Source organism: Protomyctophum bolini (genome assembly GCF_963924005.1).
Source record: "Protomyctophum bolini genome assembly, chromosome: 9".
Classification (NCBI taxonomy): Eukaryota; Metazoa; Chordata; class Actinopteri; order Myctophiformes; family Myctophidae; genus Protomyctophum; species Protomyctophum bolini.
This window is the reverse complement of record NC_137870.1, coordinates 28,898,466-28,970,554: the sequence shown is the minus strand read 5'-3', so window position 1 is coordinate 28,970,554 and position 72,089 is coordinate 28,898,466. Positions and strand designations below refer to the sequence as shown.

Here is a 72,089-nt window from a genome sequence, read left to right as displayed (position 1 = left end):
AGGATAATATTTTTTTCAAAAATTCAAAAAACGATGGGCTATAACCCATGTTTTTTGAAATTTTGAATTTTCTTCAAATCCTCAAAAATGATGAAAAACGGCGTGCTATAGTATGCCGTACGGTAGGGGCTATAGCCCATGTTCAAAAATGATGAAAAATGAGGATAACATTTTTTTCAAAAATTCAAAAACAATGGGCTATAACCCATGTTTTTGAAATTTTGAATTTTCTTCTAATCCTCAAAAATGATGAAAAACGGCGTGCTATAGTATGCCGTACGGTAGGGGCTATAGCCCATGTTCAAAAATGATGAAAAATGAGGATAACATTTTTTTCAAAAATTCAAAAAACGATGGGCTATAACCCATGTTTTTTGAAATTTTGAATTTTCTTCAAATCCTCAAAAATTATGAAAAACGGCGTGCTATAGTATGCCGTACGGTAGGGGCTATAGCCCATGTTCAAAAATGATGAAAAATGAGGATAACATTTTTTTCAAAAATTCAAAAAACGATGGGCTATAACCCATGTTTTTTGAAATTTTGAATTTTCTTCAAATCCTCAAAAATGATGAAAAACGGCGTGCTATAGTATGCCGTACGGTAGGGGCTATAGCCCATGTTCAAAAATGATGAAAAATGAGGATAACATTTTTTTCAAAAATTCAAAAAACGATGGGCTATAACCCATGTTTTTTGAAATTTTGAATTTTCTTCAAATCCTCAAAAATGATGAAAAACGGCGTGCTATAGTATGCCGTACGGTAGGAGCTATAGCCCATGTTCAAAAATGATGAAAAATGAGGATAACATTTTTTTCAAAAATTCAAAAAACGATGGGCTATAACCCATGTTTTTTGAAATTTTGAATTTTCTTCAAATCCTCAAAAATGATGAAAAACGGCGTGCTATAGTATGCCGTACGGTAGGGGCTATAGCCCATGTTCAAAAATGATGAAAAATGAGGATAACATTTTTTTCAAAAATTCAAAAACAATGGGCTATAACCCATGTTTTTTGAAATTTTGAATTTTCTTCAAATCCTCAAAAATTATGAAAAACGGCGTGCTATAGTATGCCGTACGGTAGGGGCTATAGCCCATGTTCAAAAATGATGAAAAATGAGGATAACATTTTTTTCAAAAATTCAAAAAACGATGGGCTATAACCCATGTTTTTTGAAATTTTGAATTTTCTTCAAATCCTCAAAAATGATGAAAAACGGCGTGCTATAGTATGCCGTATGGTAGGAGCTATAGCCCATGTTAAAAAATGATGAAAAATGAGGATAACATTTTTTTCAAAAATTCAAAAAACGATGGGCTATAACCCATGTTTTTTGAAATTTAGAATTTTCTTCAAATCCTCAAAAATGATGAAAAACGGCGTGCTATAGTATGCCGTACGGTAGGGGCTATAGCCCATGTTCAAAAATGATGAAAAATGAGGATAACATTTTTTTCAAAAATTCAAAAAACGATGGGCTATAACCCATGTTTTTTGAAATTTTGAATTTTCTTCAAATCCTCAAAAATGATGAAAAACGGCGTGCTATAGTATGCCGTACGGTAGGGGCTATAGCCCATGTTCAAAAATGATGAAAAATGAGGATAATTTTTTTTTCAAAAATTCAAAAAACGATGGGCTATAACCCATGTTTTTTTTAATTTTTAATTTTCTTCAAATCCTCAAAAATGATGAAAAACGGCGTGCTATAGTATGCCGTACGGTAGGGGCTATAGCCCATGTTCAAAAATGATGAAAAATGAGGATAACATTTTTTTCAAAAATTCAAAAAACAATGGGCTATAACCCATGTTTTTTGAAATTTTGAATTTTCTTCAAATCCTCAAAAATGATGAAAAACGGCGTGCTATAGTATGCCGTACGGTAGGGGCTATAGCCCATGTTCAAAAATGATGAAAAATGAGGATAATATTTTTTTCAAAAATTCAAAAAACGATGGGCTATAACCCATGTTTTTTGAAATTTTGAATTTTCTTCAAATCCTCAAAAATGATGAAAAACGGCGTGCTATAGTATGCCGTACGGTAGGGGCTATAGCCCATGTTCAAAAATGATGAAAAATGAGGATAACATTTTTTTCAAAAATTCAAAAACAATGGGCTATAACCCATGTTTTTGAAATTTTGAATTTTCTTCAAATCCTCAAAAATGATGAAAAACGGCGTGCTATAGTATGCCGTACGGTAGGGGCTATAGCCCATGTTCAAAAATGATGAAAAATGAGGATAACATTTTTTTCAAAAATTCAAAAAACGATGGGCTATAACCCATGTTTTTTGAAATTTTGAATTTTCTTCAAATCCTCAAAAATTATGAAAAACGGCGTGCTATAGTATGCCGTACGGTAGGGGCTATAGCCCATGTTCAAAAATGATGAAAAATGAGGATAACATTTTTTTCAAAAATTCAAAAAACGATGGGCTATAACCCATGTTTTTTGAAATTTTGAATTTTCTTCAAATCCTCAAAAATGATGAAAAACGGCGTGCTATAGTATGCCGTACGGTAGGGGCTATAGCCCATGTTCAAAAATGATGAAAAATGAGGATAACATTTTTTTCAAAAATTCAAAAAACGATGGGCTATAACCCATGTTTTTTGAAATTTTGAATTTTCTTCAAATCCTCAAAAATGATGAAAAACGGCGTGCTATAGTATGCCGTACGGTAGGGGCTATAGCCCATGTTCAAAAATGATGAAAAATGAGGATAACATTTTTTTCAAAAATTCAAAAACAATGGGCTATAACCCATGTTTTTTGAAATTTTGAATTTTCTTCAAATCCTCAAAAATGATGAAAAACGGCGTGCTATAGTATGCCGTACGGTAGGGGCTATAGCCCATGTTCAAAAATGATGAAAAATGAGGATAACATTTTTTTCAAAAATTCAAAAAACGATGGGCTATAACCCATGTTTTTTGAAATTTTGAATTTTCTTCAAATCCTCAAAAATGATGAAAAACGGCGTGCTATAGTATGCCGTACGGTAGGAGCTATAGCCCATGTTCAAAAATGATGAAAAATGAGGATAACATTTTTTTCAAAAATTCAAAAAACGATGGGCTATAACCCATGTTTTTTGAAATTTTGAATTTTCTTCAAATCCTCAAAAATGATGAAAAACGGCGTGCTATAGTATGCCGTACGGTATGGGCTATAGCCCATGTTAAAAAATGATGAAAAATGAGGATAACATTTTTTTCAAAAATTCAAAAACAATGGGCTATAACCCATGTTTTTTGAAATTTTGAATTTTCTTCAAATCCTCAAAAATGATGAAAAACGGCGTGCTATAGTATGCCGTACGGTAGGGGCTATAGCCCATGTTCAAAAATGATGAAAAATGAGGATAACATTTTTTTCAAAAATTCAAAAAACGATGGGCTATAACCCATGTTTTTTGAAATTTTGAATTTTCTTCAAATCCTCAAAAATGATGAAAAACGGCGTGCTATAGTATGCCGTACGGTAGGGGCTATAGCCCATGTTCAAAAATGATGAAAAATGAGGATAACATTTTTTTCAAAAATTCAAAAAACGATGGGCTATAACCCATGTTTTTTGAAATTTTGAATTTTCTTCAAATCCTCAAAAATGATGAAAAACGGCGTGCTATAGTATGCCGTACGGTAGGGGCTATAGCCCATGTTCAAAAATGATGAAAAATGAGGATAACATTTTTTTCAAAAATTCAAAAACAATGGGCTATAACCCATGTTTTTGAAATTTTGAATTTTCTTCAAATCCTCAAAAATGATGAAAAACGGCGTGCTATAGTATGCCGTACGGTAGGGGCTATAGCCCATGTTCAAAAATGATGAAAAATGAGGATAACATTTTTTTCAAAAATTCAAAAAACGATGGGCTATAACCCATGTTTTTTGAAATTTTGAATTTTCTTCAAATCCTCAAAAATGATGAAAAACGGCGTGCTATAGTATGCCGTACGGTAGGGGCTATAGCCCATGTTCAAAAATGATGAAAAATGAGGATAACATTTTTTTCAAAAATTCAAAAAACAATGGGCTATAACCCATGTTTTTTGAAATTTTGAATTTTCTTCAAATCCTCAAAAATGATGAAAAACGGCGTGCTATAGTATGCCGTACGGTAGGGGCTATAGCCCATGTTCAAAAATGATGAAAAATGAGGATAACAATTTTTTTCAAAAATTCAAAAAACAATGGGCTATAACCCATGTTTTTTGAAATTTTGAATTTTCTTCAAATCCTCAAAAATGATGAAAAACGGCGTGCTATAGTATGCCGTACGGTAGGGGCTATAGCCCATGTTCAAAAATGATGAAAAATGAGGATAACATTTTTTTCAAAAATGCAAAAAACGATGGGCTATAACCCATGTTTTTTGAAATTTTGAATTTTCTTCAAATCCTCAAAAATGATGAAAAACGGCGTGCTATAGTATGCCGTACGGTAGGGGCTATAGCCCATGTTCAAAAATGATGAAAAATGAGGATAACATTTTTTTCAAAAATTCAAAAAACGATGGGCTATAACCCATGTTTTTTGAAATTTTGAATTTTCTTCAAATCCTCAAAAATTATGAAAAACGGCGTGCTATAGTATGCCGTACGGTAGGGGCTATAGCCCATGTTCAAAAATGATGAAAAATGAGGATAACATTTTTTTCAAAAATTCAAAAAACAATGGGCTATAACCCATGTTTTTTGAAATTTTGAATTTTCTTCAAATCCTCAAAAATGATGAAAAACGGCGTGCTATAGTATGCCGTACGGTAGGGGCTATAGCCCATGTTCAAAAATGATGAAAAATGAGGATAACATTTTTTTCAAAAATTCAAAAAACGATGGGCTATAACCCATGTTTTTTGAAATTTTGAATTTTCTTCAAATCCTCAAAAATGATGAAAAACGGCGTGCTATAGTATGCCGTACGGTAGGGGCTATAGCCCATGTTCAAAAATGATGAAAAATGAGGATAACATTTTTTTCAAAAATTCAAAAAACGATGGGCTATAACCCATGTTTTTTGAAATTTTGAATTTTCTTCAAATCCTCAAAAATGATGAAAAACGGCGTGCTATAGTATGCCGTACGGTAGGGGCTATAGCCCATGTTCAAAAATGATGAAAAATGAGGATAACATTTTTTTCAAAAATTCAAAAAACGATGGGCTATAACCCATGTTTTTTGAAATTTTGAATTTTCTTCAAATCCTCAAAAATGATGAAAAACGGCGTGCTATAGTATGCCGTACGGTAGGGGCTATAGCCCATGTTCAAAAATGATGAAAAATGAGGATAACATTTTTTTCAAAAATTCAAAAAACAATGGGCTATAACCCATGTTTTTTGAAATTTTGAATTTTCTTCAAATCCTCAAAAATGATGAAAAACGGCGTGCTATAGTATGCCGTACGGTAGGGGCTATAGCCCATGTTCAAAAATGATGAATAATGAGGATAACATTTTTTTCAAAAATTCAAAAAACGATGGGCTATAACCCATGTTTTTTGAAATTTTGAATTTTCTTCAAATCCTCAAAAATGATGAAAAACGGAGTGCTATAGTATGCCGTACGGTAGGGGCTATAGCCCATGTTCAAAAATGATGAAAAATGAGGATAACATTTTTTTCAAAAATTCAAAAAACAATGGGCTATAACCCATGTTTTTTGAAATTTTGAATTTTCTTCAAATCCTCAAAAATGATGAAAAACGGCGTGCTATAGTATGCCGTACGGTAGGGGCTATAGCCCATGTTCAAAAATGATGAAAAATGAGGATAACATTTTTTTCAAAAATTCAAAAAACGATGGGCTATAACCCATGTTTTTTGAAATTTTGAATTTTCTTCAAATCCTCAAAAATGATGAATAACGGCGTGCTATAGTATGCCGTACGGTAGGGGCTATAGCCCATGTTCAAAAATGATGAAAAATGAGGATAACATTTTTTTCAAAAATTCAAAAAACAATGGGCTATAACCCATGTTTTTTGAAATTTTGAATTTTCTTCAAATCCTCAAAAATGATGAAAAACGGCGTGCTATAGTATGCCGTACGGTAGGGGCTATAGCCCATGTTCAAAAATGATGAAAAATGAGGATAACATTTTTTTCAAAAATTCAAAAAACGATGGGCTATAACCCATGTTTTTTGAAATTTTGAATTTTCTTCAAATCCTCAAAAATGATGAAAAACGGCGTGCTATAGTATGCCGTACGGTAGGGGCTATAGCCCATGTTCAAAAATGATGAAAAATGAGGATAACATTTTTTTCAAAAATTCAAAAAACGATGGGCTATAACCCATGTTTTTTGACATTTTGAATTTTCTTCAAATCCTCAAAAATGATGAAAAACGGCGTGCTATAGTATGCCGTACGGTAGGGGCTATAGCCCATGTTCAAAAATGATGAAAAATGAGGATAACATTTTTTTCAAAAATTCAAAAAACAATGGGCTATAACCCATGTTTTTTGAAATTTTGAATTTTCTTCAAATCCTCAAAAATGATGAAAAACGGCGTGCTATAGTATGCCGTACGGTAGGGGCTATAGCCCATGTTCAAAAATGATGAAAAATGAGGATAACATTTTTTTCAAAAATTCAAAAAACAATGGGCTATAACCCATGTTTTTTGAAATTTTGAATTTTCTTCAAATCCTCAAAAATGATGAAAAACGGCGTGCTATAGTATGCCGTACGGTAGGGGCTATAGCCCATGTTCAAAAATGATGAAAAATGAGGATAACATTTTTTTCAAAAATTCAAAAAACGATGGGCTATAACCCATGTTTTTTGAAATTTTGAATTTTCTTCAAATCCTCAAAAATGATGAAAAACGGCGTGCTATAGTATGCCGTACGGTAGGGGCTATAGCCCATGTTCAAAAATGATGAAAAATGAGGATAACATTTTTTTCAAAAATTCAAAAAACGATGGGCTATAACCCATGTTTTTTGAAATTTTGAATTTTCTTCAAATCCTCAAAAATGATGAAAAACGGCGTGCTATAGTATGCCGTACGGTAGGGGCTATAGCCCATGTTCAAAAATGATGAAAAATGAGGATAACATTTTTTTAAAAAATTCAAAAAACAATGGGCTATAACCCATGTTTTTTGAAATTTTGAATTTTCTTCAAATCCTCAAAAATGATGAAAAACGGCGTGCTATAGTATGCCGTACGGTAGGGGATATAGCCCATGTTCAAAAATGATGAAAAATGAGGATAACATTTTTTTCAAAAATTCAAAAAACGATGGGCTATAACCCATGTTTTTTGAAATTTTGAATTTTCTTCAAATCCTCAAAAATGATGAAAAACTGCGTGCTATAGTATGCCGTACGGTAGGGGCTATAGCCCATGTTCAAAAATGATGAAAAATGAGGATAACATTTTTTTTCAAAAATTCAAAAAACAATGGGCTATAACCCATGTTTTTTGAAATTTTGAATTTTCTTCAAATCCTCAAAAATGATGAAAAACGGCGTGCTATAGTATGCCGTACGGTAGGGGCTATAGCCCATGTTCAAAAATGATGAAAAATGAGGATAACATTTTTTTCAAAAATTCAAAAAACGATGGGCTATAACCCATGTTTTTTGAAATTTTGAATTTTCTTCAAATCCTCAAAAATGATGAAAAACGGCGTGCTATAGTATGCCGTACGGTAGGGGCTATAGCCCATGTTCAAAAATGATGAAAAATGAGGATAACATTTTTTTCAAAAATTCAAAAAACGATGGGCTATAACCCATGTTTTTTGAAATTTTGAATTTTCTTCAAATCCTCAAAAATGATGAAAAACGGCGTGCTATAGTATGCCGTACGGTAGGGGCTATAGCCCATGTTCAAAAATGATGAAAAATGAGGATAACATTTTTTTCAAAAATTCAAAAAACGATGGGCTATAACCCATGTTTTTTGAAATTTTGAATTTTCTTCAAATCCTCAAAAATGATGAAAAACGGCGTGCTATAGTATGCCGTACGGTAGGGGCTATAGCCCATGTTCAAAAATGATGAAAAATGAGGATAACATTTTTTTCAAAAATTCAAAAAACAATGGGCTATAACCCATGTTTTTTGAAATTTTGAATTTTCTTCAAATCCTCAAAAATGATGAAAAACGGCGTGCTATAGTATGCCGTACGGTAGGGGCTATAGCCCATGTTCAAAAATGATGAATAATGAGGATAACATTTTTTTCAAAAATTCAAAAAACGATGGGCTATAACCCATGTTTTTTGAAATTTTGAATTTTCTTCAAATCCTCAAAAATGATGAAAAACGGAGTGCTATAGTATGCCGTACGGTAGGGGCTATAGCCCATGTTCAAAAATGATGAAAAATGAGGATAACATTTTTTTCAAAAATTCAAAAAACAATGGGCTATAACCCATGTTTTTTGAAATTTTGAATTTTCTTCAAATCCTCAAAAATGATGAAAAACGGCGTGCTATAGTATGCCGTACGGTAGGGGCTATAGCCCATGTTCAAAAATGATGAAAAATGAGGATAACATTTTTTTCAAAAATTCAAAAAACGATGGGCTATAACCCATGTTTTTTGAAATTTTGAATTTTCTTCAAATCCTCAAAAATGATGAATAACGGCGTGCTATAGTATGCCGTACGGTAGGGGCTATAGCCCATGTTCAAAAATGATGAAAAATGAGGATAACGTTTTTTTCAAAAATTCAAAAAACAATGGGCTATAACCCATGTTTTTTGAAATTTTGAATTTTCTTCAAATCCTCAAAAATGATGAAAAACGGCGTGCTATAGTATGCCGTACGGTAGGGGCTATAGCCCATGTTCAAAAATGATGAAAAATGAGGATAACATTTTTTTCAAAAATTCAAAAAACGATGGGCTATAACCCATGTTTTTTGAAATTTTGAATTTTCTTCAAATCCTCAAAAATGATGAAAAACGGCGTGCTATAGTATGCCGTACGGTAGGGGCTATAGCCCATGTTCAAAAATGATGAAAAATGAGGATAACATTTTTTTCAAAAATTCAAAAAACGATGGGCTATAACCCATGTTTTTTGAAATTTTGAATTTTCTTCAAATCCTCAAAAATGATGAAAAACGGCGTGCTATAGTATGCCGTACGGTAGGGGCTATAGCCCATGTTCAAAAATGATGAAAAATGAGGATAACATTTTTTTCAAAAATTCAAAAAACAATGGGCTATAACCCATGTTTTTTGAAATTTTGAATTTTCTTCAAATCCTCAAAAATGATGAAAAACGCCGTGCTATAGTATGCCGTACGGTAGGGGCTATAGCCCATGTTCAAAAATGATGAAAAATGAGGATAACATTTTTTTCAAAAATTCAAAAAACGATGGGCTATAACCCATGTTTTTTGAAATTTTGAATTTTCTTCAAATCCTCAAAAATGATGAAAAACTGCGTGCTATAGTATGCCGTACGGTAGGGGCTATAGCCCATGTTCAAAAATGATGAATAATGAGGATAACATTTTTTTCAAAAATTCAAAAAACGATGGGCTATAACCCATGTTTTTTGAAATTTTGAATTTTCTTCAAATCCTCAAAAATGATGAAAAACGGAGTGCTATAGTATGCCGTACGGTAGGGGCTATAGCCCATGTTCAAAAATGATGAAAAATGAGGATAACATTTTTTTCAAAAATTCAAAAAACAATGGGCTATAACCCATGTTTTTTGAAATTTTGAATTTTCTTCAAATCCTCAAAAATGATGAAAAACGGCGTGCTATAGTATGCCGTACGGTAGGGGCTATAGCCCATGTTCAAAAATGATGAAAAATGAGGATAACATTTTTTTCAAAAATTCAAAAAACGATGGGCTATAACCCATGTTTTTTGAAATTTTGAATTTTCTTCAAATCCTCAAAAATGATGAAAAACGGCGTGCTATAGTATGCCGTACGGTAGGGGCTATAGCCCATGTTCAAAAATGATGAAAAATGAGGATAACATTTTTTTCAAAAATTCAAAAAACGATGGGCTATAACCCATGTTTTTTGAAATTTTGAATTTTCTTCAAATCCTCAAAAATGATGAAAAACGGCGTGCTATAGTATGCCGTACGGTAGGGGCTATAGCCCATGTTCAAAAATGATGAAAAATGAGGATAACATTTTTTTCAAAAATTCAAAAAACAATGGGCTATAACCCATGTTTTTTGAAATTTTGAATTTTCTTCAAATCCTCAAAAATGATGAAAAACGGCGTGCTATAGTATGCCGTACGGTAGGGGCTATAGCCCATGTTCAAAAATGATGAAAAATGAGGATAACATTTTTTTCAAAAATTCAAAAAACGATGGGCTATAACCCATGTTTTTTGAAATTTTGAATTTTCTTCAAATCCTCAAAAATGATGAAAAACTGCGTGCTATAGTATGCCGTACGGTAGGGGCTATAGCCCATGTTCAAAAATGATGAAAAATGAGGATAACATTTTTTTTCAAAAATTCAAAAAACAATGGGCTATAACCCATGTTTTTTGAAATTTTGAATTTTCTTCAAATCCTCAAAAATGATGAAAAACGGCGTGCTATAGTATGCCGTACGGTAGGGGCTATAGCCCATGTTCAAAAATGATGAAAAATGAGGATAACATTTTTTTCAAAAATTCAAAAAACGATGGGCTATAACCCATGTTTTTTGAAATTTTGAATTTTCTTCAAATCCTCAAAAATGATGAAAAACGGCGTGCTATAGTATGCCGTACGGTAGGGGCTATAGCCCATGTTCAAAAATGATGAAAAATGAGGATAACATTTTTTTCAAAAATTCAAAAAACAATGGGCTATAACCCATGTTTTTTTTAATTTTGAATTTTCTTCAAATCCTCAAAAATGATGAAAAACGGCGTGCTATAGTATGCCGTACGGTAGGGGCTATAGCCCATGTTCAAAAATGATGAAAAATGAGGATAACATTTTTTTCAAAAATTAAAAAAACGATGGGCTATAACCCATGTTTTTTGAAATTTTGAATTTTCTTCAAATCCTCAAAAATGATGAAAAACGGCGTGCTATAGTATGGCATGAATTGAACAAAGGGCATTGTTCAATTCATCAAAACATTTAGAGACAAACAAATAGACACTACTACTACATATGTAGTTAAAGCAACAGAGTTAAGCAACAGAAACAAACAACAATGGATTCTACAGTGTAAAGACACCAATTTAATTATAAATGTCAATAAAGTTGAATATCTAATAATATCAATTTAAAATGTATTATCCAATACAAATTTCCTTACCATTTTTAATGTTTTAGTTTTGTATTGCTATTTTTATTTGCTAATTGTAGATTGACCTACTTTTTGTTTCTGGCATTCCGCTGCTTGTTATTTTTTATTTTATTTTCATGTGAAGTACTTTGAGTTGCATTTTATGTATGACATGTGCTATATAAATAAAGTTTAATATGTGAAGTACTTTAGTTGTCAAGGATGCAGACAGAGTTGAACCCAGGAGCAAAGTCACAACAAACTAGAGTATAATAATAAAGTATTTAATAAAGAATTACGAGATATCTTACACAGGGGAATGCAGGTAGGAATCAGGCATGAATCAGAATGACATCAAAGTCAACACATGAACAGGCAGGACATCTGTGACACAGGTTATGAACTGACAATGAGTGTTTGTACTGAGTCCAGTTTTATAGTGAGCAGGTTGATTGGAGAAGTGTTCACTGCTGGGCTGATTAGGTAGTTGACAGGTGTGTAAATGGAACTGGGTGTGCTGGAATGGGATATGGGAGGCCAGTGTGGAGACTGAGGGAGAGACAGAATGTGACAGAGTTGCATTTTATGTATGAAATGTGCTATATAAATAAAGTTTACACCACTGACTGTCCCTCCATATAAAATAAAGGCGAAAGTCACAAAAGAAAATTGATCAGTTACAATTCAGACTATGAAGAATCATTTAATAAAGGAATACTTCCAGATTCAGTTAAAGATTAGCTACAATAATTGTGATATTAAAAGTTAAATGCTCGTCATATGACATAACAGAGAGGAATGGGCCGGACCCTGCGCGCTGCTGGAGGACCATCGGGAGTCCCTCCTACAGCTCAATGCTGCAGTAATTTGAACTTTTCAAGGCTAGAATAAAAAATAAAAACTCAAAAGCACCCGGAGACATCTGCTGAATGCCCAAAGGTGCCGTGGCGTAATGGTGTGGAGTGCTTGGCCCGTTGCCTCTGCTACAGTCAGTTGGCCGGTTCAAGTCCCATGTCATGACATCAAGGTGCTGGAGGACCATCGGGAGACGGTGCTCTCTCCCCCTGTTTCCTGAAAAGTAGCATTTGGGGGTTATGTTTGAAAGAACCCTGTCCACCTAAAGTTTTACAGATAAGAATTAGGTCAAACTTTTAAAAAGAAATAGCAATGCATTTTGGCCCATCATCTGACAGAATAGTCTGTGACTATATGAATTTGACAATGAAAAACTGCAAATTGCGGAAATTGAAAATTGCAAATTGCGGAAATTGCAAATTTGGGAAATTGGAAATTGCGGAAATTGAGGAAATTAAATTGAGGAAATTGCAAATTGCGGAAATTGCAAATTTGGGAAATTGAGGTGGCCCAAAACTTGGTTGGAAAGTCCCTCTTTCATGTCTGGCTTCCAGGCCAGTTGGAAAATGGCACACTGAGAGGTGGTAAGAGTACATCTCAGGAAACAGGGGGAGAGAGCACCGTCTCCCGATGGTCCTCCAGCACCTTGATGTCATGACATGGGACTTGAACCGGCCAACTGACTGTAGCAGAGGCAACGGGCCAAGCGCTCCACACCATTACGCCACGGCACCTTTGGGCATTCAGCAGATGTCTCCGGGTGCTTTTGAGTTATTTTGTATTCTAGCCTTGAAAAGTTCAAATTACTGCAGCATTGAGCTGTAGGAGGAACTCCCGATGGTCCTCCAGCACCTTGATGTCATGACATGGGACTTGAACCGGCCAACTGACTGTAGCAGAGGCAACGGGCCAAGCGCTCCACACCATTACGCCACGGCACCTTTGGGCATTCAGCAGATGTCTCCGGGTGCTTTTGAGTTTTTATTTTTTATTCTAGCCTTGAAAAGTTCAAATTACTGAAGCATTGAGCTGTAGGAGGAACTCCCGATGGTCCTCCAGCACCTTGATGTCATGACATGGGACTTGAACCGGCCAACTGACTGTAGCAGAGGCATCGGGCCAAGCGCTCCACACCATTACGCCACGGCAACTTTGGGCATTCAGCAGATGTCTCCGGGTGCTTTTGAGTTTTTATTTTTTATTCTAGCCTTGAAAAGTTCAAATTACTGCAGCATTGAGCTGTAGGAGGAACTCCCGATGGTCCTCCAGCCCCTTGATGTCATGACATGGGACTTGAACCGGCCAACTGACTGTAGCAGAGGCATCGGGCCAAGCGCTCCACACCATTACGCCACGGCACCTTTGGGCATTCAGCAGATGTCTCCGGGTGCTTTTGAGTTTTTATTTTTTATTCTAGCCTTGAAAAGTTCAAATTACTGCAGCATTGAGCTGTAGGAGGAACAGGCCTTGAACATGGAATGTCTGTACTGAAACCCTGATGATTAGACCACTGCACCATCAGTCAGACACTCTCAGGCAAAGTCTCCTGGTAATTTTGAAGTGATCTTTTGTTCGTTAGCCTTCAGTTAGTAAAGTTTAAATAACACAGCATCATATTAATCAGATCTTCCTTAGCGCTGTTGAGGTCTTCTTTTGTATGATAGTGTAACAGCTGGGAATCGAACCCTGGTCTCCCACGTGGAAAGCCAACATCTTAACCACTACGACAATTTGAGTTATCCTCGTTTCTCATCATTTTGGACCATGGGCTATAGCCCATATCGCACGGCATACTATAGCACGCCGTTTTTCATCATTTTTGAGGATTTGAAAATATGAAAAAAACGATGGGTTATAGCCCATGTTTTTTGAAATTTTGGAAAAAAAAGTTATCCTCGTTATGCTCGTTGCAAGAGCTGTGTAAAGGCCAGCCAATAAGAAGACAGGGTGTGTGTGTGCGTGCGTGCGTGCATTTGCGTGTGTCTAGCCTAATTGCACAAATAGCAGACCTACAAGCTCACAAGGTATCGCAGAGCAACTCATTGAGATCTTGTAACTTTAATGTCAGCCCTGTAATTAAGCCCTTATATGTCTCAGCTGTGGAAGTAAAAGACTTCCAAGTTCTATGCCAGTACTATGACTGGGATATTTCAATGGTCCTGGATGGGGGAAACTATGCCCGAACAAATTGCTCTATCGCAAAAAGTAAAAGTCGCTGTGAGTGGCCTGAGCTATTGAGGTACACCATGTGCGATTGTGGTGTTGGTACGATTGAAAATGTGGTTATAAGAGCGAGTTAAGAATTGTCAGCGCGATAATTTCCTCGTAAGAATTATACAATGGAGGTCAATGAGCAGATTGACTGTTTTTGTGTCACTTAAAAGGCTGTAGTTCACATTCTGTATGTCTCTGTGCTTTGGTGGTCACATTGTGTGAAAGAGGACATGTGTGGCTACAAAATGACCAAAGAACATGCGTGTAAAATGAATACTTTGGCCGGGACGACAATTTGTTTGGTAAATTTTTAAGGAAAGAAATTCAGTTTCCACACTCTAGTCAAAGAAGCCCCGCACTCTAATTTGGCACTAATTACGCAAAACGGCCTGCGATTGAATTGCGATTCCGGAAAAAACGTTTAACGTATTCGAATACGGTTTGAACCACGAAAAAGTCCAGAGTCGTGTGAGCGTTCTAAAGTTTAAATCATGTTTCTACGACAAAGTATGCCAGAGTAATGAGGCTGCAAAAGTGAGGTTGATTTAGAGATAAATCCCATACATTGTCAATGGGAGGAAAAAACTATAAATAAAGTTAAATATATTAAAAAGTATAAACTTTTTCAAAACAACTTTTTCACCAATGAAAGTTCAAAGACAGATGAACATTATAAAGTTTGAATGAAGTTTCAAAGTGAAAGTATGACGGAGTAATAAGAGCTCAAAAAAGTTAACTGTGAAAAATGGGACCTTTCTTCCATCGACTCTCATTATAAAGGATGTAAAAAAAAGTTAAGTTAAAAAGTATAAAAAGTATAAAACTTTGTAAAAATTCACCTACAAGCAAGCATAACTGCAAAGAGCTGAACAGTTTGAAGTTTGAACTAAAATTCTAGCATAAAGTATGTGGAAGTAGTAGGTGACCGAAAAAAGTGGCGGAAATTGGAATAATAAATATAAACTGGGGATACCTATTGTGTGCTCGCTGTGGCGAGCCCACAACTAGTGTGTGCTCGCTGTGGCGAGCCCACAATAACTCAGAAACTACAAAACATTTCAAAGTAAAACGTTCCAGCATGTGTCTCCACAGTAAGCTGAATAATAAAAAGTGTGAATGGAGTTTCTAGGTGAAAGTGAGTTTTTGACGTGCCAAAATCTGCCATTGAGCCCCATTATAAAAGTCTTAAATTTGAAAGCACTATATTTCTAAAACATTTCAAAGATTCCTTTTCAGGCAAACATGTCCACCGTAAGATGCACCTAAATAGGTTTGAATGGGGTTTCTAGGTGTAAGTATGTAGGACTAGTAGCATGCCAAAGGTTGTGTCGTCTTGATATTTGACTTCTTCATTCACATATAGACACAAGGCGATATGACGTCTGTTTCAAAACAGACCTGTCTGATTGGCTCCCGGGTAGGCATAGTTTTACTGATGTTAGGTTTAGGCATAGTTTTACTGAGGTTAGGGTTAGGTTTAGGCATAGTTGCAAAAATGAGAACAGTCAATCAAAGCGACTACTGGCCAATCACAGCAGGGTTTGCCTAGAGCTGTGATGGAATCCATAATAATGTCCCATAGTTGAATTGTTCTGAGGTGGGTATTGGGTAAGCCGATCAGAGGCGAAGAAAAAGTGACATCTCACATTGTGTTTCATTGATTTATTCCACAGCCGTGTAAATGTTTAAAATGTTTCAATTGAAGAATAAAAGTAGGCTACATAATAACATCTGTATTTGATGTATAAAGGGCCTTGCAAACGGGGAGTGATAAAGCGCGCCTATAGTTCATTTTCAATGAGACCTGCGTTTTTGCTCAGAGAAGTCGCGGTGCGACAACACAAGCGTATTTACGTGAGCGCGGTCCCGTGACTCTTTTGCTCCCGTGCTAGTTACGCGTACACGCCCGCGACTCACCAGACCTGGATTCTGTTTAGCGTTGTCGCGCCCCTCTTCAACTGACCTGGAGGAGACCTGTGTTGTTCCAGGCAACAACGCCTGCGTCCCTCGCTTCACGTTTGCAAGGCCCTTTAATACTAAAATACAAGATCTGAAAGTATACATATACTGTACATACAGCTACACATGCATGGCCATACGTTGCACAGAGTCAGACACACATAATACAAGTCAGAGACTTGATTCATTATTTTATTGGACAATTAGACAGGTGCCACACACACACACACACACACACACACACACACACATGCTTCATGCTGATTGGTAGGTTGTCTTGGTCAGGTACAGGTCATCGTCTGTAATTGGTTGATTGGTATTGGCATGGCCGTGGGCGGGGTCTCAACTAGGAGCAAAACAACAAGAAACAGGACACACTTAAACCACATACGTTGTTGATCAGTCTTTGCTATTTTCAGTCTACATTAAATATATTTCCTGAAAATAGCCGATCTAAAAGCTTACAATGAATCGCAATGCAACATGTTATAAGCTTGTAGAACTGGTATATGTAGTAAATGACAATTATCATAATCATTACCTTTACAGCAGTGTTTGCCAACAGTGTTCTTTGGCGCCCCCTTGTGGGGCACCAAAGAACACAGTTGAGGCCATGTCTGTTTGAGATAGCCTACATTTGAACTGCACAACAAACTTTAGTTTTTTTGTTTTTGTAAAGCTGAGTACAATACAACATAGTACAAAATATTTTTCCGCCATCTAATATACATTTGGGGGTCCCTGACATGAAAATATTAGAGAGACACTGACTTAGTAATAATTATACAAATAAAAAAATACACATGAAAAAGCACTAATCTTAGCCAATATCCCCGGCCAACACAACAGTGGTCCCAGGTTGATTCTAAGTCAGGGCAGTGGTGGTCCCTCGTTCACAACCAGTTGAAAACCCCTGCTATAGTCCAACAATATAATATACGTATTAAGTGTGGTACCATTAACAGTAAAGGTCCCCACACACCAAGCGTGTCGGATTCCTAGCGGAGTTTCTCAGAAAAGTTTTCTGAAAAATGCGCCTTGTGTGCAACCACCTTAATAGTCCAACAATAACACGTATTGTTGGAAGTGTGGTACTTACCATTAACAGGAGGTGAATCCTTTCCAGTAGAAGTTTTTACATCCAGCCTTCCTCTCTCGGGGTGGGAGGCTGTTGGGGGCGTCGACCGATCGCTCCAAGTCCTCTTTAGCCACGCCTCCCTCCACATCTGTCACCATGGCGACCGTCTCCCCCTCCTCCGTTCCCATGGAAACCACCTCTGCCTCACGCTGAGCGGTATCGCCCCCTGGCAACGAGAGCTGGGACAGCAGGTCTTCTACTGCACGTTTCTTCCAGTCCTGCACGCGCGCGCACACACACACACACACACACACACACACACACACACACACACACACACACACACACACACACACACACACACACACACACACACACACACACACACACACACACACACACACACACACACACACACACACACACACACACACACACACACACACACACACACACACACACACACACACACACACACACACACACACACACACACACACACACACACACACACACACACACACTTTTACTATACTTCTGAGGACATAAACATTTCAGATATATATATATGGAAATTCCATGAATAAAAGTTTTTCTAATAATTAAGACTGAGTGAAAATAGTTGATCTACAAGCTTGCAACACGGTGCAAAGTGATGCGTTGTGTGCTTGTAGATCTGCTATTTTCACTAGTGAATAGAGATAAGGGCTGTATTTTGCGTGTCTTAAGTACCAGGTCTTATTACCTAACTTGAGTAAACGAAAGACTTGGAGGCGTGGCCAATGCTCTTTGGCCACTCAGAATAGCCAAATGGCATTGATCACGCCTCCAGGTCTTTAGTTTACTCAAGTTAGGTAATAAGACCTGGTACTTAAGACAGCCCTAGTGTGGTCACTAATAACATTAAGAATAGATACAGTGGGTAGTTGGTGTGTCACCTGAGGAAGCAGAATGGCGGAGCGTGTTCTCTGCAGTAGCGGGTGGTGTTGCTGAGGTTGGAGTTCTCGTGGCAATGGGTGGAGAGGTTGAGAAGACGCAGGGCTTGATATCACCATGAAGAGAGCAAACAGCATCACCACTCTGGAAGTCTGGACTGACTGCATGTCTGTATAGGGAGGACATTAGTGCATAGTGCAGTCACCCACTGTCAATAGTTCTACTACTAACGCCAAACCCCAGAGACAAACAAGCGAAACTGGGTTTCTCGGTGGCCCCGCCCCCCTCGCTGTTGAACTCACTCACATCAGAGCTGCCCCCACTCTCACGATCTTAAAGATACTCATTTAAAAAATAACATAAAACGTTGAAATATGGAGATAAGAGGCTTCTGTCCGACACCAATGGTGGAAAAAGTACCCAAATGTTTTACTTAGGTAAAAGTATTAGTTAGGTATTTTCTGTTATTTTGTGGGTGATGGTCTTGAGCCCTTTGATTTTTAGGTCTTATGCCCAGTGAGGTGCATGCCACGCTGTCCCACCGGGTAGATACTACTCCCCTAGCCAGCGTGAGATAAAGTATTGTTTTGAATTGACGGCTTCTCTCTGGGAACAACATGTTTTTCGACCTTCAGCAGGCAGACACTTCGTCTCGCTCGCTGCTTTAATTAAGTAATAACGGTATAACGTTATTTTAGTCTCCAACACCACCCTCCCAGCAAGAGGTGCCGCTGTTATTCACTGTTTGATAACCTCTGAACTCAAATTGTACACTTCCCATTCATCATACTTCCTGGAATTCCCAGGAAGTGTGACTTGCCACGTCTATCTGTACACGGTTCTCCATTTTGAGTAAAAAAGTATAAATACCCCGCTCCATTTTGGGACGGGGAAGAGAGACCATTTTTCCACCAGACCCTTTGGGGTCTGGGTGAATCTTATTTGTAAGAATCAATTAAATGGCTAAAACCTCATTGCTTTGGACTTCCCTTCTTTTGGTGGACTTGGTTATTCATCTTGGTATTTAAACGGTAATTCTCCTGAAGTAACATTTTTTATATTGGCTATTCTCTTAAAGTATCCTGGTTAAAGCTAAGCTAAGTATATATTGTAATTCGATTACTTTCAAAAAGTATTTTGGGAGTTCCGGAGTTCCGGAGTTCCCAGTCTCTAGCTCTCGCTGTCGAAGCTAATTATAAACCATTTGAATACAGTCCTTACATATCTTGTCCTATACATATTTTTATATCCATCAGTATCAATACTGCAATGTAGAAATACTCTGTATCAAAATATAGACGTACCAAAAGTAAAAGTATACTCATTGTGCAGAATGTCTCATTTAAAGTTTCCAAATGTATAATTTGAAAATCTACAAGCTCATAATGCATCGCATCATGACGTATGGCAAGATTTTTTCAAATTGACAAAATGTATAGTGCTGAAGTGAATGTATGTTTTGTAATAATAATCAAGTAACTATAACTATAAACTAAGGTTTTCAAATAAGTAGCCTATACTTAAGTAGATCTACTTAGTTACTTGCACCTCTACTATATATTCAATTTGAGTCAAATTGAGTCAAATTATTTGACTAATGTCCCACTCTCAATTCAATGTTACAGGTGCGAATTGACCCAAAACTTGTCATGTTTCGTCACAAGTGGGACATTTTAATGTTACCATGTGCGAGAGAGGGAAAAAAGGAATATTAACGGGTGCAAAAAATTCACAAATTCAAGACATTCTAATGCAAAAACAAAATTCTCCATAACGAACATGTCACAAATGGGACATATTACATCATGTGTTATGTCACAATGTCACAGACATAACATGCCACCACTTAACTGGATTTTGAAGGCCTCAAAGAGAGGAGAGAGAGACAGAGAGAGACAGACAGACAGACAGACAGACAGACAGACAGACAGACAGACAGACAGACAGACGGTATTGTACTTACTGTACTTCTGTATTGGAGTGGTTTTGCGGGTGTGGTCAGGATCAAAGTGATGTGGTCTGCTGTGGTCTGGTCGGAGCTGCTCTTGGTGCTGATGTCTGGGTTGGGTTATGTATGAGCCAGTGCCAGGCGTCTTCTTTTAAACACCTTCAACGGGTCACATGACTTCCTGTTTGACAGCAGGAGGGCTCAGTGGTGACGATGGAATGTCTGAGTGTTTTCATTATTTGTTGTGTGTGTGTGTGTGTGTGTGTGTGTGTGTGTGTGTGTGTGTGTGTGTGTGTGTGTGTGCATGTGTTTGAGTGAGGTTAATGTTTGCATGTGTTTTGCGTGGGTGTAATGTCTGTGTTTGACTGTGTGTTTTGTGTTTTGTCTAATTAACTCTGATGGACTTTAAATGGGAGTTCCATTAAGAAGGCCATATACTCATTGTTGCTGAACACACAGAGACAGAAGCATTTAGTGCAACATGCCTTCTGAGTCACGTTGAGTAACATAACAGTTTGTAATGCTCACATTTAACAATTACATCTTCAGAAAACCATTCAGCATCCTCACATCCAATGCACCATGTCACACAGTTCACTAAAAATGTATTAAAATTGTATTACAATTGTATTATATGAATATAAAGTATTATATTATCCAAAGACAAATGAAGAAGGCTGGAGCCTTCTTCATAGTGTCCCCATTCTGGGGGACAAACATTCTCGCGAAAATAGACAATCTGCTACAGTATATAGAACATGCAGTGAAGAGATTTGGTGCAGATGGGGGAATGGAGCAGACCTACCTGTATTATAGAGTCCTTGGTTCCCCCGGTCAGTTAAAGCGCTTAAATGATTAAAGAAGTGATTGAAGGTGCCCTTCGGAAAAGCAGAGGAAAAATTTATATCTTTTTTTAAAGGCTTGACTGCAGTGGAAGAGTAGGAACAGTTCGACGTGTTCCAGCACAACACATTCATCAGGAGGATAATTATATGCCAGATGAAAAGTGTTGTGCTGGGACATGTCGGAGTGTTCTATATTGGAAAGGTTTTCTCCAGGGCACTGCTTCCCAAACAAGGGTCGTCGGCACCCGTTTTTGGGGAATCGTTTTCACGATTACGACGATATTTTTCTTTATGTTTCCTACACATTTTTTTATTTATTATTCTTATTTCAAAATAAAAAATAATAAAAGAAAATCCTAAATTAATTCAAGCATTTTCATAACTATATAATAACAAAGAATTCCATACAAGACGATAATTTTAGTAGTAGTAGTTAGTTTGGGTACATGGGGAAACACCAAGCTGAAAATGTTTGTGATCCTAGTCTGCGTCATGGCACCCTAGAGAAACTCAAAAGCAGAACTTCCGGAAGGCACTTGCCTGGATGCACGGGATTGTGGGACATGGGAGAAGACCTCAAGGCGGCATGTTCGTAGCTACAGTGGAGTCTGCTGTATGGGGCTGAGACATGGACCCTCACAGCACAACAGGAATGGGCCCTAGATGGAGTCTACACAAGAATGCTACGACAACCAATGGCACTAGTGTCACATGGACAGACAACATCCGAAATGTGGTCCTTGCTCAAAGGGGACCTACCACGGGTCACAGACAAAGTCAGAGAAGAAGGATGAGGCTGGAATTTCACTACGTCTGCCGTCAGGCACCCGGAAATAGAGGCAAGCAAACTGACACTATGCATATAGGAGCAAAGCCAGGGAAGGCAAGAAGCGCACTACCTATGTAGAAACACTGCAGTGCGACAGCTTTAGCTATAGCAACACAGCTCAAGACCCTAATGTTAGATCAAGCAATCCCCCATCCTATAAGGCCAGTCACCATCAATTTTATCATGGGTTCGTCCATATTCTCATAACTTCTAATGAATGTGTCAACGATAATTCTTTGATTAGTTATTTCATATTAAATGTTTAATGTTATATTAACATGTAGTAACATAAAGCCAACACAGCCTACAGTATATCTACATAGTGAACTAGCAATCAAAAAAGGTGACAAGGGCCTGGGCCTTGGCTCAGCAGTCCAGGCACCTTGGCCGGTAGCCCAAGCCTGGCAGTGTGTTGCGGGTTCGACTCCCGATCCCGACGGCCTTTACTGCATGTCACTCCCCCATCTCTCTCCCCCATTTCCTGTCAGCCTACTGTCTGTCCCTCTAGAAAAATAAAATAAGGCAAAAGCCGCAAAGAAATACATAAAAAAAGAAAAGAAAAAGGTGACAAGTAACATTAGGAGTGGGTTTGTTCTACAGTTTAGGAGCCAGATCTCTCTAGCGGTGCATTGTCCACTGTCCAGGGTGTTTTAGGGAAGGCTCAAACAGCCTTCCGAAGGCTTCCGGAAGTTCTGGAAGGAGAGTCATTCAGGGTCCCATCAAAATGACAAAATTGCCACCCCCTAGCGTTGTATGCTCAAATTGTATGCATATTTTCTCCAACTCTGAAAGTTTTTGGCACTGACTGAGTGCACCTCAATTCACTCCCGCTCATCTACATGCTAGACTTGTGTGTTCTTGACTACAACCATTCATTCATTAGCAATGTGGGTTATTATGTCATTTCAGGGGAAACCCCACACACAGCATAATTAATTTAGATGTCTTAAAGTATTTTCAAAACACTGCTCAGTATTTTGAGTTGTATCAGCCAGAGGCATAACATTGTGGTATAGACATTGTCATGGAAACCAGGAAATGAAAACTGCAAACACTGACAACAAAGGATCATCTTACCATGTACAATGCAACAACCTGCATGGGGCGGCATAGCTCTAACCTATTGTTCAATTTGTGTCATAAAAGCACAAGATTTGGCAGAATTTTGATAAATATATTGGAAACAAATCTTGATATTGGGGCAGCGCAAATTCACACCCTGGAGGTCAAGTGTGTTCATTTAATTCCAATTGGCTAAAAGGGGTGTGGCAATGGGAGTGGCCTATCATAAAAAGGTCAATAACTTACAAATTTACATACATACACATTTTTGTAGTTTGGTCATGACCCAGAGAACAGAGTCCTTCAGGTGGGAAGATAACTCAATGGACAATCCACACAAGATAGGCTGGGGCAGGACACAGGTGACACAAACGAACTAATTGGACAGCTTGGAGAGCCAAGACTAGTCACAGGTGAACTCATTGGACAATCAACACAAGAGGCTAGGTCTAGGGAATTGTAATTCAGTTTTATCATGCCTATAAATCTCCTTTGGATTGAATTGATAAGTCCCGAAAAGACTCCAGTAGTCACTTGAGTGGCAGTAATCAACTATCAATTAATTAATAATCAACATTTGCATCCCTATAGTATTGAATAATTCTTCTTCTTTTTATGACATTTACAATCAAAAGTAAAGAACTACAATCAGCAACTCTGATTATTTCCTAAAAGGTCAAAGTCTCTCTCTCATAAACGTGACACGTGTTGCATGTCCATAAATAAAGGTCAAATCTGTCACTGTAAATATCTGCGACTTAAGGACCAGTTCAAATAAAGCTTGTTCTTTAAGACCAGAGAACTCGCGTGGAATACAGGGAGGTTTAATACCAAAGACAAATTTTGGGGACATTTCGTCTGCGGGGGAAAGAATGGACTGTTGGACAAGGCTGAAGTCCTCCGGTTGGGTGTATCCCACTGTGGTCATTTCAATCTATGGCTTTTTTGCCAACTGCAGACCTGCAGAACCCTTTGTTACTCCATACCTCATTGGACACAAAAACATCTCTGAAGAAGTGGTAAGATGGATGCGGGCAGGGCAAGCATGCACGCGAGCGCGCGCACACACACACACACACACACGCACACACACACACACAACTTTAGGCCTTGTACTTGTGAATTATCTTTTTCTCAGATGTGCAGTGCATGTGTAAAAAAATATTATTTTAATTATTTCAAAATGTACTTACCGGTAAGTAAAAGTACAAAAGTATTGGCATCAAAAACTACTCATTATTCACAAGTTTTAAAATGTATGAAGATATTTTTACAAACTCACAATGAATCGCATCACTATGCATTGTGAGCTTGTTTTCAAATGGCCGAAATGTATAGGACTGAAGTGCCATCAAGTGTTCAATTCAAATCCAAATTCCAATTAGGACATGGCTCAAAATATTTAAATCAGTTATAGAATCAATTGCATTATATGGCAGTGAGGTATGGGGTCCCTTATTACAAAGTGATCCAGTTGAGATCCTGCATGCAGAGTTCTGCAAAACTATTATCAGGGTACAAAGAAAATGCCCAAACTCTGCATGCAGGGCTGAATTAGGCCAATATCCTTTACTTCTAAATATACAGAAAAGATCTATTAAATTTTGGAGCCATATTAAAAAGAGTGACCCTGCCTGTTACCATTATAAAGCCCTTGCCTGCCAAGAGTTGGACATCCAAAAGAGCCCCCTCAGTCAGCTGGTTTTGAAACTAGCTGACCTCTCACCTTCTGACATCACAAACCCCAGACAGCCTCAGTGCAGCTACACACTATCACTCAGAAGATTAGACCCAACCAAATTCTAACTAAAGAAAAAGATAAATACATCACATATTGGAACCAACTCACACAATCACAACACAAACTAGAAACATATTTGGCTCTAAACAGACAGTATACTGTGGCAGACTACCTAACCACAGTAACTGACAAAAACCTGAGAAAGACTTTGACAATTTACAGACTGAGTGATCATAGTCTCAAGTCTGGCAATAGAGAAGGGCAGACACAGACAGACCTGGCTGCCCAGAGAGGAGAGGCTGTGCTGTCACTGTGATGACGGAGCTATAGAGACAGAGTTACACTTTTTAACACAATGTAAAAACTACACAAATATTAGAGAGGAGTTCTTCCCAAAATTTTAAACAAATTTCCCAGAATTCCGAAGTATGACAGAAAGGGAAAGATTACCAGTCCTTCTGGGGGAACAGAAAGAATGTGCAGTTTTGGCTGCAAAATATGTAAATTCCTGTCACAAGAAAAGGGACAACCAGTAGTACACACATACAGTATGCCATGTTTTATTTTCTGCACCACCTGCTTTATTTTATATTATTTTTATGTCATTGATATTATGTTGTTATGTTGTTGTTTGTAATATAACAATATAAAACGTCATGCCAATAAAGCCTGTTGAATTGAAATTGAATTGAATTGATAATGTATGTTTTGTAATAATAATCCAAATCTACAAAGTAACTAAAGTTTTCAAATAAATGCATTGGAGTAAAAGTACAATATTTGCCTCTGTGATATAATGGAGTAGAAGTAAAGTACTGTAAATCGGAAATACTCAAGTAAAGTACTAATACCTCAATACTGTACATAAGTACAAAAGTACTTAACTAAATGTACTTAGTTATTTTTACACCACTGCCAAACAGCTGACACGTTGTCTGGAGGCAAGAAATACAAATTATAATTATGCATGGGCATGTGATCATACCAATAACCAATACTTATTATTCTCGTGCACTTATATTCCATAGCTGACCAACACTCTGTTCCCTATATGGACATACTCCTATCTCGTCATCCTCATTCCTGTGTTCTTGCTGACTGACTTTCTGAGATACAAGCCGCTTATTGTCCTGCAAGGACTCTTCCTGGTGGCCAACGGTGTTCTGCTCTGCTTCGTCCCAGGCCTAACAGCTATGACCGTCCTTCAGGTTCATTCAAACAAAGGAACATCATTCATATTGATCACAAAATGCAGATAAGACTGATTTGAGCATGTATGATAATGAAACGTTATAAATGTATTGATTCTATTGATACTGCAGGATACAGTTATGCAAGTCTGTAACAGTAACTAGTTGGCAGTTGCCACCCTGCCATTGACTTAATGGCAAGATGGCCGACCGTGTGAATATGGTCTATAACAACGTAAAGGGGTTCCAGGTCTAATTGGACTAATCGTGTTTATGGTCCTACAGGTCAACTTTGCTGTGGTGAGCTCCACAGAGGTGGCCTACTTATCCTACATCTACAGTGTAATACCAGCTGAGATGTACCAGAAGGCCACGGGCTATCTCCGCAGTGCTATGCTGGCTGGGTACACATTTGGTGCCACATTAGGCCAGCTGCTTGTCTCCCTGGCAGGTAAATGGGAATTAAAAGTAACCAATCCCAAAACTGAATCAGAAAATCATGGTGGTATCAGATTTGATAGAAGCATGCCACACATTTCACTATGTAGAAATCTTTGATATTTAGAATAATCATTTTTACTTTCATGGTGTTCCTTAAATAATATTTTGTTGTTATGCCATAACCAATCTGAGAACTCATTGGCAAAACAAAGGGAAAACAGCACCCTCTTTTTTTTGTCTGTCTCGAGAGACTATGCCATACAAATATAATAATATTAATAATACAAAAATTATAATAATTGCGCAAGGTAATGTTTAAGAAAATGTGTGGGACATAATAAATATTTGACAATTCTGAATGAAATGAGTGTCTTTTCGATTGTCAACCCCATTCGGCAGGGATGGACTACTTCTACATCAATGCTATCACTCTGGGGACCATAAGCGTCGCTTTGCTTGTATCCTTCTGGCTACCCATGCCCCAACGTGGCATATTCTTCAAAGGGGAAATGGGCTCCCAGTCCCAGCGGGTGGAGGAGGAGAAGGCAGAGGGAGGGCTTGGCTCAGGGTCAGAGAAGGCAGAGGGGCATGGTTGTGGCTTGTGCAGTAGCGAGAGTGTTGCTCATGCTGGCAAGGTGCTTTGGAAAAGCTTTAGAGACTCCTATTCTTCCAAGTATGTTTTTTATATGACTTTCTGTTTGTACTTTGTTTTGTTTCGCATAAAACGGGAAAGGCTCAAAGCTGCAAACGTACTGTATTAATACCAGTAAGACGCGCAAACGCGGGAAGCGAACGCAGCTGAGACCCTGCAGATCATGTCTGTCTGTCTGTCTGTGTGTCTGTCCCGCTGTTACTGTATATGTGGACCTGGCCCCTTTTGTGCCCATATATGGAGCTGAGTGGACCTGGCCCCTTTTGTGCCCATATATGGAGCTGAGTGATTGCTGATGCAACACACTCCATATTTGGATAGCGGGACACTGGGACAGACACACGGACACACGGACACACGGACACACGGACACACGGACAGACAGACAGACATGATCTGCTAGGTCTCATTGCGAACGCAGTGAGCACTTACTATGAGACCTAGCAGATCATGTCTGTCTGTCTGTCTGTCTGTGTGTCTGTCCCGCTATCCAAATATGGAGTGTGTTGCATCAGCAATCACTCAGCTCCATATATGGGCACAAAAGGGGCCAGGTCCACTCAGCTCCATATATGGGCACAAAAGGGGCCAGTGATTTGTTTGTTGTGGACCTGGCCCCTTTTGTGCCCATATATGGAGCTGAGTGACACTAATTCGTAATTTATTCTAATTGTTATTGCAATTTACGATCTGCGTTCGCTTCCCGCGTTCGCGCGTCTTACTCGTAGTAAGTGCTCACTGCGTTCGCAAAAACATCTCAATGGTAGCTAGAATATGATAATACAATATAATATATCTTAAGTGATTGGATGTGGTCTCCCTACTCTTAATGTATTCTGTACGTATCTAATAATGGCCACTCGATTTGCCATTCACTTTATGCATGCACATACCTTCTATTTTACAGTGCATGTTCATTTGTTGATATACATCATTTACGTTGTAGTTTTCAGCTCATAGTTAGTAACCGTAGTCATCGTCATCAGTATCATAATCTCAGTAGTAATCATGTTATGCAGGCATTTGATCTACTGGTCCCTGTGGTGGGCTCTGGCCACAGCTGGCTATGGGCAGATCTTCAACTACGTCCAGCTAATGTGGGACCACATTGAACCATCTGCCACATCCGCTGTCTACAATGGAGGGGTGGAGGCAGTGTGCACTCTCGTAGGTGAGACAATTAGTTGTTCATATCTATTGTATAGTAAATTAAATATGGTGTTAACATTCTTCACTATCATGGCTATTACGGTATAGCATATATGCGACTCAGAAATGGAATGCTTGACAATTCTGAACAATGGAGAATGGAATGACACTAAAGTGATGACTAAAGATTTAGTTTTTCTCTGAAGCAGTGGATTAGACTTATTTTCCTTAAGTATCCCACATCAACATTTTATCAAGCTTAGATTTATTCAGCCAAGAGTTTACATTTAGTGTTGTTGATGGTAATTTCATGAATAGCGCTTTGGAGGATAGGCCTACCACCTTTTTGTTATGCAGCCAGGTCACAGAACATTAAGTAACTATACTGTAAAATGAGAGGACATCCATCCAATACAACAAGCTCAGTGTCCAACTTACAATTATTTACAGTTACAGATAGACTCTGAAACTATTGTTTTGTCCTTTTCTTTTTTTATCAGTAATTCTGTCATGATTATATGAGATAACTCATTAAATGGATAATTGCGACGCAGTTTACTATGAAAACCTGCATTTCATGTTAGTCAGTTAGTCCGTCACGCCTTGTGACACGCCTGTCAGTCAGTCCATCACGCCTTGTGACACGCTCCATATATGGCCGTCTCCATATATGAAGATCACGACACTGACCTCATCAGCCATACATGGAGAAGACTGGATCATCAACTAGATCTGCATATATGGAGCCAGCCAGCAACTCTACATCTGACCTCACGGACACCATGTTGATCTGACCTAATCAAACCCTTAAATCTGGAGAAATTCCATCTGTTGATCCTACCCCACCCGTCCTTCCTCTTCGATGTCTCCCTGTCTATTCAAACTCTAGACGGGCAGTTGGGCTGGCTCGAGGCTCCGACTGGCCTTACTAAACAGCACATTTTACGCCCTACCCGGCTCGAAAACCTCCAAAAAAACGCATATATGGTCATTCCCAGTCCTGTTGTTTCGGCGCTTTGGCTTCTCGCCCTCGGGGCATCTTATCTTACTGGTGTGAATTGATTTGGAGAGGGAACATAGATTGATGATACCCACGGAAATGTTAAACCATGGGACGTAAGAGTTTCCTCTCCCTCCCCATGGTCACACCTACCACGGTAGGAGGCGAAGGTCTCTCGCTGAAGCCACCAGAATACACTTCTCAGAATGTTGCAACACCATTCTTCTCTCTCCGCCTGCAGTGCAGAGATTGAGACATTAGCAAAACAGCAACAAAGGCACTTGAATGAAACACATGAGCCAATAGTAACAGTGGGTATCTGCACAAGATTATCACCGATAACAACAATACAAATCTGCCAACCTAAAACAGAACCAGACCCAACCCAACTGGCATGATCAAAATGACCCAAAAGTTTAAGTTTAAACTTTTGGCCCGGACGAGCCCCCACATGTTACATCCCCCTAGTCTAGGGTTAGGGGAAGCAACATAAATGTAGAAAGACAATTGAAATAAAACGGACTGTGCATTTATTTACAGACCAAAATCATGGATATTTACAACAATATACAATACCCCAAATTAACCTGAACTAACAAAACACAACACAAACATAACAAACACAAATCAAAACAGAACTCAAAACTTATCCCAAATAAAGAGCTTGACAGGATGGTCACAGGTTGTGGTGATGTGGGGAGGACAGGGGGACCGATTCCCTGCTGCCCTGAAGCTGACAGTCCTCTGAACAGAATTGTTTGTCACTGAGCTTTATAGTTCGGGTGTGGCCACCACCCAATCCACTGCTGGTGTCATAGGGCTCATCAGAGCCGGCCAATCCATGGAGAGGACTAGTTCCCCACAGCAGCAAGCACTCTCCAGTAATCAGTCTCATGATGACACAGGTCTCCTCCTCCTCTCATCAACTCTCCACCTCAGAACAAAGGAAACAACAGATAATACCAAATACAAAATAACCTGAATACAAGCCAGCGGGCAATGAAAGGACGAGCAATGAAAAGGAATAATTGTTTCACTGAAAGGACAACTTTAGTTTTTTTCAACCAAGGTTGTGTGTGTGTGTGTGTGTGTGTGTGTGTGTGTGTGTGTGTGTGTGTGTGTGTGTGTGTGTGTGTGTGTGTGTGTGTGTGTGTGTGTGTGTGTGTGTGTGTGTGTGTGTGTGTGTGTGTGTGTGTGTGTGTGTGTGTGTGTGTCTGTGTTCAGAGAAATGTCTGTGAAATTATTAATTATAATTATTTGTTCTATTCCCAGTTGCTTTCACTATAACTGTCCTCTCTTCTCACAGAATACTACATTTTTTACATACATACATTTCTTCTCGTGCAAGATCCATATTATCTTGCATGAGAAAGAAATGATTTTGTGATAAATAAAAACGATTCTGATTATCCTTGGAAATACCTCTGATCCTAAAAGCACAATGACAACAACGACATAGAGCTGACATGGCCTTGTCCTTCACAGCCATAGGCAAACCAACACATTTTCCCCTGTCCCATGTCAGGTGCTGCAGCAGCTTTCTCTGCAGGTCATATCAACGTTACCTGGACGGTGTGGGGAGAGCTAGCTCTGGGCTTTTTCTCTGCTCTGGGGGCAGGAGCTGTGTTTCTGATGGCACTCACAAGCAGCATCTGGGCGTGCTATGCTGGCTACATTGTGTTCAAAGCATCATACATGCTCCTCATAACCATCACCACGTAAGTTTGTGTCAATACAACCAGCAACCATACACAGCATTAAGGTATAATGATCCTGCACTGCATACACTATTTATTTGGTATTAGAACTGTTTCACATTTCACATTGAAAATAACCAGTCTACAAGCTCAGAACGCATAATATTTCTCCCCTCCTATGCACAGCTTTGTGTGTATGTCTGTCTGTCTGTCTGTCTGTCTGTCTGTCCGTATGAGCACGGAATGTGATGTATGATGATAATAATGCCCCTCACTTCACTTCAAGTGTGATTTTTGTTGAAAACCTTTTTAAAAATGTTTGCCTATAACATTCCCAAAACAGAGGCATGCAAGGTTGAAAGTGGTTAATGTCATGATAATAAGATGCTTGCCCTTTCAGATTTCAGATTGCAGCCAATCTCGCCATGGAATGTTATGCTCTAACATTTGGAATCAACACGTTTGCTGCCCTTTCACTGCAGACCATCTTGACAGCCGTTGTTGTTGATGAGTCTGCATTAGGACTGGACATTGCAACACAGGTATGTTTAATAGACACATAGAATTATGAGAAGAGGGCAGGATGCCATGCAAAGCTCATACTGATTAGTGTGTGCTACCATCAATGATCAAGCATGTGTAAAACTATCAATATTGTTACAGTATGGCTAGGGCAAGGGAATTGTGTTTATTGCATCCTGCAGACACCAGAAAAAGAGAAAAGAACCCGCACACTCATCTCCTCCAAAAGTTATACTTAGTATACTCATTGACCCCTTTTCCACCGGTTTAGTTCAGAACCAGTTTTTAGTCCATGAGCCAGACCTCCAAAATTGGAATGTTAATTATGTGTGCAAAACCATACAGTACCTATATTAAATTGTTTATAGGCTCAATAAAAGTGAATTAATATATGATAAACCTTCCACAGTAGTAGCTATTTCATATTTTCTATTTTTTGCATATTTTCCTACATAATGCCTAATTTGCACATTTAAATGTGTAATACAATAAATCATTGTCTTCATGTAAGTAAACAACTGGGGAAGTTTCATGGTGACTATTAATTACATTTGTACCTATTCACCTATCACCTACTGTAGGTGAAAATTACAAAATGTGTGATAAATATGAAAAAGCTACTCCTGTGGAAGGGTTATTAGCATATATGAATTTACTTATAATAGCCATATGGTTTTGCACACTAATTCATAATTAACATTCCAATTTTGGAGAACTGGTTCTAAACTGAACCGGTTCCCAACCGGTGGAAAAGGGGCCTTAGTGTACTGTGAATGACTATCAATGTGACATATTATTATTAAGCTTTGTCACATCATGTGAATGTTTTGAGTGACACCTAGAGGTAGATACAGTAGCTAGCCCTACATGCATGTAGTTATGACATTGATCATTAATCATGACAGAGGCATCTCTTTCTTTTGCAGTTTCTGATCTACGGCAGCTACTATGCTACCATTTCAGTGGTCTTCCTAATACGAGGGACATACACAGCCTGTTCATATCACCGCTACTCTGGGCAGACACAGGTCAAGGAACAAAAACACCAGCAGAGTGGGGAGGTGATCTCAGCAGAACAATTCTGATCAAACCTTTAAAACAGGCAGAATGTGGACACTGTCGTAATGGCAGATTGATTGACTGGCTGAGATAAGAGGAACAAAATCACGTGTCTAATAAAAAGAAAACATAGTTTGATTTTGACGTATAGGACCAGAAGTGTTATTTGTTTTTGTTGTACGCCTTGAGAGTGAGAATGTGTAGACTTAAGACTACACCAATTTAGTATTTTCAAAACACTGACGATCTTTTGTTCAGTTTCACAAACTAGGTAAATGCCACTTGAAACACATCTATCAATTTCCGTGTCCATTTATGAATGATATTCTTTACATAGATAGAACAATAGAATAGTATGGTTCCAAGTTGAAATGTCCATTTTATTTTATTTTATTAACAACGATCAATCGCAGTGATTTCTATGACAGTCCTAGTCTAAAACTATGTCTGTACTGCAGCCAGTTGTCAGCTATGTACTTTATAAAGCAATATTACACACCATCTCTACAGCTGAAAAGTGAACATTATCCAATGTTCCAATTCCAATGTTATCCAATCGGGAGAAAGAAATCATACAGGGTGCCGGAAGTGGGGAAAAAATCTGAATAGAGCTTAAACCTTTGTTTAAAAGTTGTTTTTTTTATTTTACAAATACATATCACACCACGTTTAAGCAACTTAATCACCTTCATGTCAAATTTATGACAGCCATATCAATGTAAGACACAGGTCGTATTGACCTTTGAGCAAGTTGTTGATTCACAAACCAAGGAGAAATGATGCAAGCAGTGACACACACACACACACACACACACACACACACACACACACACACACACACACACACACACACACACACACACACACACACACACACACACACACACACACACACACACACACACACACACACACACACACAGAACCATAGCCAAGCAAGTTGCACAGGAAAGCGCCCCTAGCCTCAGAAGAGGCAGGTTGTGCTCAGGTTCAAATGGAGGCTATAAAGAGGTGGCGGGCAGGCTGGCGTTATCCCACCACCCTGCTGTGTATTTATGGCTTCTTGAGCACCGTTAAACCCCTGGAACCCTTTCTCATCCCCTACCTGACAGGACCGGATAAGAACCTAACAACACAGCAGGTACAGTTAAAGTTTGTTTGATTTCTTTTTGTATAACCTGTGCAAAGGAAACCAAGTAATTAGTCAGTTTAATAGTTCTACTCATTAATCACTCCACTGGATGCTGGGGCTCCAGTGAGCCTCAGCATCCTTATTCTGGGGGAACTTTTGCCAAAGAATAGCAGCTCTACAAGTTTGTACATACCGCATGTGAGCTTATAGAATGGCTATTTGGGGATTTTGGAAGAGATCTGGTGTAGAATGGAAAACGTAGTGTTTAAGTGGTTAAAACAAAGAAAGTACTACTATGTTTACACACGTCCAGTGTGCAGGGACCTTTAGTCTCGCATCTACTAGACATTACAAAATACATTTAACCAAGTAATGTTTGTATACTTGATGACTTGACTTCAAACCTCTCTGACAGCTTGATAAAGGTCACATCAGCATGACAAAAGATTCACATTTTAGTTTAACATATTTCTTGCTTTACAAACTGGCATCTCTGTGATATTCGCAGGTTAACAGTCAGATCCTCCCAGTATGGACTTACTCCTACCTCTTGGTGCTGGTGCCAGTGTTTCTCCTCACAGACTGGCTGCGCTACAAGCCAGTGGTGATGCTCCAGTGTGCCAGCCTGTTAGTCACCACTGCCATGCTGCTGTGCCTGCAAGGCGTAGCAGCTATGCAGGCCATGCAGTTCTTCTATGGTGTGGTGACAGCTAGCGAAGTGGCTTATTTCTCCTATATCTACAGGCGAGTATGAGTTTATGTTGTGTGACCACAGCTGAAAGTTAAGAGATCTGGTCGTCACTTTGCCAGTGTTTTGGATAAATGCATAGAAAGTGCCAATTGTACTTTTCCATGCACTCAGCATAATAGTAAGGAGCCTTAAAGGACCACTTCACCACTTTTCAACCTATCTTCATATAATAGGTCCTCACTAATAATCATGAAAAAATGGCGCAATTCTTTTTCTACTCTGTGTCTCATAGGAGGGCTGTGGGCAGTTCAGAAACCGTCTTCCAGTGACATCATCGATGGGGAATACAAGCTAATAGAAACGGCAGGCTTTCTAGTCCTGAAAAGTTGCAATGCGAAAATGGAAGCCATCGTTCTCATAATGAAAATCTAAACATTTTTGTAAAAAAAAAAGCTTGTTTAAAAAATAATCTGCCTAATGATGATGTCACTGGAAGACTGTTTCTAAACTGCCCACAGCCCTCTTATGAGAGACAGACTGAGTAGAAAAAAATCATGCCATTTTATCATGATTATTAGTGAGGACCTATGGTATAGGTTATTTGTTTTGTTTGTAAAAGCAATATGACTCTCAGGGGGATCCCCATGCCCCACCCCTGCTCTATAGCAATGATTACTAGCATTAACCTTTTATCTAAAACATATCAATCTATAGAAAAATCAAGTTAAAGTGACGTGCAGTTGACCTACTCTCATGATGCATTATGTTTTCTGTGGATGTATCCAAGTCGCATTCCAGAAAGTAACCATATTAACATATTCAATGTGTTACAGTGTGGTGGAGGTAGACATGTACAGGAAGGCTACATCATACTGTCGCAGTGTCCAACTCCTGGGCTACACCGTTGGCTCTCTGATTGGCCAGCTGCTGGTCAGCTTCAACCTCATGTCCTATCATTACATCCTGGTGTTTACGCTGGTCCTCACCGCCATTGCCCTGCTCACTTCCTGCCTCCTGCCCATGCCACAGAAGAGCATGTTCTTCCATCGCAAGCCACCACCAGTGGTGCAAGAAGTACTCCAGTTTTTTACCTAAGTAAAAGTAGCAAGACCACAATATAGAAATACTGTATTAAAAATGTTACTTGAGTAAATGTGCAAACTATTAGCTTCGACATATAGGCTACTTAAAATAACAAAAGTAAAAGTACTCAAAACTCAAGATCTACAAGCTCACAAAGTGTTGCAGAAATTGTGAGCTTGTACATATATAGTATAAAACATAGCTTAAGTGTATTAAGTATGTTTTGTGCTAAGCATCCAAATCTAGAAAGTTACTAGTAACCAACTGTTTTCAAACTGTAGTGGATTAAATACAATATTTGCCTTAGCGTACAAGTATAAAGTACTGAGAAATGGACATCCTCAAGTAAATAAAAGCACCTTTATTCCACTGGCCACCACAGGTTCCAGGGAAGTGTACTGATGGAAGACAAAACAACTTAAACAACCCAAATATATCCTTGGAAGAGTCAGGGGGAGGAACATGTGAAAGTGCAGGAAGAGGAAGGGAAGGCGAGGTGAACCGGGCACAGCCCGAGGCTGCTGAGGGTTGTGGCCAGGTCCTACTCCAGCTGGGGAGAGATTTCCTCCAGTGCTACACCTCCCGCCAACTGCTCTACTGGTCATTGTGGTGGGCACTAGCCACCTGTGGGTACAACCAGACCGTCAACTATGTACAGGTCAGTGTCTAATGCCACACAAAACACAGGGACAGGGTGGCATCCAGTTAGCCCATTAAAGGGAGATTGCACTTTCAAGTAAAAATAAACATTTAAAAATATATATAAATATATTTCATTACTTTTTTAATATTTTATTCTATTTGAAAGCGAAATATCCTGTAAGACGTTGCTATACAACATGATTCTTTCTTTTGAAGAAGTTCAGAAGTTTTAATAAATCGGCCTCAGGTCAAAAATCAGTTCACATACCGGTATAAGAGATGTACATCTAAAAAGTCTCAAATCCCTAAAACACTTCAGCTGCTGTGGGAGCATGTGCAGCCTAACCAGAACTTTACCAGCTACAACGGAGGGGTAGAGGCTGTGTCCAATCTGTTTGGCAAGTATTGGCTATCTACTGTAAAGGCAACCAAAGCAGCAACACATTAGCAACTAAACACTGCATACGAAAACGAAATAATTGTTGAATATTAATGTTGCTAACAGAGCTGGCTTGTTGCTTTTGTTGTCAAACATGGCAACTATAAGCCTATATAAATACACATGGCTATGTTGATCACTTTTGTGAAATTGTTACCACTTCCTTGCAGGTGCTACAACAGCCTATGGTATAGGATTCATGCAGGTGAACTGGGCTCAGTGGGGAGAGTTGGCCCTGGGTGGTTTCTCTGGGCTTGGGGCCGCTACTCTCTTCCTCATGACTTTTACAGGCAACATCTGGGCCTGCTACACTGGATATGTCATTTTCAAGTGTGTGTACATGCTTCTGATTACTATAGCAATGTAAGTATGTCATCAGACAGTTCACAGGCTGAACATGTACTGTAAATGTGCACAGTTGACCCTTTTATTTCACTCTCTATATTTACATCATGATTTCCTCAGGTTCCAAATTGCAGCCGATCTGTCAATGGAAAGATATGCACTAATATTTGGCGTGAATAACTTTGGGGCATTGGTCCTTCAGACAATCATCACCTCGGTTGTGGTTGACACTGGAGGACTTGGCCTGGCCATCATACCTCAGGTCAGTTGCCAGTTCAAGGAGAGCAGAATTTGTACCATTACTATAAAGTACAGCTACAATTATTTTACATCTTAACATCTTCTTTTGCAGTTTATAATATATGCCAGCTACTTTACGGTCATCGCCATTGTATTTTCTCTGCGTGGAGTGTTCACCATTTGGAAAGTGCGGAAAAACCACGAAAAGCCAACTACTGCCAAGAAGAACCTGTGTTCGCCAGATTACCTTGAAAGTGAATTCTGAATACAGAACCTTCCACTGTTACACAATATTACGCAATATTTATATTTTATAGTAACTTCATACAAAAAATTAAAAAAAACTTTTCACAACTGGAACAGCACATATGGTTTAAATGAACAGGTCATTATATTTTTAATTAAAATTATTTTAATATATATTTACACATTAACTTAAAATTCACAAACACCCAAAGTAATTGGTTTTCAGTCATTCTGGTTTACCACGTGGGCTGAGTTCCTGAAACTATGTTCAGCACCAAGATGACCGTATCCTTAAAACTCATTTGGGAATGTGGGCCCATGTGCAGCAGGAGAACAGGAGACAGTCACCCCTGCCCTTCTCTGATGCAACACTCACCCTTCCTCTCACACACACACACACACACACACACACACACACACACACACACACACACACACACACACACACACACACACACACACACACACACACACACACACACACACACACACACACACACACACACACACACACACACACACACACACACACACACACAATACACGATTTCCTCTTCATTACAAACACCTCACAAATAAACCATACAAACTGTTTGGTTCTTGTAGCCCTCAGCTTTTCCAAGTAACAGTTCTGTCTTAATATGAAACCTTGTATGTGTGTGTTAAAGATACAAATACTGATATGCACAAAGAGCTAATTTCATCTAAGAAATATGTACAGAGTTGCAGCATAACAAATGAGATATTTGCAATAACTTAGTTATCAGCCAGTTTGAATATACATTGTGGCTCAGTGGATGCCAGACCAGTTCACAGGTTAAATAAGAGAAGACACCAACCTCTCCATCTGCACGCACCATCCCCTTTTCCTGTTTTGTAGCCATGGATGCTGTCAATGACACCGTCACTTTCTTAGTGTCACTGACATTTGTTTTCAAAATGCAATAGAAAATACATGACCTTACAAACATTGTGTGGGTTTTTTTAAAGCTACTTGTGAAACAAAACAGTGCAAGAGGTGCAAGCGCACCGGTTGTCGACCCTATATAGGGCTATTGGTGCTGATTCGATGGAGTGCTATAAGAAGGGATTTGTCGAAGAGCCTCCCGCTGGATATTGTGCAGATGGAGCTCCGGCCTGGAAGAGGGACACACACACACACACACACCCACAGGATCATGATACATGCAAGGACAGTGTCAATATTGATACGATATCATATTTTCGTGAGAAAGACATACAATCCTAGTTTTCACTCAGCCACTGGGGCTCCCTCACCAGGGCCAGTAATGGAATAGAACAATGATTGTTTTGCCAGTGCAACAAGTCAGTAGAAAAGAGGATTGCAGAGCTGTAGTAGTATATTACAGAGCTGTGCTATATATTGACAAAAGACCAGGCTGCAATATTTTTGCTGAATGTTGTAGTGATATTCGTGGACATAGATACAGAATTCTTTGTTCTGCTAAATATTGGTTCATACAAAACCTTGGAAATACATTTCTGAATGAACTACATAGTTTTAGTCTATTATCGTACATTTGGATGGAAATATTTCCTTTAACATGCAATTTGAATTTACAGTTCAGGGAGAAAATAGTTCAGACGTTATCTGAAACACCGACCATAACAATTTAAACCTTATGTACCGGTGTCCCCCAGCACCCTACTAGGCCTGGCTCTGCTCCTTTTGTCCCCACTACAACTATCGAATATAGCAGATCTACAAACTTACAACATGAATGTCCACTCTAGAATAGGGATGCTAGAGTTCATATTCTGTGAAAATATGCCAGATGTTATGAGTTTGGTGAGTGCAGCCTAGTATATAGGCTAGGGAATTTCTTTAGTAGGGAGATGTATGTATTGAAAACAATAAGAATCAGGAAGATTCGTTTTTACAGATACAAGCAGCAAAATACAATTGTGGCAAGATGATGATATACTAATGTATATGTAATTGCTTCAGTATGGTTATGTACGGTATGAATACAGTAACAGAAAAGGGGAGACCAAATTAGAACAAATCCCTATGGAAAATCAATAACAGAAAAACCATTGTTCAAGCCACAGTTATGTCTGTCTTTGATTATGGAGATGTTCTATACATGTACACTTCATTTGCTATACTGAAGCCTCTCAATGCAGTCTACCACAGTGCTTTACGCTTCATCACCGGTGATAGCTTTTATACTCATCATTGTGTTTTATATGATAAATTGGGTTGGCCTTCACTTGCCACTCAAAACATTGTGTTTTGTTTATTTATAATGCCCTGTGTGGCAAACTTCCGCTGTATTTATCCTATATTATATTAAATTCCCAAAATGGGATATCTAACACGCTCTTACATTACACTTAAAATCCCACAAATGAACAGTGAACAAGGAAAGACTTCTTTCATCTTTTATGCTCCGGACAAAAGGAGGAAAATCCAGGACTTTAGATCTGTTAACCCATTCAGGATGGGAACCACTTTTTTATTGTTATTGTTGTTTTTTTTGCGGCTTCCACCTTTATTTTATATTTTTTATAGAGGGACAGACAGTAGGCTGACAGGAAATGGGGAGAGAGATGGGGGAGTGAAATGCAATAAAGGCCGTCGGGATCGGGAGTCGAGCCCGCGGCACACTGCCAGACTGGATTACCAGCCAAGGTGCCTGGACTGCTGAGCCACGGCCCAGGCCCACTTTTGGTGTTTTAAGGATTATGTTATACTTAAACTATTAGCACCAAGTGCCGCGCTACAAGCTTTTGATCTGCTATTTTTGAAGAATCTTGAAAACATATATATATATTTAGAAGTCTTTTTTTTTAAATCAGCCTCAGGTCTAAAAGGGGTTAAACTGGTCAAAAAGTAATTTAAAACACTACTCGTAACTCGATGCAACACAGTGAATGTACCTGTTTTTTGTAACTCCAATGTATTAGCAATTAGCATTACGATCTTCTTTGCTCATCTATTTTACTTAATTGTGTTATTTGTTGTCGTTTCATTTTTGTATATGATTGTACTCAGGGCGTCCTTGCTCTCAAGGCTCTCCCCTGATTACCCCTGAGGTAAATAAAGGTCAATAAAATAAGATAACAAACCAATTTCAAACTCACCAGGAAAGGATTGCTAGCGACTCCAGGTCCAGCCATTTGCTGCCCATAGGAAGCCAACATAGGTTTGGTCTGACCATAGACTGAAAATCCTCCACCTAAAAGGGAAGATGATAAATATTCATATTAGACTAGATATCCTATTTTACCAGCGACCAGTAGAACTGTTAACATTGCAACCCTTGACACACCAAGGTGTCCTAAGATGCCTCGCTCTACCACCTGGTTGCTTAGGTACAGCAGTAGTAGATGAATCTCTCAGATTCATACAGAGGTCCACCACAATTCCTTTAGTGTCGTCTATAGCAGTGTTTCCATCAATCCCAACCTAAGTGCCACTTTAGTGTGCCGTTTGAAATGGCCAGGTGTGCCGTTAGATTTGAGTGAAAGTAACCCGGACCGACCCTCCCCCGTCCATTGTTGCGTCGTTGTTGTTGCTGCCCAACGTCCATTCAGCATAACGACCCTCGGCCATAGAAATGTTAATGCATTGCTAATGTATGGCTGATGACGGCACCGCCAGCCCCTCGCCGCCGGGGGAACAACAACAACCACTGACAGACTGCCAGACTGTAACGTGATTGGTAGGCCTACATGAAATTTGGCTTCACATTTACTGGGGATACATATAATCCGATTCCACTTTACGCAAACTTGAATGTTGTTTAAAACGTTTATTTTTTTTAATTCTCCACACAGAGTGTTTGTTAGCCTGTGTAGGCTGGAGGTAATCCGCCAATGCACACACCATTGGGTTGCTGAGGATATGCCGGAGGCTGGGGGTAGGGAGCCTGGCCAGGGAAGGGTTGTTGGAAGGTTCCACTGAAGCTGGTGGGAAGGTTGTAGGCTGCAGCATTTCCAAATCCAGCTGGCATGCTCATGGAGCCTGTACCAAATGTGGCTGTAACACAGCAGGAAATAAATGGTTATTATAAAGATAATTTAGCAACCTTTGTGTGACGCTGTAGTAGTATGACGAAGTAGTGCATTTGAAATATTGAGATACGAAATATTGAGATACGAGGTGTCTACCCGACAGCAACAATATACAGATTTTCCGTGCCTATGAGACTCATCTATATATATGACACGAGACACAATGCAAATTAATTTACACAGAGTAGTCGATGACTGCAAGTGCCTACACAAATGTGGCTCCCTTGTACAAAATGTATTTTTTTCCTGCTTCTTCCTTGCAGAATTTGTATTAGTTAAGAGTAGAGTTAGAACACATTCAAGTAGCAGAGCAGAAGTTCTACTGTAGGTAAAAGGAACACGTACAACACATTTATCTGACTTTATCTGCCTGAAAGCTAAAGGAGCGGCCAGAAAATAAAACAAAACACAAGTAAAGCCATTACTGTTGCACCCGAAAGCACAGGACTCTCTTGAAATGTGCATTGAGACACGATTTACCTACCTGTATATGGAAAAGAAAGCCATTGTTCCTACTATGAAAATGGTATGGTATGGCACTATGACTGTGTGTCAACCCTCCATGTCTTACTGTTGTGAACATTCACTACATGTAGTTGTAATTTATATTATATTGTAAATTATATATGTTGCAATTATATTCAGGTGGTACTTAATGGAAAATGAAAGCACTGCCAAAGACAGCCACAGGGGGGGAGCAGTGAGCAGAGGTGACCTACCAAAGTGAGCAGGAAGATAACCCTGCCCAAGTGGAGCCCCCATCACTCCTGTCCAGCATTGCGAGAGCAATCAGACAGACAACTGAGTCACCACCTCCATAATGTTTGCTCACTGGCCCACTAATGTATTGTAGGAGACGGACACACAGATCACATCACCTCTTACGTTCTTATTTTTTTCAGTCAAGTCAGGTAAATTATTTTGTCAAATTAATTAATCTATCTATAATTAAGTACACACACACACACACACACACACACACACACACACACACACACACACACACACACACACACACACACACACACACACACACACACACACACACACACACACACACACACACACACACACACACACACACACACACACACACACACACACACACACACACACACACACACACACACACACACACACACACACACACACACACACACACACACACACACACACACACACACACACACACACACACACACACACACACACACACACACACACACACACACACACACACACACACACACACACACACACACACACACACACACACACACACACACACACACACACACACACACACACACACACACACACACACACACACACACCTGCTGTGGCCAGGGCTGCCACTCTTCCGTTACTCTGGAAAGGGTTGGATGGTGCTGTAGCCGAACCTGCAGCTACAAATGGGTTAGTTGATGGACCTGTTGGTGAGAGTGGAGAAGTCAAAGTGAGGAGCTAAAACAGTTACGGTACAATGTGCTAAAAAACAATGACTCTAGGCCGAGTTCCCTGTACATATTGCAGCGAAAAGACCTTCATTTCAAACACAAAACTGATTTCTTATTTTGAGAGGGGCCCAAATGACCACTGTGACACTACAGTGGTTCAGTCAAACCTAAAGTTCTCAATTTCTCCAAAACAAATTTAAAGTAGTGTGCCCAGTCCTCTGCATAGATTTTTCTTTAAGAAAAGAAAGGAGTGTTTTATTTGCCTAATCCATGCTCTGAGTCTGAATGCAGCCTAGACTAGTGTTCAGTTAGTCAGCTTGGCTGCTCCTTATACATGTTTCATTGGGCTGCCCGGGGAACTCATGCTGTGGAGCAAAGTCAGTCATCTAAATTAAATCAAATTAAACTTAAATTTCAGGGAAAAAAAGTTCATAAAATAATAACCACCAGTACACTTTGATAAATGACTTTGGCCAGACCCTGCACTCCTTTAGAGCTATATTTAGAGAAAGGTGAGGGTGAAAGGGGTTATCAATATCAGCTTTTAAAAAGCCTAAACGTTTCTCACCTCCAAAACCCTGGGGCATGCTGGGTAGAGTCTGCTGTGCTTGGCCATATGATGGCCCTGTCCCGGAGACAAACACGCCCCTGCAACGTGAGATTGCATTGACTTTATGAAGTTTAATCTTATCGAATCATGAGTTGAGTGAATCGTTACATCAAAAGCGTCTTACCCTTGTGAGGTACTGGTGTTGTTGTAAGCACTGTTTGGTGGTGTTGAATAACCGAAGGTGGTATCGAGTGCAGCTAGAGCAGCGTAGCGGTCTCCCCTGGGCATTGCTACGGGCTGGCTCTGCGGAACACCCCCCACTCCTGTGGCTGAGCTCACTGTGTTGGGAATAGCACTTCCTGGTAAACGAGCACACAAAAGCAAGGCTGCGTTCAGTGTCAATGGATTGCGTGATTCTAACGTTCATGCATTGAGTGTAAGGTTCTCAAATTCAACCTACTGTACATACTGAGAATGCCTTTAGTAAATTAAATGTAAGCCGTAATTAAACCAAGCCGTAAACGACATACCATACCATTTTCCCCTCGGGAATTTTGTAGCATTGAGCGGAAAGTTATGATGACTAAAATTCTCCAATGAACCAATACAAATTACTTTTCTTCCTGAAAATAGGGGGCCACTCTGCATATTCCATGGTAAATGGAATGAGCCGGGATCAAAACAGTAACCTTCCGGCTCCCAGGTGGCCATTTTACCTCCTGAGCCACTGCTGCCCGTAGGCTAAGTGGATTTGAGGCTTGAGGGACAATTCTAGGAAAATTTTAAAATAGCAAAAGAAAAAGTTTGGGGTGCCTGGTGTCTCAGATGATGGCTTGGCTCTCCCATCTCTGCTCATGGTTCACTGTATCTCTGCACTGACCTACCTGGGATGGAGCCCAGAATGACAAATGCCAAACTAATATTAAAAAATAAAACAAAAATGCTGTTGCATAAATGTGTCCATTTATGAGGCCTTTTTCATGTGTTTATTTACCTCTCAAGTAAGGTGAGGTAAATAAAGGTGAGGTGAAAAAAGACATTCAATGAGTGCTTGGCATTCCCTCTTTTTATTGAGTATCTTTGAGCCTTGCACCTGCAAGAATTCACCCTTCTAAATTGGAGTGTTTTTCTGCTTCGGCAGTCTTTGTTTCTCCCAATTATACTTAATCCAACGAACATTTCAACCAAGCTACCACCAGGGCTGAGGGTCGCAAGGGTCTTTTTAGCCCCTCCTATGTCCAGCTTTTGGTGTATGTAACCCAATTTTTGTCCCAAGACAAACATGAATGGACATTAATTTGACAATGAATGGACAATTTTGAGTGTTTGTGTAAACACAAACATTGCGTAACACAAACTTTGACGACGAAGGTGAGGACGCAAATTCTGATTGGCCAGAATGAGATGATGTATGACGATGTACGATGATAAGAGCGCCCCTCACGTGATTTTTACAATTATTATTATTAATAATATTATTATTAGTGTTTCCTTTTCTTGTGTGTGTGTGTGTGTGTGTGGGGGGGGGGGGGGGGTAGATTCTCTAAAAAGCAAGGCTTTTGCACACCTACAGGCGACAGGTGCGTAGGAGAGGGTACGGTGCCCCAAAAATGAAAAAGGAACAAACACCCGCACACTGTCTTCAAATGCAGTGACCAACTTTTATTTCAGGGATACAGCATGAAGGCCGCATAGGCCGAAACGTTGCTGTATCCCTGAAATTTTGTTCATTTTTGGGGGAAGATTCTCAAAATGGCAACTATTTCAAGACAAGACATCTTGTCGAAAACAGAGTGGGTTAGGCAGGAGAAGAGGTTTACCTTGCTCCGTATTAGCAGAGCTAAAGTTGTTATCCAGGTTGGCCAGCGCAGCATATTTATCAGCACTGGCACTAGCACTCTCTACAGCCTCTCCTGTGGAGTTACTCTGGGATGTGGAACTGAAGGATCCAAAATCAGCACTACAGGATTTGGGGAAGTTGTCAAAATTAGCAAAAGTGGCATTAGCTAGTCCTCCCGAGGAGCTACCTGTGTGTGAGAAGGAGAGATATTGCAGAGTCACAAGAGGGGCCCTGGGGGGCTGGTTTTATGACGCAGCATCAGCAGTAACACTCCCTTAGTGAGGAGGGAGAGAGAGAACTGAAAGGAGGGGCAGGGATTGCAGGGGTCTAGGTCTGAAACACTGAATGACGACAGCCATTTTATGTAGACTTAGCACTCTATAATGTACTGTATACTCATAGCTTCACTGTACAGATATTCTACTGTTAGATGATTCTTGATGACTATTTCTATGTATTACCATGTGTTGCTCTTGCTACCGCTCACTCTGCTAAATGCCAAAATTGTAATTACAGTGTCCATAATGCACCAGTAAAACGAGTGTTTCGTTGAACCTACATCAATGAATCAGTTTGATTTTTTTAATCAATAAACATTCTAGTTAAAGAGTAGACTTATGGCAGGACAGCGCACAGGAAAAGAAGTGTCCTAGTTTTGTGAACCATTCCTTGGAATTAATTGAGTTATGACAAGGCCATCGCATTAGGCTGAGGATTAAGTTTAGATTCATCGTGGACCAAACAGGTGGTGCTGAGGTCTTGAACATTACATACATTGTTAGAGATGTTTCAAGGCATTCCAATACATGTTTACAATACTAGTCCCAAGAACTGCTTTATGTGATCATGAATCTGCTCCTCATTACCTTTTTATTGGCTCTAACCATTATAATACTTCTTAATAGTGATAATAATCAACTTAATTTTAATGATTGAGGGTGCTCCTTTGAGGTTCAGACGTACATACACCCACAATGACATATGTATGTATTGTAGACACATATTTCCAGAGAGCCAGAGAGAAAGAGAGCAGGAGCTACAGAGAGGTCTGGGTGGTTGGTACGCAGTCAGAGGAGAGGGCAGAAGCTGTTAGGAGGGCCCAGTGATAAAAGACTTACTGTGAGCAGCCAGGAGAGACAGAGCAGTGGCAAACTCACCCACACTGCAGCTGGATGAGAGGACAGTGAACACTGGCAACCAAAAGGTGAAGGAAGGGGTAGGAGAATTGGGAAATGAGAGGTGCAGGGTGAAAAGAAAAAAGAAAAGCAAAACATCAACAGAGCCAAAAGGAGAAAATAAAATAATGTTAATCAAAGAAGCATAGTAACTGTCAAAGCAAAAGGTGTAAAAGATACGAGTGAATAGAGACAGAGTTGACGCCAGGCAGGCAGGCAGGCCAGCACAGATGGCTGACGGAGCACGAAAGAGAGTGGAGGTTTATCCTTAAGCCAATAGATGTCCAGGGGTCATGGTGCAGCTGCACACTAGTTATAATGCCACCAGAGGGCAGTGCGGTATTGACAACCTCTGTTTACCATGGTTCAGGGATAGGGGGCTAAACTGTCAGTGTTTAATGAGTGATCAGAAGCCAGTCAGAGAGTATGAGTGAGACAGACTGTTATTAAAGCGAGGCAGCCAGTCACAACAGACAAATGGCAAACAGCCATTGTGTATGAGCAGAAGTGTGCTCTGTGCTGTATTACTGTAACGGAGAAGCTCATTGTGATACCATGTAGGACTGGAAGAGCAGAAATGAGGACAATGAGAACAGATGAGTCCATTTGAACACAGTGACAATCAGTAGGACAACAGTTAGAACACAGGTGACATGTTTGGGTAGAACATGACAGACCAAAATGGAAAGTTAGTTGAAAACACACATGGCTAATGCACTCTATGTGAACAAAAGTGCATATTTATATATATATATACTGTGTGTGCATCTGTTGCAGTATGATAATGTCCTCCTGTAATGTTGAGCTACATTTTGTCTGGTGAATGGTGTTTTTGCGCTACCTGTGCTTGAGGGTTGCAATGAGGCTTTGGGAGCGGAGGAGGGGAAAGCACACGATGACCCAGATGCGCTGCCAAACGCATCAAAGTTCGCAAAGTCTGCGTTAGAATTCTGAGACGCTGGCGGTCATGTCAGGACATGGACGAACACAAATGGACAGAAAGGACAACACAACATAATGTAATGTTAAGGTAATGTTAACAAGGATGGCTTGGATTTACACAAATCATGACTAGAGGCATGGACAATGATTACAATACATATACACATACAATGAATGGTGCCCTAAATAGGAAAGCTAATGACAGAGTGGTGTTGACTGACAATGATAGACGTGGTAGCGGTAATGGCTGTGGAGAGTTTCTGAGGTTTACCTTCTCCCACCGGACACTGTCTGTCTGGACCACTGGCTGAGCACACAAGGATACTAGGGTGAGTGTGTGTGTGTGTGTGTGTGTGTGTGTGTGTGTGTGTGTGTGTGTGTGTGTGTGTGTGTGTGTGTGTGTGTGCACGCACGCACGCTATTGTAGTGCGTGTTTATACCTCCTGTGTGGATCTCTGCGGATGCCTCTTTACTTACTGCATTAGGATGGGTCTTGATGGCTCGTTGAGGAGGAAATGAGAGGACATTATCCTCCAACACGCAAACACCAACAGCTTTATGTTAGAACCATTAGTAACCATGGAGAAGTCTAAGTCCACATGTCTTCTGTTGGTGTCCTATAATACCCTACCGGGTCTTGCAACCACCGATATACATTGCTAACAGACTAATAAATTACCATATTCTTGCAGAACTGGTCAGATGAGGTTTGTGTATTTTGTGTTGTTTAAAAACATCAGTATTTTCCAGGTATTCACACTGTCAAAATCAGTCACTCAACCAGTGCTTACGTGGGTGGCTGTTGAAATGTGCAAAGTTAGCAAAGTTGCCACCGGTGCCTGCATTTTGGGTTGGCGGGGCAGCAAAGATGTCTCCACCCAGGTCACTGAGGAGGTCAAACTTCTTCTCATGGAACTGCTGTTGGTGGGCCTGGACACGACTCACCACCGGAGACTGACAGAGACAAGACAAATAGTGAGTGAGTGAGTGAGTGAGTGAGTGAGTGAGTGAGTGAGTGAGTGAGTGAGTGACTGTAGTGAGTGAGTGAGTGAGGGAGTTAGTGTAGTGAGTGAGTGAGTGAGTGACTGTAGTGAGTGAGTGAGTGAGGGAGTTAGTGTAGTGAGTGAGTGAGTGAGTGAGTGACTGTAGTGAGTGAGTGAGTGAGGGAGTTAGTGTAGTGAGTGAGTGAGTGAGTGAGTGACTGTAGTGAGTGAGTGAGTGAGTGAGGGAGTTAGTGTAGTGAGTGAGTGAGTGAGTGAGTGAGTGAGTGAGTGAGTTAGTTTGTTTGTTTAAGGGCGGATTCACACTGAGGCTATTTGATTCAAACTGTTCCCAGATACAATTGCCTGGTCCCTGCTGGCCATGATTCACAATAGGGACTTTAAGCAACGACTGGTTTCTGGACGGCTCCGCTAGGCGGAAGTACGGCGGCTATGACGCAATCACTGTAGCTGTGAAAATCGTTAAGCAAACAGTCGTCGGCGACGGCGACATTGGTTCCCATGGTGACGTGTCTATGCAGCATGTGTCAAACAACACTTTTTTTTACACCCCGTCGCGCGTCAGCTAACTTGCCGATATTGCTTAATTCTTACATGCGCTGCACATGATCAGCAGTGGAAAGAGGAAGGTGCTGGAGCAGTCTTTTAAAACCACATTACACAGCATAAGAGAGGTGATGGAGCAATCAGTGTAAATGTATGACAGCTATAATTTCAATAAACATGGTTATGACATAGCGTTGTAGACACTACGTGTAAGTGTGGGTTCTGCCAGGGCTGCGACGGCAAGCAGGTTTAATCCATTTCCGGTTGCCGTAGCTGACTGCCGTAGCCGTCGTTGCTTTAAGTCCTGAGATTCTACAGCACCCGAGTATACTTAATTGAACTGTAATGGTGCTTATGTGCCTCAGAGGGGCGCTGTGGACTATGGGGCTTTGGAAGACAGAGAATGTCATGTCACAGAAGAAGTCACTTTAGTTTAAATAAAATAAAGTTTGACTGTTCCTGACGTTGTCTTGAGTTATAATAATAATAACATAACAGTGTGCACTGATGGTCTTTGAAATAATGCAATGTAACGTTGTCGCTCGTCTGTATGACGGTGACGTCACTCTCCTTGGTATTCTTTTTAAGATATTGTTTTGGGCTTTTTGCCTTTTTATTGATAGATTACAGTAGTTTGACAGGAAAGGGGGAGAGATGGGCATCGGGACTCGAACCTGCGACAAGCTGTTACCAGCCTAGGTGCCTGGACCACTCAGCCGGCCCAGGCCATCCTTGGTATTTATATTCTTTAAACGTTTTTTTGTAGCTTTAGCCTTTATTCTATTTATATTTTAGAGATAGTAGGCCGACAGGAAATGGGGAGAGAGATGGGGGGATGACCTGCAGTAAAGGCCGTCGAGATTGGGAGTCGAACCCGTGCTACACTGCCAGACTGGATTACAGCATTCACTCTACCGCAACATCTGCTAAGTGGTCCTGAGTGCGCACCCGGGACCATAGTGTGAATCTGTACTATATTTGCCCAAATTAGGATCTTATGCACTTTTGGAGACAGCGTGCGCCGTGCAGGCAAAAGACAAATCAAAGTTTACCTGCATTTGCAGCATACGTGGACCGTCAACTATGCATGTGTTTGAGTAGAGTATATCTAACCTGATTAGGAGGAGTATTCTTATTGAGATGCAGGGAGGGGACCGACTCCCCCAGCAAGGATTTGAGTGGTCGGACCTCTGGGGTGCTGCTGGTGCTGCTGTTGGAGGAGCCAGAGATGGAGGCATGGACCGAAGACACCGCCTTGGTCTGTTCTGGAGGGACATACCTGAGGAGGCAGTTTAAACAGCCAGTCAACCCATCATAGACAATACTTAGGGGTATGATGATGATAGAAACAGTGGTGTAAAGTACATTTACTCAAAATAATCTTGATACTTTTACTTTGTTAAACATTCAATACTCAAGTGAGGCTCAACTGGCTACTATATTGCTTGCCTACAAGGTATCGCGATAGTAGCTTATCGGATACAGCAGTAGTGCTGCTGGTAGTGACTATAACATACAACTAGCAGCCAGGGTCCCACATGCACCCACCTTCACTTATAGTCAGGGAATATTATCAGCATAATGTCAAATCTGGGAATACATTTCTTACCAAGAATTTTCTTCACCCATGTGTTTGTAAAGGTGTCTACTAACATATCCCACATTGGTTTATATTCAACCACCCTAGGGGATCTTTTGACAGCTACTGAAAGTTGGGGTACCATACACGCATTATAAGGCAAAATGTTCTAAATAGCATTATGCTTTACGTAGCATGTGACGTGTCAAACTAGGGGGTTTTCATCATTCTGAATCCAAGCATTAGTTTTGCACGAAAAACACTCATTGGGTTAAATTCGGCCAAAGACACTTGCCCAAATGTGCCCAAATGTGCTGACCTCATCACATTTGTGATGAGGTCAGCAAATTTGGGCATTTGGGCTATGGCCTTTTTAAGCCCAAGGAGTGTTTTTCGTGCAAAACTAATGCTTTGAATGGATTCAGAATCATGTTAACACCCTAGTTTGACACATCACATGCTACTTAAAGTACAATGAATTTTTTAACATTTTGCCTTATGATGGTTGTATGGTACCCCAACTTTCAGCAGCTATAAAAAATTCCCCTAGCGTGGTTGAATAGAACGCCCCGGAACGGATTAGTTCTTGCTATGATGTGTATAGGGAAGGGAAGGGATAATCCCTGCGACAAAACCTGCGATCAGCGATGGTGATCAGTGTGGTGTGGATTCACGTATTAATAGGCTATAAAGATGGCATTTTATGCCATTCTGAGCATAAATAAGACTAATAACCCTGTGCGCGTGCACGTGTACCGCAGATTATCATGTACGCTGTTTCTACAATGAGAGGCTTATGGATGCTAGCGGCGGATGCTAACCAGTATCAAAGGCTAATTTCTTTTTAAATGTTTTTAATCAAATCTCGTGTTTCTTGTGGATGGCTCAGGTGACCTTAATAACTTTTCACGAGATACAGTTTGGCACAGATACCACGGTTAAAGGCATGTGAAATGACAAAAATCTTAATTTTCAGGATTCCAATTAAAAAATAGCAAAACATAATTCAGGATTTCAATTCAAATATAGCTAAAATAGCCGATCTACAAGAGTAAAACGCATCGCACAGCGATGCGTTTTGAGCTTGTAGATCGGCTATGTTTGCTACAACAGTAATATGCAATGTGGCCCTCTGGCCTCTGGAGTGAGTGTGGAAATAGTGGCCCTCTCCATCGTCAAAGTTGCCCACCCCTGGACTATAAGTTTCTCCAATTATGCCTTAGTGACTCACCGGGCCAGGAAGTGTGGGATACGAAGGGCAGCGAACTGGTCCCTTTTGTAAAAGGGGGTCTACTCTGGCCTCAGGGTGAACTGGTCCCTTTTGTAAAAGGGGGTCTACTCTGGCCTCAGGGTGAACTGGTCCCTTTTGTAAAAGGGGGTCTACTCTGGCCTCAGGGTGAACTGTGCGCTTTTGCGAAGCATTACATTTAATTATTTAATCAATACATGCTACCACCGAAAATTAAGATAACAATAAATGTGCATATAGTCGCTGTCGGGCAGATACATCTTATCTACATATTTTAACTTTTAATTATATTTTCGTAAATGAAACTTGACACAAAATCATCAAAAGTAGCAGTAGTAGCAGATACACAAGCTCGAAAAGTGCTGTGTTCCGACTTTTTAGATCTGCTACTTTTTGCTACTTTTTAATTTGAATCCTGAAAAGTAATATGTTTAGGACATATGAGGTTTCCAGAGTTGATATATGCAACCAGACTGTAGTAATTGTCACAATTTATAATTTTTCGTCTAGAGTAACCCTAAACTTTGACGCACTACTTGTCCCAGTTTTGGCGGCACGCTCTTGAGCTATATGTCAAATCGACCGGCTTCATCGGAAATTACACTATAAAAGCGCCACGTTTAGAGCTTGCATATCGCTGTAGTATGATCAGGGCATTCATTTACGAATATATGGAGATAAGAGGTTTGTGCCCGACAGCAATGGTATAGAAAGGAAGACCTTCATTGCACAGCATGTCTAAGAAATAATTGCCACATTACAACATACCCACAGCAAATCAACCTCATATATCATGAAAATTAAAGCAAGGTCAATCAATCAATCAATGGTACAGTATATTCATCTTAATAAACCTCTTAGCAAGCAGATTGCACACCTCATACGCAGATGAACACAATGATGCATTTTTTTCCATCCAACAATATAGGTCTGTAGCTGAAGCAGGCTTGTATGACCTACATTCTATGCATTTAAACAAGTGTCTGGTGCTCGCCTGCGGCCAACTGCCTGTGAGGCATTCCAAGACAGCGGGAGGAAAAAAATAATAATCAAAGACAAAAATCATATGACTGCCGTGCCTGAGGACTATCCTCTATGCTATCAAATATTAAACATTTTCTCACCATCTCTTCTTCTCGTATTTCTCTTGAAGGAACTCTTTGACTTTCTGAGGTTCTCTGAAGTCTGGTATTGAGGAGGTTCTGTCGTCATAAAGGCCTAGCCACAACGGTTTGCAAACCTAGAACAGACATGTTGGAAGAATGGCTTTAGACGATAATTCAGTTATAATTTTGTAGAACCTCAGTAGTAGACAATATCACAAACATATATCACCAAAATCAGCTACCTTGAGATTCTGGTATGAGGTACGGTCGCCCCTAAACCATCTCGCCTCTCGATCTTTTCCGCCGACCTTCTTTATTTGAACCGCGGTTCTTGTATTCTTTATTTTGTTTTACTGAGAATAAGGTTAGAAATACGTTTAGAGTTAGGCATAGTTTTACTGGGGTTACGTGTAGGTATATAGGGTTAGGTTTAGGCAGTTTTACTGAGGTTAAGAATAAGGTTAGGTTTAACCGTTTAAGCATAGGTTACTTTAGGAATACCAGGACGCGCAGTTCCGCCGGCTGTAGCCCGGGGCCAGTTGGTAAAGGGGTGAGTTGGTAAAGGGGCCAGTTGGTAAAGGGGTGAGTTGGTAAAGGGGCCAGTTGGTAAAGGGGCCAGTTGGTAAAGGGGTGAGTTGGTAAAGGGGCCAGTTGGTAAAGGGGCCAGTTGGTAAAGGGGCCAGTTGGTAAAGGGGCGACTCGTCTGCTATTCCAGATTCTAACCAAAGTAAAATATTACAGATGGGAAGAGTCTCCCAGAAATGCTTACATAAACTTAAATGTCCCAAAGTCAAAATAAGTCAAATTTTAATACATTTGGACAGTAACGTCATCAGGCATTCACAAGCAGATTTCTTATATTGTTCAACATTCATTGCAGGTCTTGAACCGTGGCACACTGGCCTGTAATTCTGTCACTTGACTTTACTATACAATTTGGCAGTTGATAAATCAAAAAATTATCATGTCACTGCATGTCACTGCATCTGTCTGAAGCAGTTTGCCTAGACCAAATCCAACAGTGTTGTGACATGTAATACAATCAATGGCTTGCTCCAGGGATTAGAATTAGAGAGTCCTGATGTCTGCAATGTATGTAATTTAGAATTGTTGCTGAAACATTAATATTACCTGGACATTTTTAAAATGCTAAGGATTCAAGCTCTACACCTTTTATTTTATACCTTCCAGTATAAAATTGTCTTAAAATGTATGTTATTATTTTATGTAAGAGCACAGACAATCTGCTGAGATAATCTATAATATATTGTATAATAGTATAGGCTGGAATATGTTACTGATAAAACAAAAACACTGCCTTCAGGATTTAAGCGTCTCCAGATCATTGTCTATGAAAATAAATTGCATTCAATTATTGTTCTATATTGTTAAGGATCTTGCCCACTGAAGTCTGAATTTGTGTATGTGTTTTTGAAATCCGTCATCAAACAAAAGTCGTTATGCACACCCACCTTGCGCATCGAGTTTGATGTGTATTAATCTATTGGTTGTAAAACATTCCGCAGATAGACAGACAGACAGACAAACAAACAGAACTATCTATATATCAAACTGGGCATCATGGACCAGTTTGATGCCGACAGCAGCTGACAGTACGCACTACACATGTCATCCATACACTTGAAGAGTATCACCCCATCGGAAAAGTGCAAGCTAGGCAATGAGCCTTTCCTGTATCCACAGAATTCATTCTTCAGCGTAGGTTATAGCCTGAAAACAATGCAACATAGACAAGAGAGAATGCGAAAAAATGCATGAAATCAGACATGGTCCGAATTATTTTACGACGAACGATACTTTCGGGGGTAGTGTGTAAACGTGATTGACACAACGTGAACTCGTATTCTTTATTTTTTTAACAATTTTGGATGAAAGATTTGGCCTCAGTCAGTGGGCAAGTTCCTTAGGGTGAGGTTCATCCATCCCAGAGGATGTATCTTTCACTGGATCATCCAACATTTCTATTGTGAAATAGAGCAATGCCAACTGGGAAGCAGAAGCTATTATAAGCTGTATCAAAATGGAAGGGCAGGTAGACACACAGGAGGCTGAAGGTTGATGATGGATAAATCCTTCAAGGTTGCTATATATATATTGATGCTGCTGCGGTTTTCAACTTATTTATTTACCCCCCCCCCCCCCTTCGCACCTGACACAAATATGAAACATTAAACAAACAGAAAACAGCAGAGCCCCACTTAGGTTTTTTTTTAGAATGCCTTTTCCCCAATTTAAAATCCAACTTGGCAGATTAAAGTGTTTGTGTTTCAATAGTAAAGTAAATAAATAACAGCAGCAGCAGTGTATTTGGCATAAGACTCCAAGCCGAAACAGACAGCAACACCATCTATGAAAGAGCACCACTGTCTTGCTGGTCTATTCTCACAGCTGAGCTCACACACACTTGGCCTATAAATCCCATTTCACAGGATTAGGCAAATATCCAAGGAATGCTACCCAAAACCCAAGCAAGCTGTGAAGAGGAGCCAGCTGCATAAACTCAGCCTGAGTCTGGTCTGAGCTTAAACTTGTCTGAAATGCTCTAGTTTGAGTACTTTTATTACCAAGTGAGCATATTAATTGACATTTTACAAATGTTCATAAAAACATGTAACTGTCATTATTAATATTTAGAAACAATTATTTCTTGTTCTTTCTTGCATGCAGGCAACTATTTGTAATCAAATTAGTTGATTTGGTCAAACCACAACCAGCTTTAATACTTCCCACCTATTGATCTAGTCAGCTACAAATTTACACCAGTTTGTCCTTTATAAGACATTAATACAATCATTTCTATTTTTATTTCGCCATTTGTATTAAATTATGCATTCAAATTGGTATCGCCCCAATACCAATCCCTACTCTTGTTTTGTAGATTGTCAGTCGGTAAAGAAACAGGGGGGTCTACAGGACAACTACTGTAAGTGCAGCATGGTGGCATACAGTAGTACCGTGGTTCCCACACTTTTTAGTCCGTGACAGAAAAGAGAAATTAGACATTCCACCGGGACCCAAAATTAGTGAAAACTAGAGCGGTGCCGGCGGGGCCTCTACGGCGGTGCACGTTGGGCACTGGCCTACTTGGAACGATGCAAGTTGGAAATGCATGGCCCACCCAGATATTATGCGTTGGAGAATCTACATCGGTGCCCGTTGGGCACTGGCCTACTTGGAACAATGCAAGTTGGAAATGCATGCCCCACCCAGATATAATGTTTGTGTCCCTTTTATGCCCATATATGGAGTTCTTTGTCAGGCATGCCCAAGTATGGAGTCTATGCAGATGTCAGAATGATGTCAGAATGAGGCCAGCTCCATATATGGACCCTGGGCAAGGGCCTTTTTGGGGCGGTTCTGGACAACCGTGGGTCCGACCGACCGACCACGGGCCACTGCACCCCCTGTGGTGTGTGGATCGCGAGTGTCGAATTTGAAGTCGGTGGGGCGAACGGTTACGTGGATTACACACAGACAGACAGACAGACAGAGACTTGGTGCATTTATAGATAGACTAGACCTGTATGTGCCCGCCGCCGTCGCCCACCGGCCTACTTGGGAACGATGCAACTTGGGAGCTTAATAAACGAAAGTCCTCAATTTTAGACATGTGTTGCTGTGTCGGCTATGTAATGATGGCTTGTTGTCAGCCTGGATGCATTTGACACAGCACATAACTGGAGATCTCTGTGGCTGTGTGCCTGTGTGTGGCAGCCTGTGAGAAGTGTGCAAACTGACTGTGAGAAGTGTACTTGGCTGGGTGTAAGCAGACCTAGGATTCCATGCACGGACAAAAGAAGCTGTCTGCCGGGGTCTCTTCCGGGTTTTTAGACAGCTGGTGGATGGAAATGAAGCTCCACCCAAGCGGCAGATTGCCACGCCGGCCTGATTCCCGGAAAAGCTTGCCCCAGTGGCATCCTTCCGCGTTCAGGTCTGCCCAGGCTGAATTCGGCCCACTGGAAGAGCCTGATTGGTTGAGCCTCAATTGGCTGAGGCAGAGGCTGGAAATTGTGCGTGTGTCGAATGTGAAGTCGGTGGGTCAGTTCTCGAGTTACGTGCATTACACACACACACACGCAGACAGAGACGTGGCACATTTATAGTAGGATAGCAAGTAAATTCAAGAAATTACATAGAAACATCTTTTAACACTCCGACTGCGAAAACCGTATTAACACAATCAAGTCCTTCAAAATAGGAGCTCTGGGGTGCCGGAAAGATATGGCCGCTTTTACTCTGAAACCCACGACCCGGAAACAATCCGCTAAATAAGTGTGCTTTACATTGCTAGCTTACATTGCTATCGTTTTAATTTATACGATATAGAATCCAAAAAGTGTTCATATTTTGCGGGAGAGACGGATGAGGAGCAGAAATGAAGCGCCAGTATATGGATCCGTTCAGAACCACGGAGAGCGCCCTGGATTAGGAGAGACGAGTCATTCTTCCTGGCGCACTAACAGCTAAGGCAACGGTAAGATAATATGACTGCAGACAGAGCGTAGCATATACGGTAGCCGAAAGGCAAACTGACAAAAAGAAGAAAACAAAAATCGAGTTGGAACGATACACAGTGACAGACACGTACATGTCTCCGATCCGTCATCATCATCGTCAGAAAAGTTCATGAAGCACTGTTTGGGAAACAGTGCAGTAGTAAATAGACGGTTTCCAAGGCAAGCGTAGTCAAGCACAGGGTCACACGTCCCAACATGCAGCAGTGAGCTTAACAGTCAGCAGAGGGGCAGAGCCCGGCAGACGTTTGGCATGCCTACCTCATTGCCATGTTTCTGTAGGAACTCAATTTCCTGTTGTGTGAAGGTTGTCATGGAGATTGACTTCACTCTGTGGGGTGGGTTCAGCCCTCGTCTGGGATGGATGGGAAGTGAGAGAGATTGAGAAAGACGGACAAAGAAAGAAAGAAAGAAAGAGGCAGGGGTTAATTTAATTTGAACACATCTCACATCCAACACTCATCATGTCCCTGTGGACGACAACGTCCAGATCCCACTTGTCAGGTCAGACCACTTAATTAGCAATGAGCTGACTTATTGCCGCTTGAATCTGGGGCGAAGGAGATGGCAGCACTGACGCCTCCGACTTGAGGAGACAACAGAGACAAGAGAGAGCGAGAGAGACAAACCCGACAGAACAACAAGGTTTGTCTAAAGGGTGATAAATACCAAACCGATCTACAAGCTCAAAGCACTGTGCTGTGACGCATTGTGATCTTGGAGATGTGCTTTTTTTGGTGCGCGACACCAGCATGTTACCAAATATAAATCGGGGGTAAGTAGCACTAGCAACCCAATCAACCACATTGGACCACAAGTTACAAGAAGGCTCTCTGAATATAGAAACTCTTATAATAGAGCAACACCCATTAGCCCACAAAAGCCTTGCTCTGTTCTGACAAGGTTATTTCTCATGCCACACAGAACACGGCACATCTTAACACAACAATTATGTCGATGAGCTGTGGATGCTTGGAAGAATAACACACAAGACTGGTATTTCACCTCTCATTTGCAATACCTGTACAATTGAAAAATGTCCTGAACTGTTGATTGTTTTGTAATATGGTCACGCTAAATATTCTGTTCCTTTCCCTGGCTTATAGTATAGCCGGTTCCAGTCACCCACTACCATACCCATACTAATGTTGCTACTTAAGCCTTCCTAAAAGCAAGAGGGAAATGCCTGTGCAGGTGTGTGTGTGTGAGCACCATTGGAAAGTTAAGTGAGGCTTCAATCTGTTTATGCCTGTGTGAGGTCCTGTGTGCGTGCATGCATGCGTGCGTGCGTGCGGGGCGTCAGGAGGGCTGTTTCCTTCCTTCACTTCTACTCTCTTCCGGTGCAGGCCTGGCCTGAACTCTCCAGGGGAGGTGTGGTAAGCCAACAGAACACAGCAGGGGAAAAGTACATACACAATATTGGACAGAATAATAGTGTTGTCATCACTCCTGGGATGTTTTTGTTACTATACCCCACATACCACTCTCTGCATTTACCTGCCCAACTATTAGGAGCAGTGGGTGCTATTAATACAGTGCCTGGGGAGAAATTAGGGGTTAAGAGTCTTTCTCAGGGACACTTCCACACATTGACTGGGGGGGTGAACCGGGTACCTTCTGATTCCCAGAAAGCCTGGTCGCCACTATTAAAGGTCTGCCAGTCTTAAATTGGTAGTTATTTAAATTAAAATGACATCTTTGATGATCAATTCATAGCTTTTGAAGATTACGTCATGTGGCAGCCAAGTCTATAGACTTTAATGTCTGTTTAGGGCCCTAAATGACAACGTAAGAAGTTCAGCCGTACCACTCTTAGCCAGTTCTCCATTAAAGTCAGAGGTTCTTTACTCTGGAATTCACATACTTATTGCCAACTCCTCATCTTCACTCTGTAACTTTAAACATAGATTGAGGGCCAGCCTCTTGAAGCAACCCTCTCCACTTGATTCTAACGTAATGTAGCTTTATTGTGCATACTCAGACCGACTAGACACAGACAGACATGCATGTACACTTAGGCACACTCAGGCTTGCGTGTGCGTGCAGCCGTGCACACACGCACACTTCCCAAGTGTAAATAATGTATTTGTTGTTGTATTTGTTGTTTGGTATTTTCCATACCTATGTTTGATTACTTTGTCTACTTACTATTTGTATATTATCTTTGGTGAGAAGTGAGAACCACATATAAGCCCTCCATGGGTTTTTTTTCTCACCTGCACATATTTCCCTTTTATTGTACTGTTTTTATTGTGCGAATAAACTAAACTAAAAAAATAATTATATATATATATATATATATATATATATATTGTGCCACAGTGGGCATCCTGATTTTATTATTTATATACATACATTTCAGCCAGAACATTTGATGTGCACTTAAAATATCTGGCCTAATACTTTTATAAAACGGTCTACAACGTGAGTATACTACAGTACTACAGTACAAAAATAAATCCTCATATTCATTAGAGCCGTTTCTTGACTTGGGCCTTTTTTGTGAGAGCACGTGTTGGCCTGCAGGCTTGAAAACAAAAATCCTTACTTAATTTCAGTATCTGCTGCCAACCATAGAATGTTTTAGAGCAATCCATCTCCAGAGCTGTCTATTCTGTTGCATTTTAGACCACCTGAAAGTATGTTTTCTAATTAGATCATCTTGAATGAATATGAACATGCATTGCTTTCCACAATCTGATCATATCCTAGTTTGGCATTAGCCAGACCGATAATGGAGATTCACTCACTCCTCACTCAATCCAAGTTATCAGTCTGGCTAATGCCAGGCTAATAAACCACGATGCATATCCATGTTGCATGTAAATAGGGCCCTAGTTAACCCATTTTGACCTGAAATCAGATTCTAAAAATGTCTGTTTGAAAATGACAGTCGTTCTTCGATTTTTCAAAAATAGCAGACCTACAAGCTCGTAGCGCGCCACTCAGATCTATTGTAAATCTGCTATTTTTCAATAGCTAAAGCATAACATAATGCTAACACCAAAATGGGTTAACAGTGCCTAAACAAAGTGCCTAAACAAGTGTTTCAGCACTCATCAGGTGAGCTCTCCCACCAGCTGTGAAACACAGCAACACAACTTTGGCAAAGCAAACACCTCTCCACTCATCTGTTCATTTTCTCTCAGTAAAACCCCCGCCTCCATGGCTGACTGTACACATCCCAATTACAAACACCATCTCCTTGGTGACATAAGAAAAGCCTTGGCGGAGCACTGGAGCTGAAGGCAGTGTAAGACTAGACATGGCTGCTAAATTATTTATGCTTCTCATCAGTCAGCCTAGCATTCATCAATAGCTTCTACCTAGATGCTTTTGTCTATTTGCACAGCATTGACCAATCAGCTGCTGAGTTCCACTAAATTGACTGACCAGTGACCACACTAAAACAGTGATAGTTAAAACTAGGGGTGTAACGATATAGTAACTGTATCGAAATATTGATTTTAATTTTTTTAAAACAAAGTATATCGATATGTAAACAGCAAATATCGTATCAGTTGACTTTTGCAATGGAAATAATCGGTATCGAATCGTTTTGCAATGTAAATAATTAATTTAATCAATACTACGGTAAGTACTTGTGCATTGTATTATTTAACCATTTTAAAAAGAAGAAAAAAATGATGGGTTTAATTACTTTTCCCTTTCCTTATAGCTACAAGAATGCCACAGACGGCCTGGGCTGTGGCTCAGTGGTCCAGGCACCTTGGCTCAGGACAACGAGGCCTTTTCGTGGAGGGGTCAGAATGAAATTTGGACTTAAGACTGTTGTATCGATAAATGTGTGTATTCTCTGTGCTCATGTCAAGGCGTTGGTTTGTCCATATGTGTTCAAATATAATGTCCATCTATTTGCCACAGAATCGCTGTTTTTACAAATTTATATCCATAATAATAATAATACATCTTTACCTTAAACAAGTTTCACACGTATTTAATGTATTTGCTAAATAGTTACTGTATTCAAATCATTGAATCGTATCGTACCCTATCGCCATAATGAACCAATGTCGTCCATGTATCGTATCATCAATCATGTATGGTGATACGTATCATATCGCTGTTAAAATGTATCGTTACACCCACAGTTAAAACAACCTTGAAATAAGGAGCCCATCTGCCCATTAGCCCCAACATGTTACTAATATTTCACATTAGAATGTACAAATAAGCATTAAGCACATTTAATCAAGCGCTGCCATTGGGGCGACCCAATAGCCGAGTGGTTAGGGTGTGTGTAGGCAACCTAGGCATTAGACACTCGCTGTCTAATGCCTGACAGTGAGTCCCAGGTTTGATTCCGAGCTAGCTGGACCATTGGCTGAATGTCACTCTCTTGCACCATCCGTAATGGTTGCTCATGCTTTAATGTAACGCCCCCTCCACAGCAGGCAATAGCAAAGATAAGGGCACTAGCCATTACAGATACAGACTGATAGAACATCTGCAGCATCCGATACAGGGGGACGGACAGCTAACAGAATCATGTAAGGTGATACTTAACACCTCACATCAAGACAATTACACCCTTCAAATTGTATTCATAAATGTAGCATATCTGACTGTACACACTATACTTAATAAATAAATTAAAGCTGTAACTTGAGTTGTAGGAGTGATTCCACACAGTAGGAAACAATTATTACGTGACTTATGTGACATTTACTCTACATAATGTTGCAACAGCAGTTTTGCTCAATGGGCCAGACTTTCCTCACTGGGTTGCTGCATTCAAAATGACTCAGCTACTCAGAAGATTCACCTAAAATGACTAAGAACTTTCCATGCTATATTGCAAAGAAACAAGAGAGAATTTAACAGGTTTTTTTTGTTTGCGGTTTGTACATTCTACCATTTAGGTTCTTCCCCTCTCTCCTTATGTACTACTCAAATAAATAAGTATGTGTGTGCGTTTGCGCGTATGTGTGTGGGGTACATGTTTCCCCTAGTACCCTGGGGCAAACAAATGATCAGTTGCCAGTCTCATGAGAACAAAACTAGGTCAGACTGCGGGGGAGTTCAAGAGCCTTCTAGGTCTCTCAATATGATGATCTTCTCTGTTTAAAAGGTCAGAGTGAGGAATTGTGACACCTTCAGTGTCTGTAGTTTATAAAGACATCTGTGCATTTAGGTATGTAGTACAAACGATATTTTGTAAATTTAAAAATTAAAAACAAGAATAGAAAATACAGAAAATCCTGATCTGTAAGTCCACCTGTCATTCATTCACCTACTGTATAATGAATGACAGGGAGGGCAGGTACAGTAGAAAGTGGTTAAAATTGGGCCTGCATAAATGTAGATGTCAAAACTGTAAAATGGCTCCGTTCACATATTGCACAGTACAGTATTTAGGGATGCACATAGCACAATATATTGAGACGGCAGATATCCAAATAACAATTATTGCATGGTTAAATCGGCCGATACCAATATTGCAATAGGGTTTTCCTTACACCCGTTATACAATAACTGTGATTCTGGGTGCACTGCAGACTATAATAATATATATTATAATAAACAGTGCAATTCTTATTACCTGATATATTTGGCCATATTAGTTCAAACACAGATTTTTTTTTATTTTTAATTTAACATTTTTCAACTTGTTGCTCTATTTGAAAGCTTCTCCAGAAAACATAGATTTAATCTGTAGCCTTCATCATCACAAATGGCTTTTTAGCTTAATATTCAAGTAAGAAGCAAAGAAGCGACCTATCCCAAAGGGCGAGGTTGCGTGCACACATCCGCCTGGGTGATGGCAGACTGCTGGGCGAGCACTGGCATTTTGGCATCAACATATGGAATAAATTCTGTACTGGCCATATATGGAATGTACAAGGTTTGATGAGGTCGGATCAACATACTGTATGGAATGTCAGAACAGGTTAGCTCCATATATGGAGATCTAAGGGTGGCAGCGGGGGCAGTGTCTTGAGTGTTCAGTCTTCTCCATGTATCCAGGGTTTGATGAGGTCAGTGTCGTGATCTTCATATATGGAGACGGCCATACTATTTGGAGCATGTCACGAGGCGTCATGGACGCGTTATTATGTATCCCACCAACGTTCTACGAAAGCCCTGCTGTGATTGGCCAAGTAGTCGTTGTGATTGACAGTTCTCGTTTTTGCGACCAGTCATTACTCCTACAACTACAACCTATCTCAAACCCTCACCCTAAACCTAACCTCCCACGGGTCAGCACACCTAGACCTAACTTAACCCATGTCTAACCAATGACTAGTCTAAACTAAGTATGCACCCCCTAAACCTAACCCGAACGGGCCGGCCTAACCTCAGTAAAACTATGCCTTCCCGGGAGCCAATCAGAGACATGGTGAGTCACAATTATATAATAAAATGTTGGCTAAAACAGATATATTATTTTGATTTGATACATTTTTAAGGCTGATATTGGCGATAGCGATATGATGAAGTTATTAAAGGACCACTTCACCACTTTTCAACCTATCTTCATATAATAGGTCCTTACTAATAATCATGAAAAAATTGTGCAATTTTACTTGGTCTGTGTCTCATAGGAGGGCAAAAACTGTCTTCTAGTGACATCATCGATGGGAAATACAAGCTAATAGAAAGTTAGAAACTGCAGGCTTTCTAGTCCTGAAAAGTTGCAATGCGAAAATGGAAGCCATCGTTCTCACGATAATGAAAATCTAAATATTTTTGTAAAAGAATCTTGAAATAAATCTGCCTAATGATGATGTCACTGGAAGACGGTTTCTAAACTGCCCACAGCCGTCCTATGAGACACAGACTGAGTAGAAAAAAATCGTGCCATTTTTTTATGATTATTAGTGAGGACCTATTATATGAAGACTAGAATTTCGCCGGCCGAATCCTAGTTACATTGCAGCGCAATATGGGAAGAAGGAAATTGCGGGAGTTGACAGAATTATTATAATAACAGAAAGTGTTTTTTATTTCTCATAAATACGCAAACATGGTGAAACAACTACAGTCACAGAGAGCAGTGCCAAGGTAGCTGCTGCCTGCTAACGATGCAAACAACAGCCTTGCCTGTCGTGTGTGTGACTGTGTGTGTGTGTGTGTGTGTGTGTGGGGGGGGGATAGCACTAATTTTCGACATTTTACTGTGTCATAAATATTTACATCTGTAGCCTATATTGTGATTACATTTGACCGTACATTTGACTCTTGTGTTATATTCGTGTGAAATATTCAGTAAAGTATTGTGGTGAAATATTCACCCCAAATTGATAAGATATGCAGAGAATATAATACCAAGAACCCCCAGTTTGAAATGCATTAGGCCACAGACCCCCATTTGATACCATTTGCTCTCTGGGAAAATCAGGGTCCATTTGGTTCCATTTGTATGCTCTTGGAGTATGATGACTGTGCTAACAGTATTATCATAAAATATGTCTCAGTTTGAAGATTAAAAAAAACATATTTCATATGTGTGAGCTTGTAAAGTAGAACGTTCAACCTAGAGACAGTGTTGCCAAGTCTGCTCATTATAAGCTACTTTGGACTTGTTTATCTATTGGTAGTCCTTGACATGGAAATGTTTGAGTTCCACTGCTCTGAAACAACATTAGACAACAAAGTTTGACAGTCAACACGATAATTGATTATTTTAAGACTAATTTCCGGACCATTTCTGATTTACCTACTTTGAACTGGCCTCTTAACATTTTTATAGACCTGGTTGCTTGTTTCACTCTCACATCCACGGTATGTGGCAACCCTGGTGTTTTAAAAAGATCGGCCGATTCCGATCCCGATCCCGATCTTTTTTAATATTTTTTTAAATTTAATTGTATTTATTTATTTTTATTTTTTATTTTACTTATAAAAAAACCTGGCAACCCGCGCCCGCGGTCATTTTCCGCTAGCCTGAGCGGAGCTCCCTAGCCTGCTGGAGGGGCTCCCATCATCCCATGCACCCTCGAGAGAAAAAAAAAGGAAAATAAATGCAGTCTTGAGCCTACCAAATATGTTGTGGTCTTGTGGAGCTGCTTGATCACCTCCTCCCCCTCTTTTCCCCAAAAAGCCAATCCCAATAAATCCAAAAGTAGTGTGATTCTGTGTGCCTCAGCCTAATTACTAACGGAGAAACTATCAGTCTTATCCGAAATATGTCAATCTTTGTCAACTCAACACGTGTTGACAACGCATTGTAAACAGAAACTGTGTGTCACACCAAAAGTGGTGACTTATAGAAATCTGTAGCATTCACATGTAACAACACACGTTGTGTGTCTGAGTGAGGGGGCCTTCGATTGAACAAAGGGGGCTTCTGACTGTGTCGCTTACTCGCCTCCCCTCTGTCAGAGGAGGAAGCGACGCGCAGCCGTCGGGAACCCCCCCCAAACCGACTGCCCCCCCGCCCTCCCGAAAACCGTGAATTGCATACTTACTGGCTGGCTGCAACATGCACATTTCTAAGAAAGTTGTGTCAGGCCAGGGCACACTACTTGTCTAACAATTTGGATTATAGTTAGCACTTAGCTCCCTTTGCTAACTACTGGACTGGAGATGATGAGCTCTCTTTCTCTCCGTGTCCCTCCCTCGCTGGGGTGAAGACGTGCGTGCTCTTTCTCGCTCTCTCTCTCTTTTCTCTCTCTCTCCCCCCTCCCTCCCTGGTGTGTGTGTGTGTGTGTGTGTGGGGGGGGGGGGGGTATTCGTTGCGCTGCCAGTGCTATACTTCTCCATGAAGCGGTGCAGAACCGAGAAAGTGACACATTATATTTGGATGTAAACGGCGCAGATTTTTGCTTTGGAGATCGGTTTCGCGGATCGGTGGATTTTGCACGGCCGATCCGATCCGATCGACTCGCCCATATAAATAAAAAGCAAGATGGCTGCCGATTGCGAGTGGAGAGACAGAGAGAGTAGTGACGTGTGAGCCGGGGGCGGGCCTCTGACAACAGCATGAACACATGGCAGTGTTGCCAGGTTTGCGAATTGTAAGCGAGTTGTAGTGTGTGCAAGTAGCGTGGGTAAAGTCCTTGTTTCTGAGCTTGTTGTGGCAACAGCACATGTCGACCAGTTTCTGTCAACCGCTTTTGGTCAGGTGACCAACTCCACAAATGTTAAATTAGATAGGTTGCGGCAGTCCAGGGTGAGAGAAACTGGTAGCATTGAAACTCAAAAAACTCAAATAGGGAATCAACTTAAACTCCAACAACTTAAAGTTTATGGTCACAACGCATGTGAAAAAGACACAGTGACATTTTTTGTTTGTACAAGCTCCCAACAATGTTTTGCAGTAAATCGTCATAAGAGATAAGGATAGAGAAATCTGTGTAAATGCAATCTATGCAGCATCCACCTCATTTGGACGAAGTTCACTTCCTTTCAATTAGTAACACCCAGAAGTTTTATCCAAAAGACGAAGATTATTGATATCACAACCGATCAGATCGCTACACAGCCTAGGCGCCTGTTGCGTAATACTCAATGTTGCGTAACAGTGGGACGTCATTGAAAACGTCCCCCCCGTTAAAACGCTGGTTTTAAATCATCCCGAAAAGATCATGTGTTAGACTGCCCACCTCTGTCCTGTCGCTAGTCGCGTTAGATTTAATCATGTTTTGGCTACATTTAGCTGCTAAGTCCACATCCGGGATAACATCCGGTGCGTCGGTAAAAGTGCTCCGCTGCTATAAATCGCTGGGCGCTATGATTTAATGGATTAAATAACACCAGATTACTGTAGGGTCATCATTGTTAAATCAAAAATGTTTAAGTGAAGCTTAAACATTCAAATCATTCAATAAAATATTGATCAATCAATGCATTTATTTTACATTCCCAGTTGCACCATGTCAAAGCCCTGCTAATTCGAGGACAGATAGGCTGAGTATTGGGAACTTCCTGACACAAGAAACATTCCAGTAAAATAGATTGTGGTAAATGTACCTCTTGGGGAAGCCTCCACCTTCATCTGGAATGTGTTTACATAGTACATTCCAACAACTCCACCCATTTCAACACAACTTGAAGGGGGCTTCTTGATGCACGGGAAGGTGCATCCCCCCCCCCCCCCCCCTAACCCCCTACAAAAGGCAATATTACTACTCATAGAGCAGGCAAACAAAACTAACACACACTGGTCCGACAAAACAAATGATTGTGGTTTATGCTAGGCTGACAAGACAAACCATAAAATGAGATAAAGTAAATGAGATCATAGAAATACAGTGAGTTGCATCCCCTGATAGCACTATAAGTTACTAACTAAATAGTGTAAGGCTACATGTTTAATCAATGGCATTTGCCACAGACTCAGAGATGTACCGAGATAACTAAGAAACGATATGGCCACCAAATAAGAGAGACAGACACCAAGGGCTTCCTGAAGTTCCTTCTAGCTCACTGGCCATTACAATGCATTGCTTAGTTGCTTACTGGCCCCATCCCTGTGGACATGTGTGGATGCCTGGATGACATGGACAGTGTTTATGTTGTCCATCAACATATAAACAAAAGGAACAATGTTCTCACTCTTGAAAATCTAAATAATCAAGACAATGCATACAGTGAGATAGTGTAAATCTGTCTGGCCTCTGTGCAAGAAGAATGGAGTGAGCAGCAGACAGCTAGCTCTCTTCCCCTTCCTGTGGCACATGTAACATCACATGCTGCTGATGTAGCAGCACGTTGGAGTTCTGCCACTTCCCGACCTTACAATCACACAACGTTTCCTGCATACATGAGGCAGGCCTCAATCCTTTACAGCCAATGTTTACTCTTCTGCCAGGAAAGATTTACATTACTCAAATTCCCCATAAGGAGGTCATTTCCCAATTACCTGAGGCAGAAGTTCAAATGAGGCTGAGCTAAGCAGTTCAAATAAATGTGTTTGCTTGATATTATCCTGTGTAACATGAATCATTGTAATAACTTGAGATAACCAGCATGAAATTCACAGGAGCCCACATGATACGGACCTTATAACATATCTCAATTAACTCACGCTACAATGTTTGCCAAACATATTAGAATAAACCGCTGTGAAATTCAGAGGAATCCCAGCAGGGTGACTGGAGAGGGAAGCTCTGGCTTACACACTTTCCTAGTAATAGGCTCTGGCCTATTATTAGGAAAGTGTGTATGACATTTTTCTTTGTACACCTGCTAGCCTGCACAAAGAAAGACTGGCAGCCCAAGATACAGTGTTGGGGGGGGGGGTCACAAAATCTATTGCCTAGGGCCCTAGGCTGTAGCTGACGAGATAAAGACACGACACCTCCAAAGTGTGGATGAAGTATGACCTAAATCAGAAAGGACAAGTTCCTTCTAATAGAGTTACAAGGGCATTGGACAGAGAGAGCGACAGACACATACTTCCTTTTTTCCACATTATCAGACAGCTATTAGAGATTGGCAAGATGACCTCCATATGGCAATTAATGGAATACATAATATGTGACAGAAAAGTGCTGTCAGCTTTATTTGTAGTTGTTACGTCCCCACCAAAGAGGTCCAGGTGTTATTTTGTGCATTATTGGCTATTTCCCCTACCATAAGCCCTCAATGAATTGCATTGAAATGGGCTATGGGGTGTTATGCTAATTCGCTTATTTCCATCGCTCAAAAATCAATATTTTTTGTATATATCCTCTCTTCATAATGTAAATAGTATCCAAAGTGCCACACTTTACTACTTATTTAGATGGAAATAACTAGCGAATTAGCACAAAAACCCAACCCCCATTGAGGGCTTATATTAGGGGAAATTAATGCACATTTGCGCAAAATAACACATGAACCTCTTTGGTGGGGACGTAACAACTACAAATAAAGGTAAGAAAGCCTTCTAGCATGGAATTCTCCTTTAAAAATATTAATCACACTTACAAAAACAACATGTCTGTCTCGTCTCTGATACTGGATGTGTGTCATACAGGTATCCACTTTGAAAGTTTAGGACCCATGATGTATCAGAAGCAGGCAGATATAATGTAGTTGAACAAGTACTGTACTACTACTACGCTTGTCACAATCTACAAGCTTACGTCACTTTGTGATGCGTTGTAAGCTTGTAGATCAATGTTAAATGCCAAAAACACAATTCAATTGATAATCGCAATTAGTGTGACAATTAATCATCAACTTCTTAAATTTGTAATCGTTACAGCTCTAGCAAGTATTGTACTGTATTTGACTGTAGTAATTATGGAATTTGGATGGGCCAGACTCTTCGCAAACCTGCATCAAATATCACAAGATATGCCCTGTTCTGGAACCCACAAGGGAGAAGGAAGAGGGGCATACCACTAAACACCTGCCGCCGTGACCTGGATGCAGATGTGAAGAGATCTAGCCACACAGCTGGCAGCTGGAGAAACTGGCACAGGACTGGGATGTCTGGAGAACTATTGTTCGTGGCCTATGCCCAAAGTTGGGCTATAGGCGCAAGTAAGTTAGTAAGATGGAATTTACACCTCTGAAGCATGATTTCTAGCACTATTTGGTTAACGGTAAGAGTTTATGCAGTCTGAAAGAAGTGCGATATAATGCACGAACACTCCAAAGACTAAGTCTAAGGAGATTAACATTTTGACTTGTATAGGTCCAGTTGCCCCAATGATTTAACTACTACTGTATATAGGTCAACCTACTGTGCACTGCAGACAGTGGAATAGATAGTCAAAATAAATGAGGTGTGAATTACCATTGTAATGTATGCTCACCTACTGGACTTAGATATCTAGAAACACAGATATGACTGCTGAATAGAGGAAAGCATTTCAGTTCAATATTGGAGAAATAGAGTGCTTCACTAATCCCAAATCCAAAGCTGCAGATGCCTGGTTACACAACAACGGCACATATTTAAATTTAAATCAGATAAATACTGCAGTAAGTAAAAACGGATTTATTTCTGTATTTAGCATGGACATCAAGCTCTCATCTGTGGCTATCAATGGATGTGTAACAAATATAGACCATTGGTCAAATATTGGTGAATATTTTTGTCTAGATGATATATGCTGGGGGTGTGTGTGTGTGTGTGTGTGTGTGTGTGTGTGTGTGGTACTTCGCATGAAACTTTACAAACAGACACATAGTGGTGTGGTGCTTCAGTGCCTAACTACAATGACCACAAGATACACCAGCAGCAGTAGCTACAACAGATACCCGGTCCGGCTTGGCTTTATCTACCAACCCTCAGAGGCTCTGGCTCTAACTAGCAAGTGTCAGATAAGTTCCCATGGCTAGCATTAGCAGGCTGGCAGGCTAACATGTCAGATTGTACAGGTCTGCTCAGTGGAAGAAGAAACCGACAAGCAAACATGACAAGACAAAGTCTAGAGACCACCAGTCCACCAGTGATCGCTAACGTTAGTCAGTCAGAGGAGAAGCTGTACAGTCAGCTAACGTTAGCCTGACACAATGTAGTTGAATGGATAATGTATGTGTGTGCGCCATGTCTAACAGCTAAGGTCATTCAGTAACTACTCACAGGATGCCAGAGCAGGAGGTACAGACGAAAGAGCCCACTGTCATGTTGGCATAGGTCGGGCCGCGTTGGTCACAGTCAAAGCACTTTCTGTTGGGAGGTAAACTCGTCATTTCTCTGAGCATCTTCAGGTGCTTCTCCTCTTGCTTTCGTTTCGCACTCGCCGCCATGGTAACAGTCAGGAGGGGGGGGGGGGGGGTACGCTGAAACCAGGGAAACTAGGGGATCAGCAACGCTGAAGACTGAAAAGAATTGTCCTGTTGATTTAACGGTTAGCGACCCGGCGCCGTTACCGAGGGAGAGGGAGTGGGTGGCTCGGCTGACAGGGCGGCCTCCTCCTCGCGTTTCTGTCTCCACGAACAAGGAGAGGCGCGGCGTTCCAGCACCAGCAGCCAGAAAGAGGGGGGGGGGGGGTCAAACTGTGCCCGCTTCAAAGTTTATATCAGCTAACTAGCGTCACCCAGCGGTGGAGTGTTGTCACTACAGGTGACACTCGTGTCTTTAATTAATTGCATTTTTATTTCACTGCATAGAATGCTGAATGGGTACATTTCAAACGAAAGCACAAGTCAATACAAAAACTGCTACTTTGTGGACGACACCATGAAAAGCACAAGACTTGTTTACATCAGGGTCCACCATTTTCAATTCATCAATTATTAGACATGTATTGTAAAGTATGTATTTTTTATTTACCTCAAAACACAGAGTGAACGACCCATGCTGGATTTGACTGTGCAGGCAAAAACAATACTTCCAGAATAAAGACTTAACAATACACTCTCAAATAACAGAAAGTAAGAAATTAACACTTGACAACTAAACTAAAGAAAAACAACAAACCAAAAACTTAAGAAACTGAAAACAGGCTATGCCTTCCTGGAAGGCCCTGACAGCTCTCCCCTCAGTCCCTGGAGTTGTCTCCTTTGTTAGTATCAAGCAAAACAGAAAATTTTCCACTCATGCACTTTTGTTTTTCCACTTGCTGCTGATGAGATGAGGCCACAAAGGGCCGAAGGCCATGGTCGTTATTGCTCCTCAGTTTGGCCTTATGCCCCTCTACAAATGGCATGCCCTGAAGCCCTATGCAGTGGCCTTAATGTCCCAGCTGACCAATCTAAACCAATCCAGTAACCTTGATTGGTCCAGGGCTGAGCATGGATCAGATTGTTTTGTGTTTTTAAACTTGTAATATGCACTGTTTTATTGGGTTTTACTCTTTTAATAGTTTTTTTCTAATAAAGTTGTCCTTTTTCTTGTGGGAGAGAGAGAGACGGGGCGAGACATGCAGTAAAGATCGTCATGAACGAGACTCGAACACGCAACACGCTGTCAGGCCA

The 72,089-nt window shown here is 40.4% G+C and overlaps 4 protein-coding genes across 9 annotated transcripts; 2 read left to right on the top strand and 2 right to left on the bottom strand.

Annotated features, from left to right (window-relative positions):
- Positions 1–15,966: 15,966 nt before the first annotated feature.
- On the bottom strand, positions 15,967–21,207 carry LOC308321133 (somatostatin-2-like). Its single transcript, XM_080771951.1, has 5 exons — positions 21,046–21,207; positions 20,256–20,421; positions 18,295–18,461; positions 17,378–17,634; positions 15,967–16,624 (listed from the first exon to the last, which is right to left on the bottom strand). The coding sequence occupies exons 3-4, from the start codon at positions 18,457–18,459 to the stop codon at positions 17,380–17,382; spliced, it is 420 nt and encodes a 139-aa protein (XP_080628077.1). The 5' UTR covers positions 18,460–18,461; positions 20,256–20,421; positions 21,046–21,207; the 3' UTR covers positions 15,967–16,624; positions 17,378–17,379.
- Positions 21,208–23,848: 2,641 nt separating this feature from the next.
- Positions 23,849–32,522, top strand: LOC308321125 (thiamine transporter 2-like; the record flags this gene model as incomplete). The annotated part of the gene is made up of 8 exons (XM_080771943.1): positions 23,849–23,995; positions 25,746–25,925; positions 26,193–26,358; positions 26,748–27,021; positions 28,020–28,171; positions 30,675–30,867; positions 31,247–31,388; positions 32,295–32,522. 8 exons carry the CDS (start codon positions 23,849–23,851, stop codon positions 32,451–32,453), a joined length of 1,413 nt encoding a protein of 470 aa, XP_080628069.1. The 3' UTR covers positions 32,454–32,522.
- An 899-nt stretch (positions 32,523–33,421) lies between these two features.
- slc19a3a (solute carrier family 19 member 3a) lies at positions 33,422–37,267 on the top strand (the record flags this gene model as incomplete). The annotated part of the gene is made up of 8 exons (XM_080771945.1): positions 33,422–33,568; positions 34,068–34,303; positions 35,084–35,324; positions 35,845–35,991; positions 36,295–36,373; positions 36,585–36,777; positions 36,880–37,021; positions 37,112–37,267. 8 exons carry the CDS (start codon positions 33,422–33,424, stop codon positions 37,262–37,264), a joined length of 1,338 nt encoding a protein of 445 aa, XP_080628071.1. The 3' UTR covers positions 37,265–37,267.
- A 100-nt stretch (positions 37,268–37,367) lies between these two features.
- On the bottom strand, positions 37,368–71,087 carry LOC308321123 (arf-GAP domain and FG repeat-containing protein 1-like). Of its 6 annotated transcripts, XM_080771934.1 has the most exons (14): positions 70,753–71,087; positions 57,528–57,621; positions 52,750–52,865; positions 49,911–50,076; positions 48,042–48,204; positions 47,150–47,266; positions 45,114–45,320; positions 43,478–43,652; positions 43,312–43,391; positions 42,621–42,716; positions 41,099–41,251; positions 40,354–40,448; positions 38,276–38,382; positions 37,368–38,134 (listed from the first exon to the last, which is right to left on the bottom strand). In XM_080771934.1, exons 1-13 carry the CDS (start codon positions 70,917–70,919, stop codon positions 38,323–38,325), a joined length of 1,689 nt encoding a protein of 562 aa, XP_080628060.1. In that variant the 5' UTR covers positions 70,920–71,087; the 3' UTR covers positions 37,368–38,134; positions 38,276–38,322. The 6 variants fall into 6 exon arrangements, with proteins under 6 accessions (XP_080628060.1, XP_080628061.1, XP_080628059.1 ...); XM_080771935.1 differs by lacking the exon at positions 45,114–45,320 and adding an exon at positions 46,291–46,323 and having other exon boundaries at positions 37,368–38,382; XM_080771933.1 differs by having other exon boundaries at positions 37,368–38,382.
- Positions 71,088–72,089: the final 1,002 nt, after the last annotated feature.

Excerpts from the sequence above, each read along its gene's own strand:
- LOC308321133 (XM_080771951.1), bottom strand. The coding sequence starts at position 18,459 with ATGCAGTCAGTCCAGACTTCCAGAGTGGTGATGCTGTTTGCTCTCTTC. Across the intron at positions 17,635-18,294 it reads CCGCCATTCTGCTTCCTCAG|GACTGGAAGAAACGTGCAGT; the intron begins GTGACACACCAA and ends GCGCGCGTGCAG.
- LOC308321123 (XM_080771933.1), bottom strand. The coding sequence starts at position 70,919 with ATGGCGGCGAGTGCGAAACGAAAGCAAGAGGAGAAGCACCTGAAGATG. Across the intron at positions 52,866-57,527 it reads TACAGAAACATGGCAATGAG|GTTTGCAAACCGTTGTGGCT; the intron begins GTAGGCATGCCA and ends TGTCTGTTCTAG. Across the intron at positions 38,383-40,353 it reads TCGCTAGCAATCCTTTCCTG|GCCGGAGCTCCATCTGCACA; the intron begins GTGAGTTTGAAA and ends TCCCTCTTCCAG.